Source organism: Dermochelys coriacea, chromosome 1, assembly GCF_009764565.3.
Source record: "Dermochelys coriacea isolate rDerCor1 chromosome 1, rDerCor1.pri.v4, whole genome shotgun sequence".
NCBI classification, from domain to species: domain Eukaryota; kingdom Metazoa; phylum Chordata; order Testudines; family Dermochelyidae; genus Dermochelys; species Dermochelys coriacea.
In genome coordinates this window covers 58,483,476-58,555,564 of record NC_050068.2, presented here as the reverse complement: position 1 = coordinate 58,555,564, position 72,089 = coordinate 58,483,476, and the positions used below count along the sequence as shown (strand labels likewise).

The 72,089-nt window shown below is 43.4% G+C and overlaps 1 long non-coding RNA gene across 1 annotated transcript; it reads right to left on the bottom strand.

The window, feature by feature from the left end:
• Positions 1-33,997: 33,997 nt before the first annotated feature.
• Positions 33,998-58,015, bottom strand: LOC119849673. The gene is made up of 2 exons (XR_005290527.2): positions 57,895-58,015; positions 33,998-34,719 (listed from the first exon to the last, which is right to left on the bottom strand). It is a non-coding gene; the product is annotated as an uncharacterized LOC119849673 (long non-coding RNA).
• Between the last annotated feature and the right edge of the window lie 14,074 nt (positions 58,016-72,089).

Sequence of the window (72,089 nt, the reverse complement as noted above, 5' to 3'; positions counted from 1 at the left end):
CACACTGTGTTTCTTAGTAAGAGGGAGTGTGAAGTCCTAAAACAAATTAATAACATGAAGGTTAAGGGGTGACTTGATTGCAGTCTTTAAGTACCTACATGAGGAAAAAAAATTGATAATGGGCTTTTCAATCCAGCAAAGAAAAATATAACATGATTCAGTGTTTGGAAGTTGAAGCTAGACACATTCACACTGGAAATAAGATATAAATATTTAACAGCAAGGGTAATTAACTATTGCAACAATTTACTATGGGCCATTGAAAATCACAGTCAATTTTAAAATCAATATTGGATGTTTTTCTAACAAATATGCTCTCTGGGTTATTTTGAGGAAGTTCTCTGGTGTGTGTTATACAGGAGGTTAGACTAGATGACCACAGTGGTCCCTTCTGGTCTTTGAGTCACTAAATCTATGATAGTGGGATCCTTGTGTTCATGGCTGTGACATAGAACTGAGACTCAGAAAAAAAGTTCATTGTGTTAGAAAGTTGTGAAGAAAGGGCTAAAGAATTTACATAGGAACTTTTGATTCTGACCTTGTCAATGTCATCAAATTAGGTACAAATTCATGTATTTTTCTTTTGGGCATGTGGGAGGGGGAGGAGGCCTAAGGCTCAAACCCAAATGTGATGTAAACATCAAGGAGGGAGGGGAATTGTTTCAGGCTCATAAAGGATACAGCTACAAGTAATGGGATGAAATTAAGCCCTGAAAAATTTAGGATTAATATCGGGGGGGGGGGGGGAACCACTAATGGTAAGATCTATAAATGAGAAATAATCTGCCAGAGGAAATGGTGGAAACCCTGTTTCCTAAGCCTTGGTCTACATTTGGAGTTGAGGTCGAATTTAGCAGTGTTAAATCAATTTAACCCTGCACCTGTCCACACGATGAAACCCTTTTTTTCGACTTAAAGGGCTCTTAAAATCGATTTCCTTACTCCACCCCCGACAAGGGGATTAGCGCTGAAATCGGCCTTGTTGGGTCGAATTTGGGGTACTGTGGACACAATTAGACTGTATTGGCCTCTGGAAGCTATCCCAGAGAGCTCCATTGTGTCCACTCTGGATAGCACTCTCAACTCAGATGCACTGGCCAGGTAGACAGGAAAAGGCCTGCGAACTTTTGAATTTCAATTTCCTGTGTAGCCAGCATGGCAACCTGCAGGTCACCATGCAAAGCTCATCAGCAGAGGTGACTATGATGGAGTTCCAGAATTGCAAAAGAGCTCCATCATGGACCGTTCAGGTACGGGATCTGATCGCTGTATGGGGAGAGAAATCCATGCTCTCAGAACTATGTTCCAGTTTTCGAAATGCCAAAAAATTGTCAAAATCTCCCAGGGCATGAAGGACAGAGGCCATAACAGGGACCCGAAGCAGTGCCACATGAAACTTAAGGAGCTGAGGCAAGCCTACCAGAAAACCAGAGAGGTGAACGGCTGCTCCGGCTCAGAGCCCAAAACATGCTGCTTCTATGATGAGCTGCATGGCATTTTAGGGGGTTCAGCCACCACTACCCCAGCCATGTTGTTTGCCTCCTTCAATGGAGATGAAGGCAACACAGAAGCAGGTTTTGGGGATGAGGAAGATGATGATGATGAGGTTGTAGATAGCTCACAGCAAGCAAGCGGAGAAACCGGTTTTCCCGATAGCCAGAAACTATTTCTCACCCTGGACCTGGAGCCAATACCCCCCGAACCCACCCAAGGCTGCCTCCCGGACCTGCCAGGTGGAGAAGGGACCTCAGGTGAGTGTACCTTTTAAAATACCATGCATGGTTTAAAAGCAAGCATGTTTAATGATTAATTTGCCCTGGCATTCGTGACTCTCCTGGATATACTCCCAAAGCATTTGCAAAAGGTTTCTGGGGAGGGCAGCCTTATTCCATCCACCATGGTAGGACACTTTACCACTCCAGGCCAGTAGCACCTACTCGGGAATCACTGTAGAACAAAGCATTGCAGTGTATGTTTGCTGGCGTTCAAACAACATCAGTTCTTTATCTCTCTGTGTTATCCTCAGGAGAGTGATATAATTCATGGTCACCTGGTTGAAATAGGTTGCTTTTCTTAAGGAGAAATTCAGAGGTGCCCATTCCTGCTGGGCTGTTTGCCTGTAGCTGAACAGAAATGTTCCCCGCTGTTAGTACGAGGAGGGGGGAGGGATGAGGGACTAACCACAAAGTGGGGGGAGGCAAATTGCAACCTTGGAACGAAAGCACATGTGCTATGTATGTAATGTTATCAGCAAGGTTTACTGTGAAAGAGTGTACCCATTGTTCTATAAAATGTCTTTTTAAAATACCACTGTCCCTTTTTTTTTCCCCTCCACCAGCTACATGTGTTTCAAGGATCACAGGATCTTCTCCTTCCCAGAGGCTAGAGAAGCTGAGAAGGCGAAAAAAACCGCACTCACGATGAAATGTTCTCCGAGCTCATGCTGTCCTCCCACACTGACAGAGCACAGACGAATGTGTGGAGACAGACAATGTCAGAGTGCAGGAAAGCACAAAATGACTGGAAGGAGAGGTGGCAGGCTGAAGAGAGTAAGTGGCGAGCTGAAGAGAGGGCTGAAGCTGAAAGGTGGCGGCAGCATGATGAAAGGAGGCAGGATTCAATGCTGAGACTGCTGGAGGATCAAACTAATATGCTCCAGCGTATGGTAGAGCTGCAGGAAAGGCAGCAGGAGCACAGATCGCCGCTACAGCCCTTGTGTAACCAACCACCCTCCTCCCCAAGTTCCAGAGCCTCCTTACCCAGATGCCCAAGAATGTGGTGGGGCGGGGCCTCCGGCCACCCAGCCACTCCACCCCAGAGGATTGCCCAAGCAACAGAAGGCTGGCATTCAATGAAAAGTTTTAAAGTGCGGTGTGGCCTTGTCCTTCCCTCCTCCACCACCCCACCTGGTGCTTCTCACCTCCACCACCTCTCCTGGGCTACGTTGGTAGTTATTGCCCTGTTTGTGTGATGAATAAATAAAGAATGCATGAATGTGAAGCAACAATGACTTTATTGCCTCTGCAAGCAGTAATCAAAGGGGGAAGGGGAGGGTGCTTAGCTTACAGGAAAGTAAAGTGAACCTGGGGGGCGGGGGGTGTTCCAGAAGAAGAGAGAAACAAACAGAACTTTCACACTGTAGCCTGGCCAGTCATGAAACTGGTTTTCAAAGCTTCTCTGATGTGCACTGTGCCCTCCTGTACTCTTCTAACCGCCCTGATATCTGGCTGTGCGTAACCAGCAACCAGGCGATTTACCTCAACCTCCCACCCCACCATAAACATCTCCCCCTTACTCTCACAGATATTGTGGAGCGCACAGCAAGCAGTAATAACAGTGGGAGTATTGGTTTCGTTGAGGTCTAACCAAGTCAGTAAACTGCACCAGCGCGCTTTTAAACGTCCAAATGCACATTCTACCACCATTCTGCACTTGTTCAGCCTGTAGTTGAACAGCTCCTGACTACTGTCCAGGCTGCCTATGTATGGCTTCATGAGCCATGGCATTAAGGGGTAGGCTGGGTCCCCAAGGATAACTATAGGTATTTCAACATCCCCAACGGTTATTTTCTGGTCTGGGAATAAAGTCCCTTCCTGCAGCTTTTAAAACAGACCAGAGTTCCTGAAGGTGCGAGTGTCATGTACCTTTCCCAGCCATCCCCCGTTGATGTTGGTGAAACGTCCCTTGTGATCCAAGAGTGCTTGCAACACCATTGAAAAGTACCCCTTTTGGTTTATGTATTCGCTGCCTTGGTGCTCCGGTGCCAAAATAGGGATATGGGTTCCTTCTATTGCCCCACCACATTTAGGGAATCCAATTGCAGCAAAGCCATCCAAGATGACCTGCACATTTCCCAGAGTCACTACCCTTGATATCAGCAGCTCAGTGATTGCATTGGCTACTACATCACAGCAGCCCCCACAGTAGATTTGCCCACTCCAAATTGATTCCCGACTGACCGGTATCTGTCTGGCATTGCAAGCTTCCACCGGGCTATTGCCACTCACTTCTCAACTGTGAGGGCTGCTCTCATCTTAGTATTCTTGCGCCACAGGGCAGGGGAAAGCAAGTCAAAGTTCCAGGAAAGTGCCCTTATGCACGCGAAAGTTTCGCAGCCACAGGGAATCATCCCAGACCTGCAATACTATGCAGTCCCACCAGTCTGAACTTGTTTCCCGAGCCCAGAATCAGCATTTCACTGCATGAACCTGCCCCATTAGCATCATGATGCCCACATTGCCAGGGACCGTGCTTTGAGAGAAGTCTGTATCCATGTCCTCATCACTCTCGCCACCGCGCTGACATCACCTACTCGCCCGGTTTTGCTTTGCCAGGTTCTGGTGCTGCATATACTGCTGGATAATGCATGTGGTGTTTAATGTGCTCCTAATTGCCAAAGTGATCTGAGCAGGCTCCGTGCTTGGCATGGTATGGCGTCTGCACAGAAAAAAGATGCAGAACGATTGTCTGCCGTTGCTCTGACGGAGAGAGGGGTGACTGACGACATGGCTTACAGGGTTGGCTTACAGGGAATTAAAATCAACAAAGGGGGTGGCTTTGCGAGAAACAGAATGGCCCCCTCAAGGATAGAACCCAAAACCTCAAAGATAGAACTCAAAACTGGGTTTAGCAGGCCATTGATTTCACGGAGGGAGGGAGGAGAAAATGAATACAAAACAAATCTGGTCTATTTCTTGTTTTGAGCCACTTCATCTATCTTTATACATCTTGCTGGCAACAGACTGTGCAGTACAACCGCTAGCCATTGTCATCTCGTGGGTGCTCGGCAGAAGATGGTGCAGTATGACTGCTAGCCATAGTCTTCTGCTGGCTGTAGATTAAAAGTCCTGCCAGTAGGACTGAATCGCCATGAAACGAAACTTAAAAGGGAAATGACTTGGCTGAATCACTCCCATGTTTGCCCAGGCTCCCCAATCTCATCAAGGTCGGTTAAAAGAGAACCCTGGACTACGTCGACAACGGCTACCAGTCATACTGCACTGTCTGCTGCCAAAGGCAATAAACTGTTGCTGTGTAGCAATGCAGTACCACGTCTGCCAGCACCCAGGAGACATACGGTGACAGTTAGCTGAGCGGGCTCCATGCTTGCCATGGTATGGCATCTGCACAGGTAACTCAAGAAAAAAGGCGCAAAACGATTGTCTGCCCTTGCTTTCACAGAGGAAGGGAGGGAAGGGGGGCCGGATATGTACCCAGAACCACCTGCGACAATGTTTTAGCTCCATCAGGCACTGCGATGTCTACCCAGAATTCAAATGGGCAGTGGAGACTGCAGGAACTGTGGGATAGCTACCCATAGTGCAACACTCTGGAAGTCGGCGGTTGCCTTGGTACTGTGGACACACTCCGCCGACTACATGCACTTAGAGCATTTGTGTGGGGACACACACAATTGACTGTATAAAAATGCTTTCTACAAAACTGACTTCTACAAATTCGACCTAATTTCGTAGTGTAGACATACCCTAAGTAATTGACAAAGGGTAAGAGTATATACTGCAGAGAATAACTCTGTGCTGACTGGCAGAGAGGCATGGTTTAGGTGACTTAACAGGTTTTTCCTATCTTTTATTTATGTGGTATAATTCAGAATTCAGCCCTTTAGCTGTTTATCAATCCATAATGAAAACATGTTTTATTTAACACTACTTCTAGTTCCAATATTCAGGACAGAAATGGCTGAAAGTGTGATTGAGACAATCTGCTTTCAATGGGGGTGAATAGAGCTAGACAGACCACAAACATTTTTGAGATATAGAAAAATATTCCCATCGCAAATCTGGAGGAAAAAAGTCAATCACAAAAATTTTCAACCTAAAAATCCTGGGGGAGGGGGGAGGAGAATGTTCAGTTTTGGCCAGTTGAAAAGTTTCATTTAGATTGCCCTTTTTTCCTTTTTCTTTAATTGTCTAAATTTACAAGCAAACAAAAAGTAGTTCCAACTCAAAAATCTGAAATTGTCTGGGTTGAAAGTGTCAACATGTAATTTCAAAACTTTCCCCCCCAAACTTTTGAGTCAAGAGGTTTGTAAAACCTACCCTGTTTCATGAACAGTTTCAAAAAATACAGCATTTTTTGGTGAAAGAAAGAGAGAGAGCGAAAAAAAGAAAGGGGGTGGAGGTCATCATTGAAAAATTCCCAACCGCTCTCATTGTGAGGTAGTGGAATTCATGCTGCAATTCATGCAGAGCATTTGCCACCAGTGTAGCATGGCATTACAGCCTGTATGGATGCTACTTGCAGGCTGAACCTGATTAGGGCGGGAGGCAAAATGAGCATTTGTTGACGGTAATATTGACCTAAAGTGAAAAGGAAAGATGACACTTCCATGACCCTCCTTTGGATGACTGATCCAAAAATCCCTGGCTCAAGTAGGCAAGAATTCCCTTTCATATCCCATATCCACATGGAATACACATACTTAACTGCCCCTTATCAACAGTTCAGAACAGGACAAAGAAAATAAATGGATGGAATTATCATGTGAGGTAATGCCTAGTTGAATCAGCAATTATTGTAAAGTCAGGATTATTTAAGAAACCCACTTTCTTGTGAAGAAAGAAAGAGTAATCCCATTTTAAATCTGTCCAATACTGATAGTTACATAGGGCATGCTGTCAATAGTCTGAAAAATGAAAGACAAGGCAGAAAGTCTTACAATTCATTTATCTGTCTTTCTTCAAAGTCTAGGTTGTTACAATGACAGCCTTGTGCAAATTATTAGTCAGACAGAAGATGACACAACAATGAAAGTCAGGATGTGAAGATCCAGTGAAGTTTGGCTGTTGTCTGGTTTAATGGGAAGTTAATTCAATAAAAGCAATTCCTCTTAAAAAAAAATAGATACTTGTGCAGACTGGATCATGAAAAATGTCGTAAAGCGAAGTAAAATGTAAAGACTTCCAGCCCCCTTAGAAAGAAGTGGGGGAGACAGATCTGCAGAAGATGAACCAATGGGCAATGTTCATGGTTCTTTAACCTTCCTTTTCAGGGGAAAGGAAATATTCAGAATTTATCCGTGTGTGTGTGTAATGGGAGTTAGGCACCTAAATACCTTTGAGGATCTGGGCCTCTGTTCCATCTAGTTATGTATGTGTCCAATCTCTCACATTTTATCACTGTCTTCAAGTTTAGTTATTTTGTAGTACTCACAGATGCCAGGCCAATCATGGAACACAGATCCTGGTAAAAGATATGTCCCTGCCCCAATGATCTTTCAAACTAAAGGCCTGATCTTACTAAGCAATCCACACAGGAGCTGGGTAGCTACTTGGACCCTTATAGCCACATGGGGTCCTATTAGAGAGGTGTTCAATACCTTTGAAAAAGAGCACACATTTATTTATTTATCTAACTGGATTTAGGAGCCTAGCATTTGGCACAGCGTTTTTAAAATTTTAGGCAAACATCTGCAAATAATTGAGATAAGGGACATTGCTTCTGCCCATGCGCATTTATGAGCTGCTCCAACAAGCTAAACTTTCCTTCAGTCCCCATAAATCTGCTCATAGTAAACTTGAGCTCTAGAGCACATCTAAGGGCTTTATCTACATTTTAAGTGCTACAGCAGCACAACTGTAGCACTGCATTGTAGACACTACCTACCCCAGTGGGAGGGGTTCTCCCATCAGTTTAGATAGTCCACCTCTCTGGGAGGCGGTAGCTAGGTCGATGGAAGAATTCTTCCATCAACCTAGCACTGCCTACACCAGGGGTGAGGTCAACTTAACTACGTCGCTCAGGGAGGTGGATTTTTCACGCCCCTGAATGAAGTAGCTGAGCTGACCTAACTTTTTAGAGTAGGCCAGGCTTCAGGATTTCTCTTCCAGGTTCAATGCCTTATGCTTGCCACCTAGCAGTAGAAGTTTCTGCAGATCTATTAGAGGCAAGGTTGGAAAACATGACAGAACAACAACAAAAAAAAGTCTATGAAGTGTCAGCAAAACATTAAGCTCACACACAGAGAGCACCAAGGAGACATCAGCTCCATAAATCCCAAACTGAAACCGGGCACTGAAGAAAATGCAAGTTTATACTGCTGCTAAAGAAGAAATATGACCCTCTTCGGGGGCACAAAACCAAACTTCAGATCACGACTAGCAGAAAGAGGGTGTAAACTGAAACGCTTTTCAGGACCTGGACAGCGTGAACAACATGTCTAATGAGATAAACAAGCCATGCCAGTGAAAATGTAGGTAGACAAACCTCATCAATTTCAGCAAAAAGGCAGCTAGCCAGTAGGCAGTGTGAAAATATTAAGAGGAGCTGAAGAAGGAGGAAGGGAAGAGTCTCAGGTCACACTAGCCATCCTGAGAAACACAGTAATTTCTGTTGCATGTTTGTGAAAGGCAACATTCTTTCATTCAGAGTTTAAGCACCATTATATCATCTAGTCTGACCTCCTCTATATCACAGGCCATTACATTTCACCTAATTATCCCAGTATTGAGCCCACTAATTTGTGTTGGACTAAAGCATATCTCCCAAAAAGACATCCAGCCTCGAGTTGAAGAATCAAGTGATGGAAAATCCACCACATCCCTTGGAATGTTGGTCCACTTATTAATTGCCCTCACTGTTAAAAAATTGCTAATTTGAATTTGTCCAGCTTCAGTTTCCAGCCATGGTCTGAAACTGCCTTTAAATATATGAAACACTGCAGCAAGCATGGACCAATTTTTCAAAAGACACTGTGCACTTTCACATGTTCCCAGCTCGTGCGTGTGCAAACTCCAATACATATGCACATCTTCATCAGCCACAGTTACATTAGCTTCTTTAAAAAAAAAAAAAAAAAAAAAAAAAAAGATATAAACTGTCTTGCTGCAGGGCATATGCCAAGGAGTAAGATCCTGACCCAGCTAAGCACCCAAGCATGTGTTTAACTTTAAGCATGTGAGGTGTGCCACTGAAGTCAATAGAAATATTTACATGCATGAAGTACAGTACGTGCTTAAATGCTATGCTGGATCAGAGTAGAACTGACTGGGATTAGGGGGAAGTTCCCCTATGGTCAGTTTAGGCCATAAATATTTACTATGGGGCTTAAGAACATAATGGCCATACTGGGTCAGACCAATGGTCCATCTAGCCCACTATCCTGTCTTCTGACAGTAGCTGGTGCCAGATGCTTCACAGGGAATGAACAGAACTGGGCAATTATTGAGTGATCCATCCACTGTAGTCCAGTTCCCATTTTCTGGCTGTCAGAGGGTTAGGGACACCCAGAGCATGGGGTTGCGTCCCTGACCATCTTGGCTAATAGCCACTGATAAACCTATCCTCCATGAACTTATCTAATTTTTTTGAATGCAGGTATACTTCTTGCACTGTCCTCTGAAACATATAGAATTAGCCATCATCAGAGATGGGATATTGTAATTAGTGGGGTCATTCTTTGCCCCAAGCCCCTTGGTGCCAGTAATGTGCCATGTTTCAAAGGCAAGGACAGCAGGTGCTTCAGCATTTAGGCCTTGTAGGCGCTAGCCCCGCTGGGTCCCAGTAACCACTCTGACACATGGCTAAGGGAAAGGTTTTTACCAGGGCTCGTAGGCAGAGCCACCCCTTGGGTATGGCAAATCGGGGTGACTGCTCCGAGCCCCACACTTTGGCTGCTGGTGTGATTGGCCGGCACTGGGTGCAGTCGGTCCCAAAAGTGATAGGTCAGTCCCGGAAGTGACAGGTTCATCACTTCTGCCCCAGGCCCCGCACCAGGTCCTGATGGTAGGAAAGTGGAAATGTTGCAAATACCATAGGTACAGAGACTTATGCAGTTACAGTTCAAGGTGAGCAATAGTGCTTCTGTTTGGGTCCAATCGACAGTCAGGGTCTTCAGGCCTACTGCCTGGGGTGCTCTCTCCAGTCTGGTTTCTATTCAAGCAAATAAGCATTTGTGAGTTTCCAAGCTAGGCTCAGTTATTGTTTCTCACTGGGCACCTTTGCACTGGTTCTCTGCCCAGCCACTGCTGTTCCCCCTTAAGTCCCACACAGATCTTCACCCAGCTGTGATGTCTGGCAGTCAAAGCCTGTTCCGCACATGGCTCTGTCCACAATTCCTGGGGTTTCTCTGGAGCTTCTTCCTACCATGCGGCTCCCAAGCCTAAATAGAGCCACTTCCTGGGTCAGGACCTTTCCCCTTACCTGGCGAGAGGATAGGGAAGTGCAATGGGGAGGGGTCTGATGGGAAACAGTTCTTGTTTTGCAGCTCTATCACAATATTAAACTAGGTCACGCACTGGTCTGATCAAGCATGGCAGTCCCTATGTGTAAGACAGAACTCTACAACCTTGTGAAGCACAGAAAGCAACAAGACATTCCTTAGTGTGTTATAGATGGATGAATGTTTATATCACATCAAATCTATTAGGATTAGCCTGGAGTCTCCAGGAATTAAAGATTAATCTTTTGTTAAAGATTGCTGTCAAGTGATTAAATCTCCAGGAATATGTCCAAGCAAAATTGGCCTAAAATCTACCGACAAAGAAATTACTGCATTGGATTGAGATGACAGTATGCTAAAGACAGACATGAGGCAGTAAATTTTAAAAACTAATATTGCTGTCAAAATCTATGAGAGAGATGTGAAATTAGAGTTATTTAACACAGAGAATTTTCTGTACAGGAAGAGGGAGAGTTCAAAATCAGTCAATACAAAAGGGAACAAGACAATTTAGAGTAAACGTTTCAACTTCAGTGAGTGGCTGTGAGGATAAAGTGATTATACACAGCTGTCATCCACTGTATCTACAAGTGGTGTGAAAATTCCCAGTCCTTGTAGAACAACAAGAAAACCATTTTTTGTAACCTTTCTGCCAGGTGGAGCCAGCAGCAACAAGGGTGAGGTTGAGTATCTAGGGGTTCCTTTTCAACAACACAAAACAGTCTTGAGACCCCACCCAGTGACTTGGGACAATTACACTTATCCCTGGGCATCTCTAAGAGGCAATACTTCCCCGCTCGCAAGAACAGAGTCTGAGTGTAGCAAAAACTTTCTAATAAAAGGAGGGAATTAACTCAGCATTAATTTGGGAAAACACTGCAACTAGGGTACATAAACCATGAGCAAAAGACCCACCCCCAAGTAAGTTGGTTAGTGTCCTTTTACCTTCAGGTTCTTAGGTCCAGCAACCTAAAAGTCCCTTTAATGTGCTTGTCCCTTCTCTGCATCCCATTCACAGTTGTTGTCTTTTGCCAGTGAAGCGTCAGAGTTCAGAGGTTCATCTACAGAGTTCACCTCCCACCCAGTATCTCCTCTTCGGCCAACTATTTGGAGACTTCCTGGTAGAATTGCTGGTTACAGGTACTGCTCCCCAAATTATGGGTCTTCCTGACTTCACACAAGAACTTCACCAGAAGGCAGGAGTTCGCTTCAGGCCAGCTGACAGCACCCTAGGAGGATGATTTCTCAGACAGCACATCTGTTCAAATGCTGCGGAAGTACAGCAGAAATATAGCGGGCAAATGCGGGGTTTAAATGTCAAACCAGGGTAGATGACTTATGCTGCAGGAAGATAAGAGGAGGCAGAGAAAGCTAGAAAATATAGCCCTGTGGAATTGTGGGAAGGCATTGAAGGTCTATCAGCAGCTGGGCATGATTCTCACTGCAAAGCAGGTGAATTGCCAGTCCAGGCTGAAGAGAAATCCAGGCTCAAACCTATACCTTCAGTTGTTTCTGCTAGCACAGGCTTAAAGCACCCTGTGGCTAAAGACTATGTGGACATCAACAGAGTTGGGGGCAGTACCCAAGCACCTGGGGCTAATTCTGTGGTGATGACATATCCTAAAGGAAGGAAGGAATCCTGCTAAACTTTAAGTTCCTACATGAAAATATGTTGTCCCTTGTTTTAGGTCCTTGTTACATATTGTGTCATAGAATCATAGAATCATAGAATATCATTTGGGCATTAGTAGGTTGAGAGGTGAGAAGTGTGGAGATCTGCCAGTATTGTTTCTATGCTGAGGGAGCCAGTAGAGGCACAAAATGGACCAGCACCAACTCAGAGATGGGGGATTTTAACTCTTCCATTTCCTCCCCCCCCCCTCACATTTGTACACTCCCCAACAAATGGAACAGAAAGTACAGCACCAGTGTAGACAGCCAAAGAGTAGCTATGCAGATTCTTAAATCTGTTTTCAACCTACACATGGTCTATAAATAGGTATGAGTCACAAACCCCGAGAAGCAGTTGCAGAGGGAAAAAAATTGAGTGTAAGAATAAATGCCATTTTAAAATCTTCTGTGTAAAACGAATGCATATTTGTGGAAATCAATGTCACTGAATCTAACACACTACAAGCAGAAATACCTTATTGATTCTGAAACTAAAATCCTTCATCTTAAACAAGCACATTTCAATTTAAGCCACGTGTAGCCTGAATCAAGGCCTTTTTTTAAGCTGACAGCATACTTTCCTCCCAGTCTATACACTCTCACTGAAACCAGTATACTCATTGGGTTAACTACACTTACACAGATGTATGGTTTGCTGTACAGTACACTTATAAGAAAATCGCAGTGAAGTGTTGCAGCATGGTCTAGTAGACTGAGCACTGGCTGAGAACTAGGAACTCCTGATCATTACTGTGAGCATTGCCAATAACTCACTTGCATTGATTTAAGCAAGTTACAGAGGGCTAGATTTTCAAAAACACGTTGGCACAATATGTGCCTAATTTGCCCAGGCAGTTACCAGGATTCCACGCACAAACGGCTAGTCAGACATTGTCTGACCTGTGACTTGCATTAACAACAGCTCGAACAGCTCCTCATCCCGAGTGGGATCCAGGCCTTGCAAGCAACCAGCAGTTTAATTTACTGAGTTGGTGGGCTAAGAGCACATTCACACAGGAGGAACAGACAAGTTCTCCCACAGGACATTACAAATGAATCCACAGAGTAGCGCAGCACTAAGAGTCACAGGATATCCTGCCAGATATCCAGCCAGTCCAGCATACAGGCTAGTACAGCACCAGTGTGGATGCAGCCATATGGGTCTGGCATGGGTAGATCTTTGCACTGGGGATGCTCCACCTGGACTAGGCAAGCCTGGGCTCTTTCTGTACAGAAGACATATCCTTAGTATAAACAGTTTTTTGTATAATCTTGGTTATTTTTGATGTAAATAGTTTTCACTACTAAAAATCAGGGAAACCAAATTTGTGCAGATTGTAGATAACTTTGGGAGTAAAATGAATGACCTTGAAATGAGGCACATTTGAAAAGTATGCAGCTCTCTAACAGAGCCATTATACGAATAGAATTGTACTGTCATTTTTCTTGGGCCATTTATGGCAAAGGGTACATGTGGCTGTTATTTCTGCACATGACTCCAACTGCTATGGTTAGGACATTACCTACTAAATAAGTAATCTTTAGATGTAGTCTAGATTTAAATTAAAAAAAACTGGCATAGTAAAGGTTTTGGGATTTCTACTTTAACAACTACACTTAGATTGACACCAGTGAGCTGCTATTCTCCAAAACCTGTAGAAAATCAGGGTAAAGTGGTCATCTCACCTTGCTGAGTAGTTATCCATGCACATTCCAGTCCTTACAACATTAATAATTGATTAGATAGATAGATGAAACAAGAAAATCAAAACCAATAAACTCACCAGAATTTATTGAGGGGATGACAAACATCCCCTCAAAACTAGAATATCAAGTTGGCAGTAATAGGCTAATATTGCACTCCAACATTTGGGTTTAAATGCAAAACAGGATCCTGGCTGTTAGATAGCAATTCTGGTAATTACATTTCATTAATTTTTCCTCTGATGAAGAAAATGAACACTGCACTGTTTCTAAACAGTGTTTGCAAATGTGTGAGCCAAAGGGGAAGTTTTTGGGTTTGTCCTATGATAATAAACAAGATATGTGGGAACCTGCACGATAGTCTGGTTCTCAACAGATGGCAACTGTGCTTTGGTGATACCTCAATCATCATGCGTTATGTTCCCAAAAACAAAATCAAGCATGTCTTTGCTTTGGGATTTGTTATGGAGGATTTTACAGTTTCCAGGTTTCCCCTGCTCATATGTGATTAATTTTTCCCCTTTAAATAATTTGTACCTTGATTTTCAGACTCTGAGCAAAATAATCTCAAATCCTGCAAATCCCAGGTAGCGGGATACTCACATCTCATCAGTGCCTCCTGTTGGCCGAGTGATGCTGCACCCTCTTTTTCCCCCCACTCCTGGTGCCCTCTGTAGGTTGTTGGCCTCACTAAGTGGGTCTTCAGTGGCTCAGCCATCCAAGTATCAGAGTTGGCAGATAAATGGATGAACCCCTTCCAGAGTAACAAAGTTCAACAAATAGTTACCCTCACCAGAGTCTTCAGTCCCATCTCTGTACCTGTTTAAATTCCAGACCCTTTCTTGGGCTTTTAGTAAAGAGTCTTATCCTCTTTTTGGGACTGAGGCCGTTTCCCCACAGGCTTGTGGGGGGAACCAGGCCTACCCACTACTCTGGGTCCAGCCCAGGAACCCTACACACAGCAGCCCCATGCTACTTCCCTCAGTTTGCTGCTGGTATTCCCTGGGTCTTTTCCCATGTAGCCCCTTTCTCTTCACCCTGACCTCAGTGCTGAAGTTTTCAAATCCTCTTCCTCCTCACTGAATGCCAGTATCACCAAAACCCTTCTTCTGGGCTTCTTATTGCGGTCCTGTGACACACCCACCCCAAAAAGCACCCTTCCTTACTCCTCTAGTCCCAACCAGGAACTGACCTGCTCAGCCCAGTAGCTCCTTTTAACTAAGCCTGCTGGGTTCTGATTGGCTGCTTCCCTGCAGCCTTTCTAGGCAAGCCTGAAGAACCCACCTCTACTGCTCCTTTCCTGAGGCAGGGTGTAGTAGGACAGCAAGGCCTCCGGCAGGGGCCTCAAAGGGCCTGCTACACCCCATCACACCCCAGATTCATCAAAACCACAAAACACACTCTTTATAGGAACAAGCTGGAACCTAGCTCTCAGCATTACCCAACAGCACCAAGCATTATGAAGTTATTCAGCCCTAAGCATAGCCCAAGCACTTAGTGAAGCAGCTCCATCATTTGCCCAAATACAGGTAAGAGCTTTCAGTGAACCAGCCCGCAGCATTGCCAGGAGTGTGCTCAGCTCTATACCAAAGGAGAGATGGGCTCATCCCTCAACTAGTTTAGGACCAAATTCTCTTCTGGTGTAACTGGGTGAACCTCCATTGATTTCAGTGGAGCTACGTCCATTTACACCAACAAAGAATTTGGCCTTAAGAATCCCAGGAGGACCATACAATTGGCTTTTGTGGCTCTAGGAGCTGGCCAAGCCAGAATAAGAGGTGAGTGCTACATGACACTGGGCCAAAACCGAGTTTGCTCCACAGAATACCCAAAGAACGAGTTAAGAAAAGACAACTACTAAGTGAGAGGTGTGAATGTGAGGGAATTTGGCTGAGCGGGCAAATGGGAATCAGCTACTTCAATATGAAGCACATTGCAAATTCACTTAGTCCATTAATCACATAAACACTCCTGATCTTAAAGTATTTGGACGAAAAAATAAATCTGATAAAAAGTGGTTTTAAAAAAAAAAGGATGCAGAGATTGGAGATTATGGCTTCAGTGGCTACTATGAATTTGATCTGTCACCCTCTAACATGTTAGAAGAATAAGAGCAGCCATGCACAGAAATAGCCAAGGCTGGGGGTGGCAGAGAAAACAGAGCATCACTGGAGATGTATGGTATGCATAGGTGGAAGTTATCCATGAAAAATGACAGACTATCCAGGTATAGTATGACACCACCCACTTGACATTAATCTCCAGTGAATAGTCTGGAAAGATTCCCATTGACTTCACTGGGCTCTGGATCAGCCCTACATCATAAGCAGGCTTGGGAGAATTAGCTTTTTATTTTTAAATCATTGCAATGGCTAATATTTATTGTTATTTTTAAACATTTTTTTCAATTTTTTAATCAGTTTACATATTCACAGTTGCAGGAAATTATGGGGAATCAGACAATGAGGGGGGTCAGACAATAATTATTTAATGACAGTAGGTGCTGAGATTCAAAAAGTTAAAAAATTTATAACTGTTAAAACACAAATTGTTAACGTCACATGTCAAAGTATTCAAAGTATTCTTGAGTCAAACTCTAGTTGCCAAACAGCATTTTTCTTACTTTTCTTATCTATACATTTAAATCATCATCGATGGAATTATTTGTTCATTGGTTTGTGTGTGTACGGTGGAATCGATGTTTACTGACAAAAATCTAATCCTTCCTGGCCTGCATATCATAGAATCATAGAATATCAGGGTTGGAAGGGACCTCAGGAGGTCATCTAGTCCAACCCCCTGCTCAAAGCAGGACCAATCCCTGCTAGGTATAACAATATCTAGCTGTTATGCAGCACTGTTCATCAGTAGATCACAAAGTACTTTATACAGGAGGTCAGTATCATTATGCTCATTTTACAGATGGGGAAACTGAGGTGCTGAAGTCCAAATACTTGTCCAATGTCACCCAGCAGGCAAGCGGCCAAGTCAGGGCTAGAACCCAGGTCTCCTGAATCCCATCTAGTGCACTATTCACTCAGCCAGACTACCTCACATGTTTACTATTAAGGAGTGCATGCAAAGGCAGTGCAAGCCACCTCAACTCCCACTGTTAGTAAAAGTTGCTAAAAAATCATAGTACTTATGTGAGGGATTAAGAAAGATTTCTTGGTTTTGTAGTCACTGCCTAAGCCACTAGCCCACAGGGTCCCGCAGAGAAGCTACTTAACCTCTGTACCTTAGCTAGTGCATGTGAAATATATGGCTACTGATAAGCAAACAGCTTGGACAACTGACCTTTATTATGGGAAGTGAAACCTGAAAGGTTATTAGTTTTCAATTTTTTTTTCTTTTTCATTCTTATGGTCTAAAACCAACTTTGTTTTTATACTGAAATTGAGGATGGTTCATGACAGCTAGAACAGCAGGTGGCCAAAGATCATTTAATTTTAACGGGAGGTGACTAATTCTCTCCTGTCACACCTGAAAGCTATTTCAATATCGGAGTGTAACTTTGAGCGACTGCATTACCCTTTGAGCCCTTGAACCCTGAGATCTCCTCTCTTTTCATTTCAGGCAAAGGTCTCTTTACACCTCATGCACAACTTTCATATCATGCTTCTTAGGAGTTTCTGAAACAATCTTGCCATTTGTATTATAGGGATTAATCTAGTTGCATATACAGATGTACCAATTCTCATTTATTCTGCTGAGGGAAATGCAATAGTATTTCACAGAGATGTGTGAAAATAAAACATGCCATCTAAAGGAAAATGGGAGACATTTGTCATTTTGGAAGTATTGCAGAAAGGGACAATATCAGATCAAGTTTTGTAAAATATGAAGGAAGTTGAGTAGACTTTGTTTAAACATACAGGGCCAGAGCCCCAGCCCCACTCTGGCTGCTTAGCAGTATTATGGCAAAACAAACAAACCTAAAGACTGTTTAACTGGCCCTTTGAAGCTTCTTCCTACATAGCCACCATCAGAGCATCCTCTCCCTGCTCCCTCCATGGCCCTCTTAGTCAAGTTGCATTTCCAGGAGACATGGGACATAGTCAGGGAATCTCTATATCCCAGCAATCCTTGGATGCCAGAGTGGCCTCTGGGGGTTGTGAGCACCCAACATGTTACCGTAGCACATAGACTGCTTTAGTTTACACCAGGGAATGGCCTGTGGTCAGAAGGTCTCAGGAACTGAAAGCCACATAGTTGACTTGAAGCCACCTTTGCTCTTGCCATCCACCCATCTTGTATCAAGCACAGCTTGGCGGGACCAGAAGATCTGGCCATTCCAATTAAGTCAGTTAAATTCCATTGCTGCTTTTAAAAAAGCGTGTAACGATAGGAAATGAGTCTCCAAAAGTCTAGTTTGTAGGGAGTATATTGTCTTGGAGAAGGAGATTCAGTGAGACAGAAATCCACAAAAATCATGGAGAGAGAGAAAGAAAAGTGGGGCGCAGGTCCATTACTCTATCTTGGTGTTTACCTTTCTGCCACCAACCCCTATCCACTGGAGAATTAGATCAATCGATCTAAAAACCAGGTCTGACTAGTAGAGGAAATGAATGAGGCTTCTGCGGTGGCTTTTTGCTTGGGAGAGGGACATTGGCAATCAACCATCTGGTCCTGTCCTATGCTCTGGCATTGGTTCAACACTCTGAGCCTGCCCCTGGATACCCTGGCCAACCTCTAGAAGAAGATCCTGGAGTTCTTTTGGCTGGGGAAGCACTAGTTCTCTGTACCTGTCCAGAGCATGCCTCTGAGACGGGGGACAGGACCTGATTTGCATTTGCAGCCAGGTCCACATTGCACCTTCAGGCCCTGCAGAGACTCCTTATGGTGCTCGCTGTCCAGCATGGAGCGTGCTGGCACATGCCTTCCTCTGCCACCTCCAAGAGCTCTGATACAAACAGCAGCAGTTTTATCTCCACCTGAGAGGTCTCCCCTAAGACTCTGAGGTGCCAGTTTTTCATCAGGAGCTCCTTAGGACCTGGAAGCTAGTCTCAGCGACCAGGTCTGTAGCAGCCATTCCCCAGCAGGGGGAAGACCTCCTGGATGAATCCATGCCACACAACCCACATTTTCATGTGCAAGTGGTAGAGTCCCCCTTGGTGCACAGGACTATGGCCCTGGCTTATGTCACCAGACTCGGAGACCTCCTAAATTATGGTCAGAGGGACTGGGGACCCTGTGGGACTCAGCCAGTGCATAGGGTTGCCCATCCTGTGAGTCCCCCGTTGTGTGCTCCGTAAGGTGAGGGCAGCCTTCCCCCTGCTTCTTTTGAGTGGGTCCTGCAGGAGGGTGCTCCTTGCTCATCTCTGGGCCTCCAGACCTTGTCATTGGGCCCTTACCCCATGAGTCCCCTGGCCTCCTTAATACACAGCCTGAGCAGACTGAACACACTCCAGCTGGTCAGCCTTCAAACCATACCTAGAAAACATCCGTACACTCTTGAGGACCATACCATTCACTTCTCCACCTTCATGTCCCATCCAGACACCAAGTGACCTGCTGCCACCTGTGGAGAGTAGGGAGCCCTGGTGAACTAGCCTGTGGTCTGCCCTGGTCCCACAGCCCAGCTGAGATATTAGCTAGTGACTCTTTCACAGAGCCATAAGCACAGGTGTGTGGCTGGAGTGGTTTACAGAGTCCGTCATAACCTGTCCCTTCTGCAGTGAGAGGAAGACCCTGGCACATATCTATGTAGAGTGCATCAGGCTGCAGCTCCTCCCACTAGATTCTAGCTGCACTTTTCCCCTTACTTGCTTATTCTTGCACACCTCCTTAGTGGCCCCATGAAATCATGAGGCCTGCTCACCAGTCACCTCCTCGAGCTGGCCAATAAGGCTATCCACCAGACCAGGAAGAGGAAGCTCACCAGGGAGTAGGGTGGCTGTGGGAGGAGTGTTCTGTGACTGTGGGGCCTGTTTCCATCCCCTCATCACATCGCATCTCTTGGCAGACTTCCTCTGGAGATCATCCACTGAGGGGCCTTTCTGGACTTCATTGAGAAGTGGTGGACATGGTCCAGGATTCTCTGCTCGCTGTCCCCATCTGGAACCCTGATCTTCAATCTCTGACATTCACTCCTGTTCTTGCATCTGTTGTCCCCTGAATTCAATTGTGGCCTGGGGTTTGTAGTTCCTTTCCCTCAGTTAAGAGGGTGAGCCTTTAGTTTTGGGATGGCCTAAGCCCAGTTGTCCCAGTACCCTCTATAGGTACACAATTTCCAACTTCAGGAACAGATGAAGCAGAGCTCTTCCTGACAACAGTCTCCTTCATTCCACAGCCTTGCCTTATTCATCCCCAGAACAGATCCATCATGTGCAGTGAATGAGGCAGAAAAATAGTGTGTGATCATGTAATGAAAGACTGCATCATAATGCAGTAGCACGATGGGGCCCAATTAAGGTTGCACAGGCAACCTTAATTCTAGCATTTCCTAACTTTTGAGTGCTTTACTGTGCAGCCTTAAGGATGCTTTGTTAATGTAGATTTTTGTGAGTAATTTCCAAAGTTTTTAAAGAAGCAAACTGATAAAACATAAAATTCATCACGTGGCATCATTTTGACATCCACAGGGGTCATCAGCAGAGTTAGGAGCTTTAGATTCACAGCACAGACGTCTACCATTTTCATCAATAGTTAGTGCTGAGCACTTCTTATAAACATTTTGCGTAAGCCCCAAGTAGTCTAGGAAAATGTGTTTATTTTCAGCTACATCATATTCTAAGCCTTGTAAAGAACCAAGAGGAAATATATTCATATGTTACTAATGGAAATCAATAGATGCTCTCACGTTAAAGGACAGACTGTCTACCTACAAAACAACAATGTGGTACTTAAAGTAACCCTGCAGTGACAGAGGGGCTAAATGGGCATATAAATGTCAAAAGCAGATTAACACTGCATTTAACTTAAAAGCAGCTTCTCTGTGAACCATATAGCCATGAGTAGAGTACTGCTAATAATAGCTCTCAAAATGAGGTATGTTCAAAACAGAAGTCAACAGCCTTCAAATCCAAAAAACTGTGGCCTAAAGGAGCTGAATTAGACTGACAATGGTCTTGAAGCTAATGGTTATGTAAATGGAATAGAAAAGGCAATGTGAATAAAAATAGCGTCAGTGAAGAAATGAGGAGTTAATGCACTCCTGCTAGTCCATCTGCTATATTCTGCCTTGTGTTATGTAGCACCCTCACCACAAGTTAAGCCCGTTGGGTCAGTGGGTGAATGTTGCCCGTAGCTTCAGCTCTGTAGCCTCCTGCAGGCCATCTGCCTACCACTGGGTCTTCCATGGCTCATCCCTGCAGCCAAGTGACATCCTTCCAGGATCACAAAAAAGTCCAAATAAATCTTCCACCCCTCTCAGGCTCCAATGAAGTGTTCTAACTGGGCCTACCTCAGGGCCTCCTCCCTCAGAGCCTAACCTTCTCCTGCGGAGTTCATCCTCTGTCACTTCTTGTGTAACAGGTTTTCCCCCCCACTGCCTCCCTCCCTGGGATCTCCAGCGGCTTCCCCTAAGGCTCTCCCTACTCCTTCTATGCCCTGGCTCGAGCCTTTCCCTCCCAAACCTACCCTCCTCCTGGGAGTTCCCTCCTGCAGGAGACTCCAGGCTTCTTTGCAATCCCCCCACCCCTTACAGAGCTCCTTCAGTCTGCTTAGGTCCCAGGTGACTAACAGCCCATCACCTAGCTCTTCCCCCTATGGCCAGAAGCAATCAATTACCCCACACGTGTGGAGCATTCCACTAGATGATTTTTTTTTTCTTTCTCTAGCAGGTGATGATGATTCATCCTATCACACCTAGGTAATACAGACATTTCAGAGCAGCGAGTGATAGGGATTGCATTACAGAGACATAGGGAATGTCTACCCTTTAATGAGAAGTGTGATTGCAGCATGCACAGACATATCTGAGCTGGCTTTGACCTAGCTAGAGAAAGTACTAACAGCAGTGAATCCATGGCAGCACAAGTTTCAGTGTGGGTTATACGAGCCCACCCAAGACACTGGGTACTCTGCTTACTGAGGCAGCTAGCTCCTGCTGAAGTCTGTGCTGCAGCAGTTTCTCTGCTACTTGTAGTCGTACTAGCTAGATCAAAGCCAGCTTGACTATGTCTATGCGTGCTGCAATCATTCCTCCAATGGCAGCATAGACATACCCTTAATGGAATGGGGTAAGCTAAGAGTAAGATGGCAGCTTTAATGGAGAGCCTGCCAGTACTGTGAAACTGTTTCATATTTTATTTCCTTTTACATTTTTTTAACAGCAGCAGACTTTTGAATGGAGAAGAAGCCCATAATAATACATGAAGTATCATATGAGATCTAATATAGTGTATGAATGGAATAATTACACAAAATCACACTATACAAAGTAGCCACTGCACTCAGCCATTTCAAATGAATAAAAATGCCAACAAAGGCTTAAGTCTTCATTACAGAGTAATGACTTGCTAAATTACATTGCAAAAGCACATGCAATCCAGTCATTGACAGGCTTATTCCAACCTGCCTTTAAGGAGTGTTGAGAAATCTTTTTTTTAAGCCTATACACCAAAAACAGCGGGTAAGAGTAATGAAACTGAAGAGTTCTACAGGCAATTGTTGGAGCCCAGTGATAGTGCACCAGAATGCAGGGTGCTAACGATTACAGGAGGTTTCACATTTCATTGCTTATCTCTGGAGAGAGGTTGCTAATAAGAATGTAATGGATTGATTGAGAGAGATCGAATGAGAACACTGACTCATTAAGTTCTTCTGTGAGAATCTGTTCTTACAAACATTTCACTTCAAGGTTAAAGCAGGAAGAAATACCAGACCTGCTCAACAATCCGTCACACTGTTGGAAGTTTCATCTAGTGGTTAGAAGAGGGGACTGGAAGTACCCCTTTTCCGCTCTGCCTCTGCCTCACTTTGTGACTTGGGGCAAATCTCTTAACCTCTCTCTGTCACATATAAAATGGGATAATAATACACGCCTACCTCAGCAGGGTGAGGTGGTGTCCTATGAACTAATGCACTAGTGGGTGGTATTTAGCTGTTGTCTGGAGTAGGGACATCATAGAGTGCAGTGCCCCAGATGGAACTCCAGAAAGGCATGCAAGCAGAGTATGTACATGCTGTCCTGTCCCTTGGGTTGCTAGGGAGTAGTCTTTGTGTCCCCTTGAGCTCAAGAACTATTAACATTCCCTTGTGGGGGATGCATAATGGAGTGGAAAAGGCTCCTTGTACCTCCCTCTTGCTGAGTACCCACGCTAGACCCACAGACAAGCTGGCCTTCGTGCACTTGGAGGTGCTTACATGAGAGTTGATACAGAAAAGTATTGTGCATATTAACAAGTAAACTGTGCCAATGTAGCTGGGATCAGTAGCTCCAATGCTTATTTCAAAGCTGAAAATTCACCTCATTGTTGTATAAAATAATCATCTTAGCTATTCACAGAGAACTTGGATACTCAGATGAAGGTATGAAATGAAAACCGGAGTCTTGCATAAAACACAAAGAGGGAAGCAAATATATTAACAATAATACACTTCTTGGTGTTTTAAGACACCTCTTTGGCTCAGACCAAATTAGCTGCAGAAAGAGAAGAGATGAGCATTTGCTGCGGTTTTAGATACTATTACCAGGAAGAAAAAACAGCAGCATGGTCACTGGGAGTTCGAAGGCGTGTCTATTCTTGCAAGTGTACATGGTTGCATGTGTGTTCTTATGCCATAATCCTCTACTGTCCACATCTGAAGCTGTAAAGCATGTTCCTGAAGGACAGTCTGGTGCATGAAAGCTAGCATGCATGACGGGTGTTGGTATGTGCACGCCTCTTCTGTGGCATGGCCCAACCCGTTCTACAGTGTCATGTGGATGGGGGTAAGGGGTATATACCAGGTCAAAGGCCATTCCCATAATGCATTGATCCCTTTGTTGCCTGACCCTTACCCATAGGTATAAAGATTCCTGACCCCCCTCTTTCAGCAGTAGCAGTGACCTGCACTGAGCACAGCAGAATAGTTTTCTGCTGAAATCTATTGATCAGTACAAGTGATCATGGTCTGAGAGCAGCCACCTGGACCCTGGAGCACACACAGATGCTGATCAATGATTGGTCAGAATACACTGGCCTCCATGACTTTGCCTGGAACATTCATCTGTACCAGGATAGTTCAGAAGGCTGGAGGCAGCAGGCATTCACCAGACTCCGTCGCAGTACTGGGAACGCATAAAGCACCTCAAGCTCCTGTACTGGAGGGGGAAGGAGTAGAATAGTTGCTCTGGGAGGGGACCTAGCACATGACCCCACTACAGTGTGCTGGACTGGGGCTCTCCAGGACTGAGACTATAGAGCCCAAAATCAGTCGCAACCCCCTCCTCAACTCCATTGACTTCATCTTATGATCAGGATGCTGAGGAGGGGCAGGGTGAGAAGGCAGCAAGAACCAAGAACCCAGAGGAAGCGCCGGGAGACTCACAGAAAGAAGAGCATGTGATTCTGTGCCTCTACCTGGTAGACCCCATTGAGGAAGCCCCCTCTGAGGAGCCTGAGGAGGACCCTGAGCTGCAATGGGAACCAGAATCTGAGGCTGGTAAATTAAAATACGCTCCCTGGAAATATGCCCTCTTGCTCTGGTAATACATGCCTGAAGCTGAAAATTCTTTTATGTATTTGCTGATAATTAAGTGAGATTACAGACAAAGGAAACAAAAGTAACAGTGAGGATACCTGACACCAAGCGTGCCTAAGAACTCCCCCACACTCACCAGTTACCACTGGCAACCATCCTGGCTGAGGAGCAATCATGCACAGCACCTGCTAAGAGCTGTGAGATACAGCATCAGACAAAAAGAAAAGGAGTACTTGTAGCACCTTAGAGACTAACAAATTTATTTGAGCATAAGCTTTCGTGAGCTACAGCTCACTTCATCGGACAGAATCGTGAGAGAGGAATGTGTGACGTCCCTCTTACAACCTTACAGAACTCTCTTTTAATTACTGTAATAATGCTTAAACGGCTCCCCATAAACCAACCCAAAACAGAGCAGTTATCATGAAACAAAACCATTGTTCAATGATGACATTACAGAGCATTAAATGTCTTCACCACACAAAAACCAGGGCCAAAGGTGTTATCCTCCCACAATTGTCTGCTTGCAGTTAGAACATTAACTGCAGGGGATCAAAACCCACTGAGGCATCTCACAATACAAGTATGCGACAATGCTCTGTTGAGCTTGTCAAGCAACACCATAGGGTAATGTCTCTTGGCACAGTCCCAGTTCACCTTCTGGCTCCCTGCTGTTCCATTATGTGCAAGCACACTGCATCATGAATTTCCCTGGCCTGCCGGGAACCAGGAGCTGTGTGGACACAGGTGGGGTCAGGTTGCTTGTAAAGACTTTAGAAAGCGCTTCTGTTCTGTGCCCACTCACTGTGGAACTATTCCGCTTTAGCCTCACATACGTTAGGCAAAGCACAGCATACCCTTGTATACTTTCATGAGTCATAGCAGGGGCCATTACCCATTTTCTGGCATCCACAGGAAAGTCCATCAGGTGGGGATAAGCTTCATCCATGGCCCATTATGTTCGTTGATGGGCCATTAAGATGAATAGTCCATTTACAAGGTGCTGGCTAGACTGAATGTAAACTACCTTGTGGCTGCTACCCAGGAACAAACACATTTGAAATACAGGAACATAGTCAATATTCATAACTTCAAATACTAAAATGATACATGCATACAAACAGGATAGTCATATTCAGCAAACCATGACTTTTCTGTCGACACCTTACATGACATACTTTGTAGAAGATTTGTTGCAATTATAGAACAGTGGTAGCAACAAAGATCTACATGGTCATATTTTAATCATACAATGTCACAACCCAATCGCCTGAGCAACCTGGCATCGTGGACCTTTTCCATGTGTCCAACATTTGTGTTCATGCATTGACCCCTATGGTCCATTAAATCTTGGAGAACCAGTGAATAGCAACCTTTGGGTTCACATATTCACTGACCTCTTTCAGTGGGAAAGTATAGGGATGTGTATTCTGTCGATGGCCCCCTGCACAGTTTGGAAAACCCATGCTCTGAAAACCTGCTATAATTTCAGGCACTTGGGTAATGCCTACCACCCGTGGGTAGATTACAGCATTGATGTTCTGGCAATCACCATCCCAACATTTGACTTCCCCAGCCCTGAATTTGTTGGCAACAGACCAGTAGCTGTCAAGTGTTGCCAGCTTCCAAAAGGCAAAAGCCACGTGCTTCTGCACTGTTATGGATTTCCAAAATTGAGTGGTTTGGCACTGGAGGGTTGGTGCAAGTTCCATCCATAACTCAGTTAAGGTTTGCTTCCTCATTCTGAATTTCTGCAGTCATTGGTCACCATCGCAGGTTTCTAGGATGATGTGGTCCCACCACAGCATGCTCATTCACTGGGACCAGAGGCGGTCCACCTATGGACATATCACTGCAATCCTGGGATTCAGAACATCTGTTCCATGGGTCCCAAGTGGATTTTCATTCCCCCCCTCTAGTTCAGCCATCTTTGCCATCTGACAGCTCTCTGGACCAATTCTGTCCTGTGTCTATTACTGCACCCCATGAACATTAGTCCTATGAGCAGGAGCAGAACCACATCTTCATGGACTGGCTCCAGGACTCCAACACAGTTTGAAAGAAGAGAAAGAGAAATAGGAGCTGCCATCATCATATGCATGGAAGCAGCACACAGTTCCAGCAATATGCAGTAAGGTGGTTCCTAGAGTGTCTCTGGTGTCACACAGGATCCTGAGATACCGCCCCTGAAATTTTATCTTGAACATCGTATACGGAAAAGGGGCAATGTGGACACAAGTATATGCCTGTGCACAGCATAAACACATGCTCAGCATGGCATATGTGGACACTCTTGCAAGTGTAGCCTTAGCCTGAGGATGAAAAGCATATGAGGGCAAAGAGCTAACTAACTCTGAAGCAATGAAAAAGTATGTGGCAGTGCAGAGCAATGTGTAAAAACTGATAAGAGAAAAAAGCCATTCTGACTGAGCAGCATGATGATCAGGAGTGGAAGCAATCCCTGAGTCTCATTTGGATGTCAAACCTTATTACAGGCTTCCTGTCAAATATAGTGCAATACTGCACAATGCCAGCACCTGGAAACACTGTAGACCATTGAGGAATGAGTCCCCCATGGCTTTGTTGGAAAACTGAGAATCAGAGTCTGAGTTTTAAAGGGTCTCTAGGAGGATTGCTTAAGCTCCAAATAGCATTTTTAAAATAAAACAAAGCTTTTAAGTGTTCATATGTGGCCAGAAAGAACTCAAAATGTCATTTGCAAAGCTAGGGGAACAATGGAGCACTGCAAAGTTCCTGCAGATTTTCTTCAGGATAGACCCACTTTTAAAGTGACAGTAATTGTACCATCAAGCAGTAAAGTCAAGATTCAGCATAGGAGATGAAAAAATGGTGAATGGGGGATTTTTCACGTGACAATTTTTCATAGCGGAATGCTGGATTTCCTCAGAAGACATTTTAGCTCTTGCTATAAAGAAAACTTCTACCTTAATAACTGGACACAAAGGATCCATACCATGTGTGTGTAGGAAAAGTGTCTGGATGCACACAGACACATAGATAATATTTGCATATGTGAGCAGAAAGGCATGACAACATTTGTGCACCAACTGTAACGCTCACCTAACTCTGGGTGTTCCAGGGCATTACATTTATTGCCTAAAATTTTCAAGCCCATATAGCTTTACAAACAAGCTGAGTAAGGTGCCTAATATTAATTGTGCACAGACAGAAATGAGTGAAGCTGGAGCAGGTTTGTAAATCACTACTAAAGGAAGATTAAAAAGCTGCTCCAAGACAGGAGGTACAGATACCACAGTTGGGACTGGGAGCTGGGAGCTGCAAGCAAAGGGAGAAATGCTGAATTCGTTTGTCCCTAAACAAAAGAGAAAGAAAAGGCAGATGTCAGTATCAGGAGAACAGAATAAATATGCAATTTATGAATGCACTTCCGTATTCACACTCTACATACTATTGTAATAATCTTTCTACAAAATATACCTTGTGAGGTATCATTTAAAAACTAACAATTCACTGGCGATTACCAGACAAGTCTGGGGAACATACAAATCTGTTTCGCAAAGACAAAGGACATGCTGATGCCTCTAACCAGGTGTCATCAAAGTTGATGGGCAACCACCCGTCAAGTAGCCTTCTTTGGCAACTTCCCCACTTGCCCACCCCTAAGACCAGTCCTGCTTCCAGCCATGCGGCAAAACCCATCTGTTCTTCAGGAGGATATGGGCTGAGATGGAAATATTTATGGGTACTTCTATTTTTCATTTGTGATTTTCTTAATTAAAGAAACAGGCGCCTAGAGCACAGGATGAGCACCTATAATAATGTTTTAGAAATGTGAAGAAATAAGAATTAAATAAAGCATAGGCAAATTATCCCAAACTTTTCCTCTCGTGCCCCCCTTACCTGGTCCCAGTAATGGTATGTGTCCGCATCTCCACGGGCTTGGACCGGAGTCATGGCTGGCCCAGGGCCTGTGGCTGGGAATGGAACGGCAGCCAGGAAGTGGGGTCTGGGAGGGCCTTGTCCAATGGCCAAGAGCAGGGGCCAGAGAGGAGCTGGGAGCAGAACAGGGCTGGGTTGCACTCCCTCCCCCTGCCGCCCCATGGAGGCTGGCCCAGGCCCCACTGCACCCCCTCCCCGGATGTTCTGCACCCCCCCTAGGGGGATGTGCCTCACAGTTTGGGCACTACTGGTATAAAGCATTTCCAGTATGAAATATTGATAGTCCCAACTTTCTTGTGAAGTCACTACCCTCTCAGCAACTTGTCACAGGCTGGATAACATCTCAAGCTGGATAGTGGTTGGGATGGAATCTCAAGACAAGCTTTTCTTATGAAGTCCCTAACCAATTTACTGACACTCATTTTTTAGAATTTCAGTTAAAAGAGCCATCTTGTTAGAGCATCACTATTCTGAGAGCCAGGATTTATCAAATCCCAGTTGCCCTGGTTGAAGGTGAAAGGTTGATAAATTGGGCTGTCACATTGCAGTTTCATGATATATACTGATGAAGAAGATAACCGAGAAGAACAACCACAAAGTTAAACACATGCAATTAAAAAAATCTAAAAATAATACACATGGAGTGGGGGTGGGGGAGGGGGATTCTGAATCTCCATAAGGACTTTATTAATTTTCCTAGCTCAAGGAGTAAGATGCACAGCAATCCCCAAGTCTTTGGGGACTTAATTCCAAGAGACTCATTTACAGCATGCCTAGTTCTGCACCCTTCCTCTTACATGAACATGGCCTGAACAATCAATCAATACAGCTTAATGTAATTTCTGTCCTTGAGTAAAACAGTTTCTTCTTCCAAGAGGACTATTCTTTCTCCCAGAGAGCTTCCTCTTCCTTCCAGATAGTCTCACCTTATTCAGTATAGCCTTTTCCTTCTCCCTGACAGCCCCAAACTTTTTGCAGCAGTTACCATCTCTATCTTGGAAGAACATTTGCTTCTCACTAAAACCTAGTTCTCCTACCAGGAAGGCATCTTCCTTTTCGTGAAAGCATCTTCGGCCTTCTGGAAGGCTCCTTCATCTTTCTTAAAAGCTCTTTGCTCCTCCCAGAAAGCCTTGTATTCCTTGAAAGCTTTGATATTGTCCTGGAGAGGTTTCATTTCCTCCCAGAAGCTCTTTTTCATCTCACAAAAAGCTTTGATCTTTTCCGGGAAAGCTGGCTGTAGACTTTTCCCAGAAACCTTTCATTTTTTCATGGAAAATGTTCATCTGCTCCTGGAAAGCCTTAATCTCCTCCTGGAAGGACATCATTTCCTCATGCATCTTCTTGTTGGCCTGTTTCTTGCAGGAGACAGAAGCCAGCAGAAGTCAGAAGTAGCCTATCTTTCTCTCCTACTTGTAGATAAATATTTTTATACTTAGCTGGGCAATGCATGGAGTCATAAACCAAATTTGCCTAGTTCAGTCTTGGGGTCTAGCAATTAGAAAGAAGATGTGAAAGTTATTTGTGAAGAAAGGAACTCCTGCATACAAATTTGCAGAAAGATTTTTCCACTAAAAACACATTATATACACAGGATGGTAGTAGCCTAGGTACATATGGTGGGGTGGAGTTTACAGAGATGCTCACTCGGGGCCACTACCTAGATGTTACAGAAAACAAACACACACAGCTTTAGTTATGAATTTCAGAGGAAAGAATGCAACTTCATTAGACATTTAAAACAGCAGGAATAAATCTAAGTTGTCCCATAAATATGGTATGTTCTGAATTAAAATCTGTATAAAGCAAAGTAATTCTATAGTTAGCAAGTAAGTTTATATTATTATTCATTTGCTCTTTATAAAAAAAAACCCTATGGCTGGATCTTCATATTTCAATTTCTATGCACCAGACATGGCTGTATGTTTACAATATACACTCTAATTCTTACTCTGTCCTTTAATGTGACTCTAAAACAATGTAAATAAAGATTGCTTTTCTTTTGACATTTTATGTCTTTAGCTTCAAAATGCATAATATCATTAAAATGTAGTAAATATATTTAGGCAACATCAAAACTATAACATTTGTGACAAATTAAAGGGAGAAAAACTCTCTCAGACCTATACAAATGATGACCTAGAAATAATCTAGAGGACATCTGATATACCTTAGTGACAGGTGTTAAGTACTTTTTCAGGCCTTTCAAGTCATTTCACAGTGTAAATCAGTGGCACTATAAAGTGTGACTTCTCTAGTGGTGGTGATAAGAGTGCCAATCCAGGAAAGAATTTAAGAGTATGTTGATTTCGTGCAAACAAATAGGCCCAAGTATGTGCTTAAGTGCTTTGCTGGACTGGGGCTTAGGGTGGGATGAATATGTATGAAGGGGAGCGAGTTCAAGGTGGGCAGGCCAGAGTGTCTTTTTGATCACTTATCTTCGTTCCTGGTGCTGAATGAAAGGCTTCTTTTGATGGCAACCTGGGACTGGCTTTGACTACAATCCTTGCTGAGGCACTCAAGGCCTGATCCAAAACCCATTGAAGTCAATAGGAATCGTTCCTTTGAATTTAAAGGGTTTTGCTTCAAGCCCTCAGTTTGCATTTTGGGTTAAGACTTCTTGGTAAGGACTATTATATTACTGAGGCCAAGATCATTCTGATTTACATTTTTTGTATTTATTTCAATTTTTAAGCAAAATTTTAACATTTTCAGCTTTGTAATTAGATACATTAAATGAAACACTTTTGATTAAACAAACTTAATTACTTTTATATTTCCATAAATAAAATAATGAGCTAATTTTTCATCACCACTCACCCTCTAGAGTCATTACAATTTATGTCAGCCCTGTGTTTTTGAATGATGACATTGCCACAGTCTGTATGAAAACATACTTAATAGCAATTTAATCAAGACAACCTTGGAAAATGTAGAAAATCCTGGAACAAAGTTTTATTATCAGATGAAACACAAATTATATTCTACTTGGATGGTTTATATATGTGTCAGAGAAAGAGATGCCATAAGAGACAAGATCTTTGTTCCTACTGTTCACAGGGATGACTAAAGATGTCAACAAGATCTCTTTCAGTCATGGCACTGGGCTTATTTTTTAACTTTGGTGCAGCCCTGAGCAATGGACAGTGCTTATATGCAGTAGTTCCTGACACAGTACTCACTTACTTTTGTGCACATAGACTCAGATTAGCCCATGAGTCAGGAGTCTTAGGCTATGTCTACACTGGCACCCATACTCAGTTACTGGACCATGTACATGCTTGCTCATGCTCCCCATACCAGCACCAAGAGTCCACATTATGCTGTGCTGGACATTGTGTAGACACATCCACACTGTCACTGTTGTTATGTGAAGTTAGAGTACCTTTTAGGGACAGTAGCCCAGGGTCCTGTGCATCGCAGGGAGACACTCTAGGATTTACTTTGACAAATGGGTGAAGGCGGGGGACAGTACCAACACCACAGAGCAAAGTCAGTTCCTAATCATGTACTCCTCACTGTTATTCCCTGTCAAACTGAGTGGAAGATATGGAGTGATGGGTTGATGATCTTGTTCTGATCCTGCTCCTTATTGTGGAACAAATGGTTATGCACTGAAATGACCAATTGGTGAGATGCTGGATGAAATTTGGGCAGAACATTAAAGACAGCTGAGCTGGAGGATCAATGACAATTCATTCAGCTCAGGTGCTACAGATATGGTGAAAGCCAGTATTGCCATGGTATGCCCTTGGGTGGAACATTGCTCCTGGTACCAACATGGTGTGGTGGGATCACATCATTCTGGAAAACTGGGATCACCAATAGTGATTTCAGAACTTCCAAATGAGTCAACTGACCTTCATAGAGCCATGTGAGAAGCTTGCACCAAACCTCCAGCACCAGAACACTCAATTCAGGAAAGCCATACTGGTGAAGAAGAGGGTGGCTATTGCCTTTTCAAAGCTGGCAACATCAGACAGCCATAGGTCTCTTGCAAACCACTTTGAGCTTGCAAAGTCCACTGTCAGGACTATGGTTATGCAAGTTTGCGAGGCAATTTACACTGTGACCTGCCCGTGGGTGGTTACCATAAAATAAGTTCCAGAAATAATAGTTGGATTCAGAGAATGGGGTTTCTGAACTGTGCAGGGGCCATCAGTGACACCCATATCCCAATACTTTGCCTACCATGAGGGACAAGTGAATAGATGAACTGAAATGGTTACTATCAACTCATTCTGCAAGGTTTGGTGGACCACGGAGGCAGATTAGTGAATACAAACATGGAAAACACTGAAAAGGTTCATGAGGCCAGGATGTTGAGGAGATCAGGATTGTACCTGAAGGAGGAAGAAGGGATTTTAGTCCCCAGAAATAATATTGTTCTGTATAGTCTGTCTGTGCCAAATGTTATTTTGGGGACCCCGCAGACCTGCTCCTAACTTGGCTCATGAAAATCATACCCTGAGGCCAATGACCCTTGAAAAATGGAATTCAGTTACTAACTCAGTAACTGCAGAATGGTTGTAGGGGTGCATGTCTGCTAGGCTGAAATCTCATGGGCACAGCCTATACACCCCTCTGGATGCCAATGTGGCAAACGCTGTTCATATAATCGTCACCCGCTGCACACTCCATAGTGTTTGTGAGGGTGAAGGGGAGGGCTTCCATCCTAAGTACGCACAGGACAAGTCTGGTTTACAAACACTGCACAGGGCAGCCAGATGGCACATGGGTCATGGCTTCCAATGAGCATGGAAAATCAGGATCATCATATGTACGCTTATCTTGGCACAGCAGGGAGGCAGACGATGACATCTGTCTGTACTAAGGGACACCTTAACACCCTGTGCAACTGCTGGAAAAGCACAAGGGAACATTGACATATATTTGTGGGCTACATAGCTTTGTGGGAGGTTTTTTCCCCTTTAGCCATTAGATTATTAGCCATTCATACCTGTGACAGTGCACCCACTAAAGACAGTTATAACAGGGCACCTCCACTGAGTTCTCTCCGTAGGGTTGGGACTGTGCTGTGGAGGGTGGCAGCCAACTGGTAATGCAGTCATTGTGCAGTGCTTTTGTCTTCACTATTCAGACTTCTTTACTTCCCTTCTATTGACAGCACTCAATCTCTGTTAACAACCTTACCAACATTTGCTTGGGAGTGGGGTATGCAGCCATTCTTTTTTATTTTAAAGCATTCACTGTCAATGGTGCTAACTGCATTTAGCGACTGTTATGGAGCACTAGTCCCTGATATGGTTGAAACTGGTCAAAGTTTCAGGGAACGGAGGGGAGGAAGGGTCATTTAATCACAGGTAGTGTCAGATGCTGTCATTGTCTGCATTCAGAGTAGCAGCCGTGTTAGTCTGTATTCTCAAAAAGAAAAGGAGTACTTGTGGCACCTTAGAGACTAACAAATTTATTTGAGCATAAGCTTTCATGAGTGCATCCGATGGAGTGAGCTGTAGCTCATGAAAGCTTATGCTCAAATAAATTTGTTAGTCTCTAAGGTGCCACAAGTACTCCTTTTCTTATTGTCTGCGTTGTTACTGGAATTTCAATTTTCCACATGTGAACTAAGCCATAAAGACATTCATCTCCCGCTTTCCTATTTTGCAGAGTTCTGCTGTGTTGTAAACCAGTAGTGCTTCTTGTAAGCATATAACACTAACTGCACTTTCCCCATCCCTCCCATGTATCCTTGGGACTTGAAATATTTCTGAGATGGTGATGCGGAAGCAGGGGGAGGAACAGACAGAACAGTGGTTTTGGTATCATGGCACCAGACAATGATACACCATTCAATCTCATGAATCATGGGGCCTAATCCCAAACCTGAAAACAGCTTCACTTCATTATACTTCGGAAGTAGTGTCCACACACAAGTCAAGGAAACTATAACATTTATTAAAAGTACTTGATGGAACATGTAATTAAAACACTAAAAAAGAAATGTAAACCAACAATATTTAAAACATCAAGGGAATGAATCTGTGAACACTGGTCAATTGTTAATGTCTCAGTATCCATCTTCTTGCCCTCCTCTGACAAGGGGGAATGATGTAGGGGAAATGTTCTTGGGGACAACCGGGAACATCTCCAGCACTGATTTTTGGGAGGCACTTGGTGGGTTTCCAGGACTTTTGCAGGCTCATCATTCCCCTCCTGGATGCTCAGGAGGGTCCCCCTGGGACAGGTTTTGGGTACCAGTGGTGGGTGTGATCCTAGGAATTGTGCAGGCTCCATGTCCTCCACCTGGTCACTTGGAGGGAGGGATGCCAAAACGAAGATCCTCTGACTCAGCAGCACCCTGGTTGGCAGCCAGAGGAGGTGGCGGCGATGGACAGGATCAGTGTCCCTGAATTCATTTGGCGACTCATTCTGTCAGCTTTGCCCTTAGGCCTGCCTCCTGCTCCATGAACCAGTTCATCAGTGTCATTTCCTGCTGAAGAGTCCACTCCTCCGATGCCCAGAGGAACTCAAACTTTTCCTCCTGTCCATGCCAATGAGCAGCTCTTCCAGTGTCCTTCTCTATCTGCCTCTGCTGTCTCTGGGGGGCTGCTCCTGCCCTCCTGGTGGAATGGTTTCCTTCTCAGGAGCAGAAGATCCTGCCAATTAAAAGAGGAGAGTAGCATTATATATTTTTTCCTTTAGAAGAAATTCTCCCACATAACTTAACTGTGCAGTAGAAGGCCATAATTTTTATACTTTTCAGTGTTCCACCAATGCAACTGTTAGACTATCCTTAGTCCTCAGAAAACTTTTGCAATCCACAAGGAAGGAGCAGATGCTAATTGTAAGAAAAATGTATTAATGTTTTCAAAAATTTAAAATATTCATAGTGTTTTGGGGGAGGGGAGAGAGGTGGCAGTTCCTTCCAGGAGCTATGTTACCAATTTGCAATTTTTTCTTTAAAGGCCAGCCAACCTTTGAAGAACACAGTGTTTTTCAAAGTACCAGAATGGAAAAAGGAGGTGGCTTTCCAGTCCATTGCAGGAGATCCAGAAATATACGCTAGAGAGATGTCTCTCTTAATGATCACGGCTCTACATATTGCTGAATGGAGCATACTCAGCTATGAAGATGAACCAAGCAGATTTGCACTGTTGTTGAACATCAAGACTCAGATGGAATTTCTGCTATACCAGAAATTTGCTGAAATACACTTATAGGACTGGGAGGCAATTCAACTGGAACTTGACTCTGTTCTCTGCATACGGAGTTTCTGTGCAAATACACACCATGGTATCACCAGAAATTCCTACCACTGTGCCTGCCTAACAATCATGAAAAAGACAGGGAAAGAAAGAGACACCACAGTTTGATCTGGTTCCTTAAAGTTCCAGATCAGCACCACAAGTCCCTTGTCTCTCTACTACAAAGGGATCCTGCACGATGTTTACCCAACCACCTGACCAATCCTTCTTCCACCCCCATTTCCTCCAAATTGTGCAGCCTGGGAGAGAGACAGTAAAAGTGTTCCAATCTTCCAAAGGAGAAAGGACCACTGCAGTTAACTTCCCCTCCGATAACCAAACCGTGCTACAACTGTGCCCTTCCCCTTCCCTCACCCAACCCCTTCTGCACTTCAATCCACAAATACAGAAGGAGAATGATTTTTCAGGAATAATCTGTTCTTAAAACACAGCTTTAGCTACATGCATAATACTTGTTCATGGGAAATCAATAAAAGCATTGATTTATAACTATGTCTTGTTCAGGGACCATTTTGGGGTGGAGCAGAGAGAATGGAGGGGGAAAGCTGGAGGGATTTGGTAAGGGAATGGGTCATGACAATGCCCTGGCTTCAACACTGCAGTTCAAACTCACAGACACAGAGCAATGCATGACATATTACTTCACACAACACACAGTCAACCTGTGGAACTCTTTGCCAGAGGATCTTGTGAAGGTCAAGACTATAACAGAGTTCAAAAAAGAACTAAAGAAGTTCATGGAGGATAGGTCCATCAATGGGTATTAGCCAAGATAGGCAAGGATGGTGTCCCTAGGCTCTGTTTGCCAGAAGCTGGGAATGGACAACAGGAGAGGGATCACTTGGTGATTACCTGTTCTGTTCATTCCCTCTGGGGCACCTGGCACTGGCCACTGTCCGTAGACAGGATATGGGGCTAGATGGATCTTTGGTCTGACCCAGTATGGTCGTTCTTATGTTCTTATGTACTAGAAGCCCTTGACAGCACCTGCTCCAGCTCATCATAGACTAGGCATGTGTGCCAGGCATGTCACATTCCAGGGTGTAGTCCATACCTGTGAGAGGATGTGTCACTGCCTGCCCTGTAATCCTGGGTGCCTTGCAATGGTTTGCTGTTGTAGCTCCCAACCTAGGCTGCTCACAAACAGCCTAACACAGGTCACAGGTATACAGGTCACACCCTGAGTGTCCTTTTAAAGCTGAAGCCTGTCAGCCACATCAAGGGAACATGTGGGGATGGGGCGTGCAGGGTCACCCCCCACATACATACATACATACAAACATTCATTTGCTACTTGGCTTGTGCTGAGCATGCTCAGTAACACTGCTGAAGCTGGCTGCCTTCACTCCACCCCCCGACTATTGACAGGCTCGTGTCACCGACCCCAATACATTCCCAGTGCCGAACTTTCCCCAAACGTATGTTCTGAACTGTCCAGCCCTCTCCTGGGCCATTCCAATATTAGAGGTCCATTACCCCATGAGAGGTCAATATGCAACAGTTTGCTACTTTAATTGGAGTTACCAAACAGTTCAGTTTAAACACAACACTGGATTAATTTTGATTAAAAAATAAAACAAGTTTATTTAACTACAAAGAAATAGATTTGAAGTGAATACAAGTATAAGATATTAACGGTAGAAATGGTTACAAGAGAAATAACAACAGAACACTCTCTAGTAGCTAAAATTTAACAAACTAGACTTGGTTCAAGGTAAAATCCTTGCCACAGGTACCCAGGAACACTGCTGACCAAATGAGCCTCAAGTGCTTTATACTTTCCTGGCACTGGGCTGGAGACAGCTAAATGCCCGCCTGCTTCTGCCTCCATGAAATTTCCTGGTACCAGTGTACATTCCTGAAGCTCCAGGCAAATCATACTCCAACCACTCATTGATCAGCACTCAGATGTGGTCAGCAAGCCAGGCAGCTGCTCTCAGACCAGGATCCATGTTCACCTGTACTGATCAAAATAGCACAGTGGAAAACTGTTCTGAAGTGATCTGATGTGGTTAGCTCAGCTCGCTACAACCAGTGAAAATGGAGGGACAGGCACCTTTATAGATTAGGGTAAGGGGTCAGTGCATTTTGGCGAATGGGAGTGGAGAACTACTGAAACTCAAGACTTGGTACACAACTCTTATCTCTGTCCACACAGCACACTGGCATGGGTAAAGGGTCATGTGACAGCCTGAGGCATGTACTTACCGATACACCAGAGGTGTGCTAGCTTACTCGCCCTGTACTCGCCTTCAGCCACATGCTGCTGAGCTTTAGGTGAGGACAATAGGAACAATAGAGGGGTTATGGCACAACCAAGTGCACAGATACATGTACAGTCACTAGTGTAGAAATACCCTTACACTCTCTCACTTCCCAGCACAGGCATGAAGGCGAAGTCGTAATCTAGCCCAGAAGGAGCAATGCTGTATATGAAGGGATAGGAACATCATAAATGGAACTTGATGAAATTTGGAATTGCTATCCTGCTGGAAATTTCAAGATTTTTAAATATGGTTTCATCCCAAAAGCTCTGAATTTTTTGAGATATTCAGAAAATATTTAGTTTTGATCTTATTGAAACATTTGTTTTGACTTTAATAATATAATATAATTAATATAACAGTTGACATGATAATGTTGAAATTAACCATTTCAAAAATTTTCTGGGAAAATTTTGACAAAATTGATACATTCCCACAAAACCTATTGCTTTCATTGAATCAGAATTTTCTGACAGAAAACTGTTCCATCAGAAATTTTTCTACAAGCTAATCATAAATCATCTGGCGGGAAGAGGACATATTTGTCACAAGCAATTAATGGCCTGGGCCAACTGTATCTCAGCGACCACCTAATGGTCTAAGACCATGATTAATAACTCTACTCCTCAGGCACAAAAGAGCTTTCTAAGATAAAGCTCAGCTATGCGACAGAGCGAGCTTTCTTGGGAGGGTGGTCTAAGACTGTGGAGCAAACACCAGGAGAATTAAGGACCATCACAAATCTCACCCATCTTTCACTCTGAGTGAAAGCACACTTCTTTGACCTGCCTTCTCTAACAAAGACATAGTAGCATGTACATTAAAGAAAAAAACTACCAAAAAAAGACCCTACCAAAACCAAATACTGCTGCACACAAGCCACACATGAAAGATGTTAGCCACATGGCTTAATGCACTATTGGAAGGTGCTCAGATACTGTGGTGATGAACGTGGCAATATGAACCTAAACAGAATAGAACAGGAGAATAAAGACTCAGCATCTTAGGTTTACTCATCTCTCTGCTTCCCCTTCTTGCCAGTCTTTCCTCCATTTTGTTAATTTTGTACTTTATCAGGCTGAATTCTAGACTGAATCTTCCATCCCTGGCATTAAAATGTATTTACATATTTAATTCAAAACTGACCACCTTTGCTGTTGCCTTCTGTGTTATGGATGCTGTTACCATGGCAACTAACACCTGGATCTTATCTAAAGCTGTGAAGGTTCTTAAAGAAAAAGATCCCTAATTCTTCCACTGCATAATGCTGGGCCCTTGAGGGCTCAAAATGCATATAAGACCCAGAGAAAATAAAACTGTGTGTTCTGAGATGAATTACAGCCCCAGCCTCTCCCACAGGGGAAGGGTGGTGGGAGCAAGCCAGAAGCTTCTACATGAAGGAGGGGGAAAAAACAGGAACATGCACATGAATAACAGAATGTTGGGGGAGTGCAAATGGAGAGGGGTCAATCAGCCTGCCTGCCTGCCTAGAAGTTTCAAAACATTTTCTCCCCTATATTATTGTTTTTGTTGAAGGGGGACAGAAGATGGGTGAGAGGACTCCAGGAGACAAGGAATCAGGTGGTGGCCCAAGTAGAGGAAAGAATAGAGATACAAACACAGAGAAAGGGTGTGGATGAAAAGAGTGAGTATGAGAGAGTTTGTGGTTGAGGTCGGGGGAGGGGGGCCCCAAGGAGGATGATAAGAGATAGAGGGGGAAGGGAAAAGATTGATGGAGTCTATTAGAGTGGATCAAAAGAAGGGGGAGAATGGAGAAAAATGGGAAGGCCAAGAGGCAAGGGGTAAGAGAACCTGAATGTGGAGGGAAGAGATTTGGAGGCCAGCAATGGCATTCCGTGACAGTTGTAGTAAGGCATGCAACAACTCCTTTGCATGCCTTTGGCTGTCCAAAATGGCATCCTCCATGCAGGCTGACCTCACACGTATGGTGCATGCAAGGTTATGTTGCACAGAGCTTTGTTCTGTAAAATGGCATCCTCCATAGAGGCCACACGGAATCATTCATGGGCTGCCAGTTGGACAACGCACAGCCAGTCAGGCTTGCAAAGGAACTCAGCTGGCTCTGGACTTGGTCACCTGCAACCCAATGAGTTTGTCTGGGCTCAATAAACTTTCACTGAGTGACTGTGCTCCCTGATTGAACAGAAGGGACAACAGCTCACCATTTTAGCCTTGTAGCAACAGCAGCACCATGGTTGCTCAGTGCATTCCACGCCTGCAGCTGCACCAGATCTGCTTCCTATACTGGCCATTGCTCCAACCCATGCCTTCTCCCACTCCAGCCATAGTCCCTACCTTCTGCTGAACTCCTGGCTCTGACCACTGGCTTGTCTCCTGCCCACAACTCCAGTTCTACCTTTTGGTTCTGTTCTGGCTCCTGACTCCTGGCTGTAACCACTGACTTGTCTCCTAACCAGAACTCCAGTTGTGCTTTTTGGTTTTCATAGACTCATAGACTTTAAGTCCAGAAGGGACCATCATAGTTAAGGCTAAAATTTTGTCATGGCTATTTTAGTAAATAGCTTGCCCACGGACAGGTCATGGGCAATAAACAAAAATTCACTGAAGCCATGACCTGTCTGACTTTTACTGCTGCAGCTCCATGGCTTCCCCCGCCACCATGGTGGCTGGGAGCTGTGGGGCTGGTTCCCCCTCCACCCACGACAGTTGGGAGCTGTAGAGTGACCATATTTGCCAAAGAGAAAATGAGACACATCCAGCTGCTCACCCTAGGTGTCCTCCTCCCCTGCGAGAGGTGGTCGACTGTCACAGGAACCCTGAGAAGAGCCCCTCAGGAGTCTATCACCTATTGCTGGAACATTGCAGGGGGCCCCCTGTCACCGGAACCCTGCCAAGTCCCCGCTGGCTGCCAGCTCCAGAGTCCCGCAGCCCCTGGGACTGAAGCAGAGAATGTCACATAGGTCTCTGGAAATCATGGATTCTGTGATTTCCATGACCTCCGTGACATAAACGTAGCCTTAATCATAATAATCTGGTCCTACCTCCTGCACATTGCTGCCACAGAATCTCACCCACCCACTCCTGTAGTAGGCCCATCATCTCTGGCTGAGTTACAGAAGGCCTCAAATTTTGATTTTAAGACTTCAAGTTACAGTGAATCCACCATTTACTCTAGTTCAAATCAGCAAGTGACGAATGCCCCACACTACCGAGGAAGGCGAAAAATCCCCAGGGTCTCTGCCAATCGGAGCTGAGGAAAAATCCTTCCGAACCTGAAATATGATGATTAGTTAGACCCTGAGCATGTAGGCAAGAGCCACCAGCCAGACACCTGGGATAATATTCTCTGTAGTAACTCAGAGCCCACCCCATCTTGTGTCCCATCTCTGGCCATTGGAAATATTTGCTAATAGCAGACACAGATGGGCCATATGCCATTGTAGGCAGTTTCATCATACCATCCCCTCCATAAACTTATCAGCTGAGTCTGGCCTCATCATCTCTACAATTGCAAGGGGAGCTCCTGGTTTCAGATAATAAGGTTGTGCCATTACTTGCCCATAGCAGGACATTTTGGCCAATTTGGAACCTGAGTGCTAGATACTTCTGGTGTCTGACCCTACAAACTGATGTCAAAAACTATGTTAGATCATGAGACCTCTGCAGCCACATGAAGAGATTGTGAGCAAGGCCTGTGGGTCTCCATCAGCCCTTCTCCACACCTCTGCATGCTTGGTCCACCCTCTTAATGGATGTTATTGTGGAGTTACCCCACTCCCAAGGGCACTCAGTCACCCTGACTGGAGTGGACCTCCTGACCAAGATGGCCCATTTTATTCCCTGCCACACCATCCCCTGCATGTGAAACTGTGCAAGCTTTCCTGGAGAATGTCTTTTGTTACCACAGCATGCTGACACACATAATTTCAGATCAAGGCCCTCAATTCGTTTCTTGATTCTGGCAGGAATTTCTCAGCCTTCTTGGCACCAGTCCTCAACAACCTATTATCCACAGATAGATGGCCACACTGAAAGTGTGTCCTAGACCTTGGAGCAGTATATTTGCTGTTATTTGAATTTCCATGAGAATGATTGGCTCCCACTGCTGTGGTTTTTGCCAAATTTGCATGCTACACTTTGACCCACACTTTAACCCAACAGACCCCGTTCTTCACACATTTTAGTTTCCAACCCCAATTTCCCAATTCCAGATCTGCTGCCTGAAGTGTCTGCCCAGCATCCTTGGTCCTCCACCTCCAACAAACACACCAGGAACTCAAAGAGCATTAGTTTTCCTCTAAAGAAAATTATAAACCGTATGCCAACTGAAAGCCACAGGCCACCCCTGACCTTGCAATAACAGATAAGGTTTGGCTCTCAGCTTGGATTCTGAGAAAGAACCATCTTTTGGCCAAGCTTGACCACCAACAGCTGGGTCCTTTTCAGATTATCAAAGAAATAAACCAAGTAGCCTTCAAGCTTCAACTATCAGAATCCCTCAAGATTCACCCCATCTTTCATGTTTCTCTCTTCAACCTTCAGAATAGCAGCCGTGTTAGTCTGTATTCGCAAAAAGAAAAGGAGTACTTGTGGCACCTTAGAGACTAACAAATTTATTAGAGCATAAGCTTTCGTGAGCTACAGCTCACTTCATCGGATGCATTTGGTGGAAAAAACAGAGGAGAGATTTATATACACACATACAGAGAACATGAAACAATGGGTTTATCATACACGCTGTAAGGAAAGTGATCACTTAAGATAAGCCATCACCAGCAGCAGGGGGGGGAAAGGAGGAAAACCTTTCATGGTGACAAGCAAGGTAGGCTAATTCCAGCAGTTAACAAGAATATCAGAGGAACAGTGGGGGGTGAGGTGGGAGGGAGAAATACCATGGGGAAATAGTTTTACTTTGTGTAATGACTCATCCATTCCCAGTCTCTATTCAAGCCTAAGTTAATTGTATCCAGTTTGCAAATTAATTCCAATTCAGCAGTCTCTCGTTGGAGTCTGTTTTTGAAGCTTTTTTGTTGAAGGATAGCCACTCTTAGGTCTGTGATCGAGTGACCAGAGAGATTGAAGTGTTCTCCAACTGGTTTTTGAATGTTATAATTCTTGACGTCTGATTTGTATCCATTCATTTTTACGTAGAGACTGTCCAGTTTGGCCAATGTACATGGCAGAGGGGCATTGCTGGCACATAATGGCATATATCACATTGGTAGATGCGCAGGTGAACGAGCCTCTGATAGTGTGGCTGATGTGATTAGGCCCTATGATGGTATCCCCTGAATAGATATGTGGACAGAGTTGGCAACGGCCTTTGTTGCAAGGATAGGTTCCTGGGTTATTGGTTCTGTTGTGTGGTGTGTGGTTGCTGGTGAGTATTTGCTTCAGACTGGGGGGCTGTCCGTAAGCAAGGACTGGTCTGTCTCCCAAGATCTGGGAGAGTGATGGGTCGTCCTTCAGGATAGGTTGTAGATCCTTGATGATGCGTTGGAGAGGTTTTAGTTGGGGGCTGAAGGTGATGGCTAGTGGCGTTCTGTTGTTTTCTTTGTTGGGCCTGTCCTGTAGTAGGTGACTTCTGGGTACTCTTCTGGCTCTGTCAATCTGTTTCTTCACTTCAGCAGGTTGGTATTGTAGTTGTAGGAATGCATGATAGAGATCTTGTAGGTGTTTGTCTCGGTCTGAGGGGTTGGAGCAAATGCAGTTATATCGTAGCGCTTGGCTGTAGACAATGGATCGAGTGGTATGATCTGGATGAAAGCTAGAGGCACGTAGGTAGGAATAGCAGTCAGTAGGTTTCCGATATAGGGTGGTGTTTATGTGACCATCGCTTATTAGCACCGTAGTGTCCAGGAAGTGGATCTCTTGTGTGGACTGGTCCAGGCTGAGGTTGATGGTGGGATGGAAATTGTTGAAATCATGGTGGAATTCCTCAAGAGCTTCTTTTCCATGGGTCCAGATGATGAAGATGTCATCAATGTAGCGCAAGTAGAGTAGGGGCATTAGGGGACGAGAGCTGAGGAAGCGTTGTTCTAAGTCAGCCATAAAAATGTTGGCATACTGTGGGGACATGCGGGTACCCATCGCAGTGCCGCTGATTTGAAGGTATACATTGTCCCCAAATGTGAAATAGTTATGGGTCAGGACAAAGTCACAAAGTTCAGCCACCAGGTTAGCCGTGACAGTATCGGGGATACTGTTCCTGACGGCTTGTAGTCCATCTTTATGTGGAATGACAGAGCCAGAAGAGTACCCAGAAGTCACCTACTACAGGACAGGCCCAACAAAGAAAACAACAGAACGCCACTAGCCATCACCTTCAGCCCCCAACTAAAACCTCTCCAACGCATCATCAAGGATCTACAACCTATCCTGAAGGACGACCCATCACTCTCCCAGATCTTGGGAGACAGACCAGTCCTTGCTTACGGACAGCCCCCCAATCTGAAGCAAATACTCACCAGCAACCACACACCACACAACAGAACCACTAACCCAGGAACCTATCCTTGCAACAAAGCCCGTTGCCAACTCTGTCCACATATCTATTCAGGGGATACCATCATAGGGCCTAATCACATCAGCCACACTATCAGAGGCTCGTTCACCTGCGCATCTACCAATGTGATATATGCCATCATGTGCCAGCAATGCCCCTCTGCCATGTACATTGGCCAAACTGGACAGGCTCTACATAAAAGAATGAATGGACACAAATCAGACGTCAAGAATTATAACATTCAAAAACCAGTTGGAGAACACTTCAATCTCTCTGGTCACTCGATCACAGACCTAAGAGTGGCTATCCTTCAACAAAAAAGCTTCAAAAACAGACTCCAACGAGAGACTGCTGAATTGGAATTAATTTGCAAACTGGATACAATTAACTTAGGCTTGAATAGAGACTGGGAGTGGATAGGTCTTACACAAAGTAAAACTATTTCCCCATGGTATTTCTCCCTCCCACCTCACCCCCCACTGTTCCTCTGATATTCTTGTTAACTGCTGGAATTAGCCTACCTTGCTTGTCACCATGAAAGGTTTTCCTCCTTTCCCCCCCCCTGCTGCTGGTGATGGCTTATCTTAAGTGATCACTCTCCTTACAGTGTGTATGATAAACCCATTGTTTCATGTTCTCTGTGTGTGTGTGTGTATATAAATCTCTCCTCTGTTTTTTCCACCAAATGCATCCGATGAAGTGAGCTGTAGCTCACGAAAGCTTATGCTCTAATAAATTTGTTAGTCTCTAAGGTGCCACAAGTACTCCTTTTCTTTTTCTCTTCAAGCTGTTCATCAATAACCCCTTCCGCAACTGGGTAGACCCTCCACTACCCCCCAGTAATTGTCAATGGGCAGGAGGAATACAAAGTGCATTAGGTCTTTGACTCCTGAAGGATCAGGGGGAAGGTGCAGTATCTGATCAACCAGAAGACATACAGTCCAGAAGAGAGGTCCTGGGAAACAGAAAAAAATGTTCACACTCCTGATCTCCTGCAGGAATTTCACCAAAGATACTATCAGAAGCCAGGACTAGGTGTCCTAGGAGAAGCCCTCAAGGGGAGTGGTACTGTCAGGATCTCAGCTGATTCTGAGCTCGGACACCTAGAAATCCAATGAGCCCAGCTAGGCCCAATAAATCCTCACTAAGTGCCTGTGCTCTCTTATTGGACAGAAGGGCCAAAAGATCACCATGTAAGCCTTGTAGAAACAACTGCACAGTGGCTGCTCAATGCATTTCACACCTGCAGCTGCGTGAGACGTGTTTTCTGTACTGGCCCTTATGTCAACTCAGGTCTGTTCCCTTTTCAGCTCTAGTCCCTACCTTCCTCTGAATTCCTGACTCCTGTCTCCAAAAATTGGCTTATCCCCTGATCCCACACCTCTGGTTCTCTCCCCTGATTCTTTTCCAACCACTTGGTGAGACTCCTGTTCCAACCACAGGATGCACTGCCTACATCTTAGTGTGTGACACCTTGCATACATAGATGGCACACCACTGGAGGCCAGTGGGAAAAAAATAAGGGAAGAGAAATGGGTAGGCCAGAGAGAAAAAGATGGAGGAAGACTGAGACAAGGAGAAGAAGTATTAAAAATCAGTGTTTATAACCTATTTAGGAATACTCAAGCAAGCAAAAGAGATGGGGGCATGGCACTATATGTCATAGAATCATAGAATCATAGAATATCAGGGTTGGAAGGGACCCCAGAAGGTCATCTAGTCCAACCCCCTGCTCAAAGCAGGACCAAGTCCCAGTTAAATCATCCTAGCCAGGGCTTTGTCAAGCCTGACCTTAAAAACCTCTAAGGAAGGAGATTCTACCACCTCCCTAGGTAACGCATTCCAGTGTTTCACCACCCTCTTAGTGAAAAAGTTTTTCCTAATATCCAATCTAAACCTCCCCCATTGCAACTTGAGACCATTACTCCTCGTTCTGTCATCTGCTACCATTGAGAACAGTCTAGAGCCATCCTCTTTGAAACCCCCTTTCAGGTAGTTGAAAGCAGCTATCAAATCCCCCCTCATTCTTCTCTTCTGCAGACTAAACAATCCCAGCTCCCTCAGCCTCTCCTCATAAGTCATGTGCTCTAGACCCCTAATCATTTTTGTTGCCCTTCGCTGTACTCTTTCCAATTTATCCACATCCTTCTTGTAGTGTGGGGCCCAAAACTGGACACAGTACTCCAGATGAGGCCTCACCAGTGTCGAATAGAGGGGAACGATCACGTCCCTCGATCTGCTCGCTATGCCCCTACTTATACATCCCAAAATGCCATTGGCCTTCTTGGCAACAAGGGCACACTGCTGACTCATATCCAGCTTCTCGTCCACTGTCACCCCTAGGTCCTTTTCCGCAGAACTGCTGCCGAGCCATTCGGTCCCTAGTCTGTAGCGGTGCATTGGATTCTTCCATCCTAAGTGCAGGACCCTGCACTTATCCTTATTGAACCTCATTAGATTTCTTTTGGCCCAATCTTCCAATTTGTCTAGGTCCTTCTGTATCCTATCCCTCCCCTCCAGCGTATCTACCACTCCTCCCAGTTTAGTATCATCCGCAAATTTGCTGAGAGTGCAATCCACACCATCCTCCAGATCATTTATGAAGATATTGAACAAAACGGGCCCCAGGACCGACCCCTGGGGCACTCCACTTGACACCGGCTGCCAACTAGACATGGAGCCATTGATCACTACCCGTTGAGCCCGACAATCTAGCCAGCTTTCTACCCACCTTATAGTGCATTCATCCAGCCCATACTTCCTTAACTTGCTGACAAGAATGCTGTGGGAGACCGTGTCAAAAGCTTTGCTAAAGTCAAGAAACAATACATCCACTGCTTTCCCTTCATCCACAGAACCAGTAATCTCATCATAAAAGGCGATTAGATTAGTCAGGCATGACCTTCCCTTGGTGAATCCATGCTGACTGTTCCTGATCACTTTCCTCTCCTCTAAGTGCTTCAGGATTGATTCTTTGAGGACCTGCTCCATGATTTTTCCAGGGACTGAGGTGAGGCTGACCGGCCTGTAGTTCCCAGGATCCTCCTTCTTCCCTTTTTTAAAGATGGGCACTACATTAGCCTTTTTCCAGTCATCCGGGACTTCCCCCGTTCGCCACGAGTTTTCAAAGATAATGGCCAAGGGCTCTGCAATCACAGCCGCCAATTCCCTCAGCACTCTCGGATGCAATTCGTCCGGCCCCATGGACTTGTGCACGTCCAGCTTTTCTAAATAGTCCCTAACCACCTCTATCTCTACAGAGGGCTGGCCATCTCTTCCCCATTTTGTGATGCCCAGCACAGCAGTCTGGGAGCTGACCTTGTTAGTGAAAACAGAGGCAAAAAAAGCATTGAGTACATTAGCTTTTTCCACATCCTCTGTCACTAGCTTGCCTCCCTCATTCAGTAAGGGGCCCACACTTTCCTTGGCTTTCTTCTTGTTGCCAACATACCTGAAGAAACCCTTCTTGTTACTCTTGACATCTCTTGCTAGCTGCAGCTCCAGGTGCGATTTGGCCCTCCTGATATCTTTCCTACATGCCCGAGCAATATTTTTATACTCTTCCCTGGTCATATGTCCAACCTTCCACTTCTTGTAAGCTTCTTTTTTATGTTTAAGATCCGCTAGGATTTCACCATTAAGCCAAGCTGGTCGCCTGCCATATTTACTATTCTTTCGACTCATCGGGATGGTTTGTCCCTGTAACCTCAACAGGGATTCCTTGAAATACAGCCAGCTCTCCTGGACTCCCTTCCCTTTCATGTTAGTCCCCCAGGGGATCCTGGCCATCTGTTCCCTGAGGGAGTCAAAGTGTCAAAATGTCATTACCTGTTTCCAAGTCACTGACAGCTTGGAAGCAAATGATCCTGTATGCTTATGGATAAATGTTCTAATAGGTAAAACATAGATGAGGTACTAGTTGGTGTCTGCTAAAGACCACCAAATTCCTGGAACACCATTCTATAGTATGTACAGGAAAAAAAAAAGTGTTATCATGGAGGACTTAAGTCTGAGTGACAAATGCTGCAGGTCTCATGCTGCCAGTTCCAAAATACCCTTGGAATTTTAAAAAAAATATAGATGACAATTTCCTAACTCAAAAAATGTTGTATCCAATGTGGGGGATTCCGTACTAGACCTCATCTTGATGAATAAAGAGGAATTGCTTACAGAACTAAAAAATTAGTGGTTGCTTTGGTGCAAGTAATCATAACTTGATTGCATTTATTATGTGTAAACAGACTAAAATCCCAACCAGGAATATATATGCTTGATGCTTTAAAAGGACAGGTTTCACAAAGCCAAAATCAATTATGAGCTATATCAACCAGAAAAAACAATTTAAACCAAAAACTGTGAATAATAATTGGGAACTCTTTAATAATATTTTAGCAGATGTCCAAAAAGCCACAATCCCATCATTCAGAAAGAAGTTTATGCTGGTTAAAAACAGCCTAGCTTAGAGGGGAAGTGAAAGCGGCAATAAAAAAATAAAAACAATATTATGAAATGGAAAAAAGGGAATTTGATAGCAATCAATATACATTAGAAGTTAGAAATTGTAGAAAATTGATAAGGGAAGCAAAAATACTCAAGGAGAACTCTATGGCCAGCAGTGTTAAGGACAATAAGATTTTTTTACATCAGGGAACTAGCAATAGTATTGGCCCATTACTAGGTGGAAATGGTGGATTGTTAATAATAATGCAGAAATGGCAGAAGTTTTCAATAAATATTTCCATTCTGTTTTTGGGAAAAAGCTGGATGACGTATTTATATTTGATGATGACCATGGTGAAATACTTTCCATTCCAACAGTAACTAAGGAGGATTTTAAACAGCAGCTACTAAAGTTAGACATTTTTACAAAAGCAGGTTATATATTGTAGGTGTGTAGGCTCATAGTAATGTAGACATTAAATTGTAAAGTTTAATTTTCCATATTTTAATGAGTTTATGTTAATGGATATAACAAGCAGCTTTTGAAGCAGTTTTGCTTTGAGCATTGATAGAGTGAAATAACCTATCACGCAGTTCCTCAGTTTCCCAGACTGTTCTAGACTGGCTTACTGTGGTCATGAGGTCTCATAGGCCTTAAGAAAGTGTATGCATGAGATGTGTGAATGAGTAAGGAATAACTTTTCTAAGTCAAAGGACAATGGATCATAAATTATGACCAGGAAAGTAGACAGGCCCTAATGGTCAAGAAGTCATTTAAGAGCCCAGACTGTTGACCTAGATAAGGGGAATCAAGATCATTTTAGTGGAGTCATCATCTCCTGTTATTCCTCTATTATTGTTTGCTTAGGAAAAACACATGAATCTGTGGATGTGACAAAGAACCAGTACCCTAGGAAGCAGGGTCCTAGAGTGTACCAAAGGTCAGACTGATTTCCTTTGATCAAGAACTGGTCAATGCAGTTGGAGTGGGAAACCAGTGATACCCTGATTCAATTAGATGATTGCCCAGGAGGTCCTGTGGGTTGATACCAGTTTGAGTTTCAACCTTAAAAGACCTGACAAATGAAGAAGTGTGCTTCTCCTGAGATCACCACAATGACAACCACAGGGCTCACACTCCTGCTTTCCCCCCTGCTAACCCCCAAGGAAAGTAGAGATATCATAGACCAGCCAGTCGACCAGAGGACAATGCCTGTTAGGATGATGATGCCTGAGTGAGAAGACATCGCCTGGTTCCCACCGTGCAGCTCCTGACTGACTCTGAGGCTCCACAGGCCAGCCAAGCTGAAGAGCAGATCCCCTTTGTATTTTTAATTAACTTCTTCCTCTTTTTGTTTCCTTAACAAAATGTCTGTGCAATGACACCTGGCAGGAAAGACTTGTCCTAGCCTTTTTAGGCAAGGGTGGTGGCAGTAATAATGTGTGGGTATAAGCTTATAGTGCAAATTACCATTTGGAATCAATTAAGCCGGGTTCAAAGCAAAGCTTTTCACAGATCACTAGAGGTCACCTTGAGTATGTAAAGATTCCAACCTTAACCCTTGTTTCCATAGGGGAAAGTATAAGCTGCTAAATAAACTGCATAGAGATAGAAAGACATGGCAAGCCATTCAATCATTGGTGTTAACTTTATGATTTGATTACTGATTGTTCTCATGCAATGATTTGCCCAATTGTCGGTCTCAAATTGTTTTCTTTTAGTTAACCAATTTTAATTTGTATTATTATTAACTTCTTGATTTGACTAACTTGATTTACATGGTAACCTCAATCTAATTTTCATATTGTTTAGTACTTTAGGAAGTATAATAAATTAACTGACATTATAATTGCTTATGCTCTTGATTAAAAGCCAATAAACCACACCAAATTTGTTTTCCCTGATCAAATGATGACGAGATAAAAACAATCTTAATTAAAAGGGACTTTAATTAAACATTAATAAACATTTGACTCAGGTCCTGAAAAAACCCTACTGTTACTATAATAGGCTCCAGTTCAATCATAGAGATTGGATTTGAAACAGGAATTAATTCAGGGAATTTCTATGGCCTTATTATACAAGAGGTCAGACTAGATGATCACAATGCTCCCTTCTGGCCATAAAATGCCAGAATCTATGAAAAATAAGAAAGTAGGGGAGAGAGAGAGAGAGGGCACGGATATAAAGATGAGGGACCCAGATGAAAGAGAGAAGAGATGGGGTTTAGTTCAGATGCAGCCTATAGCAGAAGAGACATAAGCTGTGTCCTCTCATGGAACTTTATTTTTAATCTGGTTTTCCCCCTTATATCAAATTAAAGTAATTCCAACGGAAAGTATATGATTTAAAAGAAGAGAGAATGAGAGAGCACACATTTCCATTCTATTTTTCAAAAAGTAGGTTCTTAAAGCCAATGTCCTAGCCAAATTCTCACTCAGATAATTGCATCGTCTGTCTGCTGTTACAAATGTACTCTTCTAGTCCCAGATGGTTCTGCAGTGTTTGTGTGAATTGTTAAATGGCTGTTTACACCAAATGCAGCAGCAGTTCAACAATGGGTAAAGTGATCTGTCTATTTAGTTTGTCTATCATTTTGTAAAATGCTGTGGGCCCCTCTGGAATGAGAGTCACTGAATAAATGTAAGGCTATTATTATTAGGTTACCATTTCTTTCTCAATATTCTCCCTAATTTTCCATTGATTCCTTTGCTTCATTAAAATGTTCTACTCACCTTCTTAGCAATGTTCTGACTTCAATTTCTAACCCTATTTATCTCTTCTTATCATCATTCTACTTATATTCATAGGTTATATCTTCCTGATCTTAAACTATTATGTTATCAAAACTAAATTCTGTCCTACTATGTTCTACAATAATTAATGAATTGTAGGTTAGAACAGATGCATTTTCATTCTGTGAGTAGCCAAATCGTCCCACCACACCCATCTCCAGCACCCACCTCGCCCCAGTGACCAGTCAGCTGGGCGATGTTTTAAATGTAATGAGCTGGGGTATGTGAAGTCTAACTGCCCCAAGAACCCCAACAGACTGCAGTTAATTACGTAAGAGTCACAACAAAGGTCTTCAGGCCCAGATGCCTCCCAGGTACCCTCAGAGAAAAAGGAAACTGTGAGTCTGGGCGGGAAGAAAGTTATCACATGGACAGACACTGGAGCTCAAGAGTCAGCTATCCATCAATCCTTACTGGACCCCAACTTAATCAACCCAGAGATCCAAGTGAAAATTCAACCCTTCAAGTCAAACTACAGCCAAGTTGCCTGTCCAGTACTAGGGCTGGTCAGGAATGTGGACTTTTGTAGTCTATGATGGTTATCTCATTCCCATGCTGCTGGGGGAAGACTTGGCCAACCATGTGAAACTAGCCAAGAGGGTGGGAATGGTCACCCGCAGCCAGGCTAAGCAAGCTGTCACATCTAGCTCTGTTCCTGAGCCTTCAACAAGGGCCCAGTCTGTGTTACCAGAGACCCAGACTGAGGTAGTGGAACCGGACCCCATGCCAACATCTGCGACAGCATTAGTGGATCCAGTCGCAGAGACCCAGCCAGTCCCAAAACCAGAATTGGTGGAGCAACCAGTAATAGAACCATTGCCAACACGGAGTCTAGCGCTTAATACCTTGTCACAGCTCCAATACTAGAGGGCACCACAGAGCCTGGCAGCAGCAGCAGATAACCCTACACAAGAGGCTCAGCCAGAGCCTGAAATACCACATAGTGCACCAGCAGAGGGCAGTTCACAGTCAACAGAAACAGCCCCATCACCTGCATTGCTTCCAGAGGGACCAAGCCCAGGTCCCACAATCCAGTGAGGAACTGATGTCTCCAGCATCAAGGGAACAGTTCCAGGCCGAACAGGAAGCAGATGAAAGCCTTCAGGGAGCTTGGATGGCAGCACAGAGCAACCCATCGCCTTCCAGCTCTTCTAATCAATCCTGGTTTGTTGTAGAAAAAGGAATTTTATATAAGGAAGCTCTTTCTGATGGGCACCAGGAAGACTGGCATTTGGTCGTTCCAACTAAGTACCAAGTAAGGCTCTTGAGCTTAGCCCACGATCATCCTAGTGGCCATGCTGAGATGAACAGGTCCAAAGACCATTTGGAGAGGTCCTTCTACTGGGAGGGAATGGGCAAGGATGTTTCTACCTATGTCCAGTCTTGTGAGGTGTGCCAAAGAGTGGGAAAACCCCAAGACCAGTTTAAAGCCCCTCTCCAACCACTACTTATCATTGAGGTTCCATTTCAGCAAGTAGTTGTGAATATTCTGGGTCCTTTCTCAAAAAAAGATACCCAGAGGAAAGCAGTACATACTGACTTTCACAGATTTTGCCACCCGATGGCCGGAAGCAGTACCTCTAAGCAACACCAGAGCTAAAAGTATGTGCTAGGCATTAACAGACATTTTTTCCAGGGTAGGTTGGCCCTCCAACATCCTTACAGATTTGGGGACTAATTTCTTGGCAGGAACCATGAAAAACCTTTGGGAAGCTCATGGAGTGAACCACTTGGTTGCCACCCCTTACCACCATCAAAAAAATGGTCTAGTGGAGAAGTTTAATGGGACTTTGGGGGCCATGATACGTAAATTGGTAAATGAGCACTCCAATGATTGGGACCTAGTATTGCAGCAGTTGCTCTTTGCCTACAGAGCTGTACCACATCCCAGTTCAGGATTTTCACCATTTGAACTTGTGTATGGCCGTGAGGTTAAGGGGCCATTACAGTTGGTGAAGCACCAATGGGAGAGGTTTACACCTTCTCCAGAACTAAAATTCTGGACTTTGTAAACAACCTACAAAACACCGTCTGAACCTCTTTAGCTCTTGCTAGAGAAAACCTAAAAGATGCTCAGGAAGAGCAAAAGGCCTGATATGATAAACATGGCAGAGAGCGTTCCTTTAAAGTGGGAGATCAGGTCATGGTCTTAAAGGCGCTTCAGGCCCATAAAATGGAAGCGTCATGGGAAGGGCCATTTACGGTCCAGGAGCCCGTAAATGGGAGCTGTTAATTATCTCATAGCATCCCCCACCTCATACCTAAAGCCTAAGGTGTACCATGTTAATTCTCTAAAGCCCTTTTATTCCAGAGAATTAAGAGTTTGTCATTTTACAGCCCAGGGAGGAGATGACGCTGAGTGGCCTGAAGGTGTCTACTATGAAGGAAAAGTGGAAGAGATGAACTTCTCAAATACCCTTGGACGTATGCAGCGACAGTAGATCAAGGAGCTGTGCACTAGCTTCGCACCGACGTTCTCAGCCACCCCAGGACAGACCGAACGGGCATACACTCCATTAACACAGGTAATGCTCACTAAATTAGAGCCCAACCGTACCGGGTGTCTCCTCAAGCCAAAACTGCTATAGAACGGGAGATCCAGGACATGCTACAGATGGGTGTAATCCGCCCCTCTAACAGTGCATGGACATCTCCAGTGGTTCTAATTCCCAAATCAGATGGGAAGATACGCTTTTGCATGGACTACCATAAGCTAAATGCTGTAACTAACCCAGTCAACTATCCAATGCCACACACAGATGAGCTATTGGAGAAACTGGGGACGTGCCCAGTTCATCTCTACCGGAGACTTAACCAAGGGGTACTGGCAAGTACCGCTGGATGAATCCGCCAAGGAAAGGTCAGCCTTCATCACCCATGTAGGGCTGTATGAATTTAATGTGCTCCCTTTTGGGCTGCGAAATGCACTTGCCACTTTACAAAAACTTGTAGATAGTCTCCTAGCAGGACTGGGAGAATGTGCAGTCGCCTACCTTGACGATGTGGCCATTTTTTCTGATTCATGGGCAGAACGCCTGGAGCATCTACAAAAAGTCCTTGCGTGCATAAGGGAGGCAAGGCTAACTGATAAGGCTAAGAAGTGTCAAATAGGCCTAAACAGTGACTTACCTTGGACACCAGGTGGGTCAAGGAACTATCAACCCCCTACAGGTCAAAGTGAATGCTATCCAAAAGTGGCCTGTCCCAAAGTCAAAGAAACAGGTCCAATTCTTCTTAGGCTTGGCTGGATATTACGGGCGATTTGTACCGCACTACAGCCAAATTGCCGCCCCACTGACAGACCTAACCAAAAAGAAACAGCCAAATGCAGTTCAGTGGACTGAAGAGTGTCAGAAGGCCTTTAACCAGCTTAAAGCAACACTCATGTCTGACCCTGTGCTAAGGGCCCCAGACTTTGACAAACCTTTCCTAGTAACCACAGATGCGTTCAAGCGTGGTGCTGGAACAGTTTTAATGCAGGAGGGACCAGATCAAGAATTCCATCACGTCCTGTTTCTCAGCAAGAAACTGTCTGAGAGGGAAAATCACTAGTCAATCAGCAAAAAAGAATATTACGCCATTGTATACGCTCTGAAAAAGCTACGCCCATACGTTTGGGGACAGCGTTTCCACCTGCAAAACGACCATGCTGCACTGAAGTGGCTTCATACCATCAAGGACAATAACAAAAAACTTCTTCGGTGGAGTTTAGCTCTCCAAGATTTTGATTCTGATATACAACACATTTCAGGAGCTTCTAACAAAGTGGCTGATGCACTCTCCCATGAAAGTTTTGAATCAACTGGTTCAAATTGTCCTTGAAATGTGGAAAATATGGTTAGTTTTTATATAATCAGTAGTATATCTAGAGGCATATGTGTCTTATTTACTCTGTTTTCTTCTAGAGCTCCAGGAAGAAATCACAGCCAGCATGGTACAGGCTGTCCAGCACCCTCTGTGATTTGGGGGGGGGGGCGGGGCGGTGTCATAACCATACAGCTAAGGGTAGCCTAGAATTCCTCCTTACCTGTAAGGGATTAAGAAGCTCAAATAACCTGGTTGGCACCTGACCAAAAGGACCAATGAAGAAAGAACATACTTTCATATCTTGGGGTGGGGGGGGAGAAGGCTTTGTTTTGGTGTGTTCTCCTGGGAAGCAGAGAAGCATCAGGTCAGAAAACTCCTTCTCCTATAAACCATCCTAAAAGTCTCTCATACTACAAATTGTAAGTAAAAGCCGGGCAAGGCATGTTAGATTATCTTTTGTTCTGCTTGTGAATTTTTCCTTTGCTGGAGGGAGGTTTATTCCTGTTTTTTGTAACTTTGAAACTAAGCCTAGAGGAAGTTCTGCTGTGTTTTTGAATCTTTTGTTACCCCTGTAAAGTTATTTTCCATCCTGATTTTACAGAGGCGATTTTTACCTTTTTTTAAAAAAAATAAAATCCTTCTTTTAAATAAAATCTGTACCCTAGAGTTCAGAGTGGGGAGGGAACCCTGACAGCCCCAAAGTTCTTTAATCTGGGCCTTTGTAAAGCATGACCTAAATACTTCCATCATCGTCTTCTTACAATATTTGATGCTTTAGGTAGGTTTGCTCTACTTATAATTTCTAATGTTGCAAGAACCTCTTTTCATTGGATTCTGAAAATCTGTAGACATTTACTTTGGAACAAAGAGCTAGCCACTATTACAATCTTCCCTCTTCAATGTATATATTGTGATAGGGTCAGGCCAGATGGCTACAGGAGAATGATCCTATTGCTAAAGGATCCCCCCCCAGCCTAAGAGGGGGATCCGCAGAACCTGGACACCAAATGAATCCGGGGGACAACTAATGAAATAACAGGGACAGGAGTGCGGTCAAAGGGCCAAACAAAGGGAACCAGATGGGGACACCGAGCAGAGAATCCCGGACAGCACCCACTGCTCCTCAAAGGCATCAAGGGAGTCAGTGGACGCCACCCAGAGGAACTCTGCCCGGATACGTCATCAGACTGAGGATCGGAAATAGGCCCCACGGTCACAGGAGACTCCATTGGCCAACCTCCTCACTCTGGTTTTATAGATGGCCATTTTAGCTAGGGCCAGGAGGAGGCTGACCAGGAGATCCCGTGACTTTGTGGGGCCATGGATAGGGAGTGCATAGATAAGGTGAGGGGAAAAGTGCAACCAAAAATGTAACAGGAGAATGATAGAAGGTAGATATATTAGCTCCAGATTAAGCAGGTCCCTTTTCCCTGAGAAATAATGTGCTGTTCTAGAACAATCAGGAAGTTGCTGGAACCAATTAAGGCAGGCTAATTAGGACACCTAGAGCCAATTAAGAAGCAACCAGAATCCTAGAAATTATTTGTTTGCACATTTGGGGATTTTTCTAACCTTCCCTACTTAAGGCTCTGGGTATCCTAACGGAAGTGGCTGTGATGTGTGATCGCAATTAGGGATTAGATGTAGTATGGGTAGCTCCATCACCACACTTGGAGCTTTCATTTCAGAGTGCCCACTGAAAACACCTGGTTGTACAACATCCCTTCTTCTTTCCTCCCACCGGCCCTGATCAGGTTGAAGACCATTATCAAAGAGGAGTTATCAATGCTTCGCTGTCAAACTGCGAGGATGTATCCAGTGGGGTCCCGCTGGGGTTTATCCTGGGTACAGTACTATTCGGTATTTTCATTAACAACTTGTCTGAGAGGAGGGTATGCACACAACATTTGCAGATGACACCAAGCTGGGAGTGGGGGATTGCAAACACTTCTAAGGACAGGATTAGAATTCAAAATGATCTTGATAGACTGGAGAATTGGTCTGAAATCAACAAGATGAAATTCAATAAAGAGAAGTGCAAAGTTCTATGCTTAGGAAGGAAAAGTCAAATGCACTAATACAAAGTGGGAAATAACTGGTGAGACAGTAGTACTGCTGAAAAGGATCTGGATCTATAGGTAATCAAAAACTGAATGAGTCTGCAGGGTGATGCTGTTGCAAAAAGGGTAAATATCATTCTAGGTTGTATTAACAGGACCGCTTAAATTGAGGTAAGTTACGTCACTCAGAGGTGTGAAAAAACCACCCCCCTGAGCGATGTAAATTACATCGACTTAAAGTGGTGTCCCCTGCGACATAGCCCCTGCTTCTCATTGAGGGGGAGTGATTACGTCGAGGGGAGAGCGCTATCTCGTTGACATAATGCGGCTTCACCAGATGCGATAAAACAGCACCATTGCACCGATGCAATGCCACAAATTTAGCACGGTAGTGTAGACGAGTGCTAAGGAAGATGTAACAAACTGGAGAAAATCCAGAGGAGAGCTACAAAAATGATAAGAGGTTTAGAAAAAATGTCCTGTGAGGAAAGGTTGAAAGAATTGGACACTTTTAGGCTATGGAAGAAAAGGCTGGGGGGGGACATGATAACAATCTTCAAATATGTTAAAGGTTGTTATAAAGAAGCTGTTCTCCATGCCCACAGAAGGTAGAACAAGAAGTAACCCACTTAGTTGCAACAAGGGAGATTTCAATTGAATATTAGGTAAAACTTTCTAACTATAAGGATAGTTAAGCACCGGAACACGTTACCTTGACAGATTGTTGAATCCCTGTCTTTGTAGGTTTAAGAAACTCCTGTCAGGGATGGTCTCAGCTTACTTAATCCTGCTTCAGTCTTGGGGGATGGACTGGATGACCTCTTGAAGTCCCTTCAGCCCTACAAAAGAATTTTAAACAGGAATTTAAGAAATACCGCTGTGCCCAAGCCTTAGACACTGGTCCAAACCTCACCGAAGTCACCTTTCACTTCAACCAACTTTGGATCAGGCCCAAACTGAATAAAGACTATCAATTAATCTCAGTATACTGTGTATGCAAAACATGCTTCAAGAAGTAGGAATCTCTGTACCTTTCCAAAGCCCCATCTCTAGACATACATATCCAAAAATATTGCTTTCTATCTTCCATAGTTACCAATAGTGCAGTTTCTCAAACACACTCATAAAAATGCATCTCTCATAATTGTTTAAGTAGGAATGCTTAATGAAAGAAGTACTGTCTAGTAGTTAGAGCAAAGATCAAAGTGTCAGCACTTCAGTTTTTCTACTTATTTGTCATATGACCTTGAATATTTCACTTAACCTCTCTCTGCCACAATTGATACAGTTGTAAAATGTGGATAATAATACTTACTCATCTAACAAAGGAGAAGTGAGAATTAATCAATGTTTTAAATGATTTCAGAGCTCTGGAAATTTAAAGAAATTACTCATTTCTTAGAAGTTTCCCCAAACTTTATTTCGATATTAATATTTTCTCCAACCTTTACCTTTACTAAGAATGTCAATGCAGATTCAGAATATAAAATGTGGCACATAAATAACTGCTATTCACAACTTTAATAAGAAGCAAAAATAATCGTATAGAGGCTAATTATTCCTCTGAGGTAATCTGTTCTGAAAATGAAAGAGGCAGACTTTTTTGATATTCTGCAAACTCTTTCCAAAAACTAAAACTATGTTTAAACTAGATTTCATTTACAATAGTAAAAAGCCCTTTCTTACCAGATGAAAAATGTATGTATTAATGAAAAAAGATATTGTTCCTTCAGTTGAATTATCTTTGCCAGTGGCACTGATGAAATTTAATGAAAGTAATTACATGTAAAGGCATACGAGAGCTGAGTAAAATTCAGTAAGACAGTGTGATGAGGAACAATAATATATAGATGCCTGTCAAGAGCCAGTGTTATGGACATTTCAGCAGCATCTTCTAAATGTCCTTAACACAGATTGCACAATAGATCCATGCACTTCATGAACAAAAGACCAGAACTGTTCTGAACTGGTGGTTTATGTTCACTGGGTTTACATGATCTGGGTTTTCTTGTGAAGTTAAGGACTAAATGAACCTAGATTCCCATTTCCTTGATGAGTCAAAGCCTCCGAGTTTCCCCTGATTTTATGCTGATACCCTGAAAACTCTTAAATCCCCTGCTCCCCATAAATGCCACCTAACTATCCCTTTCACTTCCTTCTCACACTTTCACCTCAATGCTATTAGCATAACGTTTTGATAATAATTTTCTTTCAAGAATGCTTCACACACTTTCATTAATTAGTTATGCTTCACATTGCCCCTCTGAGGGAGGTAAGCATTATTTATTCTATTTTACAGATGGTGAAAGTGAAGTACAGAGTGATTAAGGCCCAGCTCCAAAAAAGACTTAAGCATTGCAAAGCCCAACTTTTAGGGTGCCTAGAAAATCACTGAAACAACAATGGGATCCACGAACCCTGACTTAGGCATGTAGGCCTCTTATACAATGAATGGGAAGATATGTACCTAAGAATGGGATTCACAAAAGCCAGTAGGCTAGGCACAGAGCCACCTAAACTAACCAACAGGGGATGCTGATAAGAGGGATGGGTTCTGAATCCCACCCCCTCACACAGTTAGTTGCCTAAGTACAGGCAGCAGGTATTCTCAAAGTCAGTATACTCAGCCTCCAGGGGACAGCTTGCACTGTGTCACTCTACATCAGTTTCAGCATCACATGGATGGAGTCCAGTGTGAGTCCAAGGTTGTCTTACTCAGCTGGAATTGCTATGACTCTGAGGTTGGCAGAGTTCACCAAGTGAGATTCTTTGACCTGTGTTATGCAGAAGGTTAGATGGGATGATCATAACAATCTCTTCTTAAAATCTATGAATCTTCAATACCATCCCATAATCCCCCAGAACCTCCTCCAAAGGTGGCCTTTCCTAGCATCTACCAAGCCTTCGTTGCCAAGCAATGGTCCCGGCTAGCAGCCATCAACCCATTCGTATTGCCCTGCACAATCATGCAATCCCCAGCTGCATGTTCTTTCCGGTTCAAGCAACTTCTTTGGATTTAGATCTCACAGTTTAATAATGGCTGCTGAGAGAGCAACTCCCACACTATGGTGTTTTGGGATTTATGGCAGATTATCTCATATAATCACCAGGTTGCTGCCCAGAAGACCTTTAATTTTTGGCAACTGGTTGCCAAGATTCATCTTTGATTGATGGATGAGCCTTTTTATAATGTAAATATTGGTAATACAATCTTTTCGCATAAACCAAGAGATACAGCAGTTTATGTACTTCACTTAATGTATACTAGTCTTCAAAAAGATTTTTGGAAGTAAAATTAGTGAAAGACAATCTCTATAATTCCCCCACTACATTTTTTTAAACCCAGGAAGGGTACTGCCATTGAAAAGAGATTAGCATGCATATGTCTTGGAACCAAAGTGCCAGATTATATTCCAATATTTCCAAATAGAGAAGACCTTGGTTCAATGTATCAATGGAGTACTATTAGGGGAGGAAATATTGCCATATTTATTCAAATTCTACAAATACATCAAGTACTTTTGCTTCCCTAGCATTGATACTTCTTAGATGTTAATCATGTAAGGATATCCGTGTGTGCCAACATTTCTTGTAGTCTGTGGCTACATCTGCACTACACTAATGGCGGTGTATAGTGTGCATGTATACACAGAAGGGAAAAGCAGGCTGCATCCACATCAGGGTGTGTAGCTATATGTCAGTGAAAGGCTCCAGCAGCAGGGAGCTGCTGAAATCTCTTCACCTCTGGGTAAGACTCTAGCAATGAGAAGACAGTGGGGAAAGGCTCAGCCTTTCCCTGGCACCAGTGCCTTTCCCCACTGCAATGGGGAAAGGCTTCAACAGCAGGGAGGCAGTGGGATGCTACACTGCTAAAAATAGCAGTATAGGCAGGGAGAGAGGGCTTAGGCATGTAAGAAGAAAAGGAGTACTTGTGGCACCTTAGAGACTAACAAATTTATTAGAGCATAAGCTTTCGTGAGCTACAGCTCACTTCATCGGATGCATCCGATGAAGTGAGCTGTAGCTCACGAAAGCTTATGCTCTAATAAATTTGTTAGTCTCTAAGGTGCCACAAGTACTCCTTTTCTTTTTGCGAATACAGACTAACACGGCTGCTACTCTGAAACTTAGGCATGTAGAGAGCCATGTAGAGTATGTACATACCCACACCCTTCAGGCATGTCTTTACTTGCCTAAGCCATGCCTCAAGGCCTATATTGCTATTTATACCCTTGCTAAGGGAGGGGCTATGTCTTTATGTACACTATATGCCACTGAAAGAAGTGTGCACTGTGGATGTGCCTTACATATACATGTCAAATCAATGAGTTATAATTAGAGAGGTACTAACATTTGAAAATATCCAACTTAGCACACAGTATCATACTAAAGAACATGAAGACAATACTGCTTGGTTTGTGTTCTGGATTTTATGTCCAAGTGCTAGATTCTCTTTACACACCTGGGTTTTCCACCAGTGTAGCTCCATTTACTTCAATTGAGTTAATCCTGATTTACACCAGTATGACAGGAGAATCACACCCTAGAAGAATATTACTTTCTGTATAAAACAAATGCTGGGCCTAATTCTGGAATTGCACTGGCAGAAACCCATTGTAACAGTGGAGAAAGCAGCCCATTATCTTCAATTCTCCTTCTTTTCTTCTCTCCAGACATTCTTTAAAAAATTAGCATCTAGATGTGAGTTATTTAAAAGCATACAGCCACACCCCCAGCTGTGAAGATACAGGAGCAATACTAATTTACAACAGCTGTGGATCTTATCCAAAAGCTGTATTGTCCCCTAGGCAAACATTATGGGCCAGAATTACTCATACAGAGTAGTATCTTACGCCACAAGTACCTCTGTGGACTTTAATGGGAGACTACCCAGGGTGTAAAGAACTATTCAATTTCAGTAATAGTATCAGTCTGGCCCTAAAGGATGATCATAATGGTGGAAATGATCTATTAGATCAAACACCTGTTCCCCTACAAAGAGAGGACATATCAGATATTATGATTGTGCACTTTATCTCAGCAAAAAGGCAGCAAAAGAGTGTACATTTCTAATTATTCACCAATTAGCTAGGATGGTCCCAACAACTATCAGGTCAAATAAACTTGGTATCTCCTCCATTGTCTGGGCTTGACATTTCTATTCTTGCCATCAGAGTTGGTGGTACTAGTGGCATCACAATACAAGCTTGCTGCGACCACTGCAGGGAAGCTCTTGAGGAGAAATTTATTATTATCGATTATTTTTAAATATTAAATAGCCCAGAACACCTGTTTCTATGGAAATTCCCCTAGAAGGGGACAGAAAACCATGCAAGGATCCTTGTGCGGTTTTCCTAGGATTTGCCATTGCATGAGTCAATCAAACTCATTCCATAAATATTGAGTGATCCTCTGCAAGATAGGATCTCCATGCTAATTACAAGACCTCTAACCCAGTCCCTTCTCTGGATCCCTGCCAGTATAGCTGAGTGACTTCAGGCCCACTACAGCTTTCCTCAGTTCCTTGGCAATAAACATGGCCTACATGTCAGCAGTGGGTTGACAGCACAGTAAAAGTTATACAGTTTGAGGCAGTTAACTTTCCTGAAGTTGCAGAATCTCTGTAACAACTTTTCCAAGGGAAAATGAAATACAGTCATCTTCCTTTGCTGGCTTTCTTCCTCCTCATAGGAAGGTTCCCGGACATGCTGCTTAGCACTGTTGCCAACTCTCACCATTTTACTGCTAATTTTGTGATAGATATATGGTGCTCTTCTTAAGGCCCCAGCTCCTGAATTTATTTGATTACATGAAAATCTCAGCTCTCATTAAAAAAAAAAAAAAAAAGTTTCTAGTAGGGCTGTCAATTAATCACAGTTAACTCACGTGATTAACTCAAAACAAATTAACTCAATTAAAAAATTGTGATCAGTCACAGTGTTAAACAATAACAGAATACCAATTTAAATTTATTATAAATATTTTGGATATTTTCTACATTTTCAAATATATTAATTTCAATTACAACACAGAATACAAGTGTACAGTGCTCACTTTATATTATTTTTTATTACAAATATTTGCACTGTAAAAAACAAAAAGTATTTTTCAATTCACCTCGTAGATTTTTTTTTGTTACATAACTGCACTCCGAAACAAAACAATATAAAACTTTAGTGCCTACAAGTCCACTCAGTCCTACTTCTTGTTCAGCCAATTGCTAAGACAAACAAGTTTGTTTACATTTATTGAAGATAATGCTACCCACTTCTTATTTACAAAGTCACCTTATTTTTGAGGGCAATTATGTTAAAAAAAAATTCTACATTTGTAAGTTGTACTTTCACAATAAAGAGAGTGCACTACAATACTTGTATGAGGTGAACTGAAAAATACTATTTCTTTTTTACAGTGTAAATATTTGTAAATTGTATTCTGTATTCTGTGTGGTATTTGAAATCAATATATTTGAAAATGTAGAAAACACCCAAAAATATTTAAATAAATGGTACTCTGTGTGGTATTGTATTCTGTGTGGTAATTGAAATCAATATATTTGAAAATGTAGAAAACACCCAAAAATATTTAAATAAATGATACTCATTGTTTAACAGTGCGATTAAAACTGTGATTAATCACCCTTTTTTAATCTCGTGATTAATCGTGATTAATTTTTTAAGCATTTGATACCCCTACTTTCTAGTCCTTGTGGTTGTGGAGAAAATCTTGAAAATGTGAGCCCTAAAGTCTACAGCATGAGAAGGCAACTAGGGCCCCCAAGTTGCCACCAAGTTGTCTACAATTTTAGATAATCTCATGATTTTTGAGGACCTGACTCATGATTTTTGAACAGTGGTGGCTAGAAATACTCTTACGACCTGCAATTGACACCCTCTATGTAAGCTCAAATGCTTGTCTCTCTCACCAACAGAAGTTGGTCCAATAAAATATACTACCTCACCCACCTTGTCTCTCTCCTATCCTGGGACCAACATGGCTATAACAACATGGCATCTCTCTTCCATGTGGCAGTTTATTCCCATCAGCTCCCACATAGTTACTGAACCAGCTTCCACTTGGCTAGAGTCCCCTACTTGGATGGTTCTATGGGGAATGATTTAGTCACTGATTTCTAAGACAGGTTTCAGAGTAGTAGCCGTGTTAGTATGTATCCGCAAAAAGAAAAAAAAAAAGAGTACTTGTGGCACCTTAGAGACTAACAGATTTATTTGAGCATAAACTTTCATGAGCTACAGCTCACTTCATCGGATGCATTCAGTGGAAAATACAGTGGGGAGATTTATATACACAGAGAACATGAAACAATGGGTAAAAAGAAAAGGAGTACCCGTGGCACCTTAGAGACTAACAAATTTATTAGAGCATAAGCTTTCGTGAGCTACAGCTCACTTCGTCGGATGCATTACAATGTGTGACATTGTAACAATGTGTGACAATGTGTAACAATGGGTGTTACCATACACACTGTAACGAGAGTGATCAGGTAAGGTGAGCTATTACCAGGACAGCGGGGGGAAAAAAACCTTTTGTAGTGATAATCAAGGTGGGCCATTTCCAGCAGTTGACAAGAACGTGTGAGGAACAGGGGCGGGGGGGGGAAATAAACATGGGGAAATAGTTTTACTTTGTGTAATGACACATCCACTCCCAGTCTTTATTCAAGCCTAAGTTAATTGTATCCAGTTTGCAAATTAATTCCAATTCAGCAGTCTCTCGGAGTCTGTTTTTGAAGTTTTTTGTTGAAGAATTGCCACTTTTAGGTCTGTAATCGAGTGACCAAAGAGATTGAAGTGTTCTCCAACTGGTTTTTGAATGTTATAATTCTTGATTGGTGTCCATTTATTCTTTTACGTACAGACTGTCCAGTTTGACCAATGTACATGGCAGAGGGACCTTGCTGGCACATATCACACTGGTAGATGTGCAGGTGAACGAGCCTCTGATATTGTGGCTGATGTGATTAGGCCTTCTGATTGTGTCCCCTGAATAGATATGTGCTGTATCTATTCAGGGGACACCATCTTAAGGCCTAATCACATCTATTCAGGGGACACCATCATAGGGCCTAATCACATCAGCCATACTATCAGAGGCTGTGCTAACTTAAAAAGAAGAAGAAAAAAAAAGAGTGAGAGACTTATGACAAACAATAGTTTGTCAACCTCAGGAAAGAAGAGATTCTTTTAGCTTTCTTACATTCCGTTCTAAATCACAGCACTACTGAAGGCAGATAAAATATAATATTGTAAACTTCACCAGTACAGCAAAACAATCGAAATGTGAGTAACCTTCCTTTGCTGAAATGATACATTTACAGTCAAGCTATGGGTTTTCTTAGAATCATAGAACCGTAGGACTGGTAGGGACCTGGAGAGGTCATCTAGCCCAGTCCCCTTCACACATGGCAGAACTAAGTATTATCTATTCTAGACCATCCCTGCCGGGGTTTGTCTAACCTGCTCTTAAAAATCTCCAATTACAGAGATTCCACAACCTCCCTAGGCAATTTATTCCAGTACTTAACCACCCTGACAGTTAGGAATTTTTTCCTAATGTACACCTAAACCGCCCTTGCTGCAATTTAAGACCGTTACATAAGAACACAAGAATGGCCATACTGGATCAGACCAGAGGTCCATCTAGCCCAGCATCCTGTCTTCCAACAATGGCTAATGCCAGGTGCTTCAGAGGGAATGAACAGAACAGGTAATCATCAAGTGATCTATCCCCTGTCGCTCATTCCCCGCTTCTGGCAAACAGAGGCTACAGAAACCAGCCCTGCCTATCCTGGCTAATAGCCATTGATTGACCTACCCTCCATGAATTTATCTAGTTCTTTTTTGAACCCTTCACAACATCCCCTGGCAAAGAGCTCCGCTGTCTGTTGTGTGAAGAAATATTTCCTTTTGTTTATTTTAAATCTGCTGCCTATTAATTTAATGTGGTGAACCCTAGTTCTTGTGTTATGAGAAGGAGTAACTAACACTTTCTTATTTACTTTCTCCACACCATTCATGATTTTATAGATCTCTATCATATCCCCCCTTAGTCATCTCTTTTCCAAGCTGAAAAGTCCCAGTCTTTCCTCATTCGGAAGCTGTTTCATACCCCTAATAATTTTTGTTGCCCTTTTCTGAACCTTTTCCAATGCCAATATTTCTTTAACTCCCAACACTGTATTATTGACACGCTTTCTAGATAAATTAGATTGCATGACAAAGTTCCTAGTTGACTTCATTGAGTCTTCTTCTCTTCTCCCTTTCTAGGATACAGGAGGATCTTCTTGTGTATTTATTTATCTCAATCACTTTCTGTGTAGTTTTCATAAAATCATAGTAATGTAGGGCTGGAAGGGATCTTGAGAAGTCATCAAGTCCAGCCTCCTGCACTGACAAAGGGCCAAGTAAACCTACGCCATCGCTAACAGGTGTTTGTCCAACCTGTTCTTAAAATTCTCCAGTGATGGGGATTCCATGACTCCTTGCATCCAATGAAGTGAGCTGTAGCTCATGAAAGCTTATGCTCAGTACTTAACTATCCTTATAGTCGGAACGTTTTTTCCTAATATCTAACCTAATGTCTACCCTAAATTAAGCCCATTACTTCCTGTCTCACCTTCAGTGGACATGGAGAACAATTGATCACAGTCCTCTTTTTAACAGCCTATAACATATTTGCAGCCTAACAGGTTCCCCCTCAGTCTATTTTTTTTTTCCAAGACTAAACTTACAAAAAAATTTAACTTTTCCTCATAGGTCATCTTTCTTAAAGCATGGTGCCCTGAGTGGGACACAGTACTCCAACTGAGGCTTCACCAGTGCCAAGAAGAGTGGGACAATTCTTATGTATGACATTCCTGTTAATACACCCCAGAATTATATTAGTCTTGGTCACAACTCCATCACATTGTTGACTCATATTTAATTAGTGATCCACTATAACACCAGAACCGTTTCAGCAGTACTACTATCTAGCCAGTTATTCCCCATTTTGTAGTTGTGCATTTGATTTTCTTCCTAAGTTAAGTACTTTGCACTTATCTTTAATAAATTTCATCTTCTTGAATTCAGACCAATTCTCTAATTTGTTACAATCATTTTGAATTTTAATCATCTTCTAAAAAGTGCTTGGAATCCCAACAGGAATTGTGTAGCGATCTACACAAATTTATATGTAGATCAGCATAACAAACACCACAAACAAATCTCTTTCCCTTTTAATTGAACCCAAATTCAGAAATGAATATAAACCAAAGAATTCAACAGAAGAACATAAGTAGTGCCAACAAAAAGGTTTCTTGCTGGCACAATGGCTAATTTTTCACCTGAATGACCTTCCTTCTTTTCCTGAAACCTGGTGTGCAATATATAATTTAAATAAGAAAGTATCAGGGAGATGCTTTAAAATTTCAAATGAGTATTAAAATAACAACACTTATGAATAATTTTCTACAAAGAGATCAGGTGAGTGGCACAAAGAATAAATGCAAAGGCTGACATTTTAATAGAAGACCTTCTCTTCCGGATCATAGCTGTGGCTTTGGAATTATAGCTCGTATAGGCACCAACTCCATGGGTGCTCTGGGCTCAAGCACCCACTGAAAAAAATAGAGGGTGCTCAGCACCCACGAGTCACAATCATAGGCAGTGTGAGACTTTTGCGTTTGGGGAGGCTGGGCAGGAGCGCCAGAAGCTCCCTAGAAGGGAAGGGGGGCACTGGCTCCCAGACCAGCACCCCACCCCACACTGTGCCCAGAAGTCCCACCCCTACATGGTCTCCTCCCCCTGAGGCCAGCGCTTCACTCCTGATTCACCCCAAGGCCCAGCTTCTGCTCCACCTCTTCCTCTGAGGCCCCACTCCTACTGAGCCTCTTCCTGCCCCTCTCCACCTCTTCTCCCGATGCCTCCTCCCCGGAGGTCCCCCCTGCCACTGCTCTACCCCATGTCCTCTTCCCCACCCACTAAGATATGATAGACGCATTCAATAACCCCACTCCTCTCCACCCTTCCCCTAAGCCCCTCCCCACCTGCCACTCGCTCCTCTCCGCCCCCTCACCCAAAGCCCCTGCCCCACCCACTACAATACCAATGATAGACACACATTCAATACCTAGAATATGAAAACAGCTTATACATATGCTGAAAATAGCCTCCCACACACAGAGCACACCTCTTCAAAAGCACCCACCGGCAAAAACAAAAGTCAGCACTGCGATAGCTTGAAATAGAAACTGAAAGGGTATTGAATTGACTGTTTCCAATAGCCCAGAGGCCTGGGATTTATAGTCAAACTTAGTCTATCCCTAGGCAATTTCTTTTTCTTTATATTTCTTTGCTGGTTGTTCATTTTCTTTGCATACACAACGCTCTTGAGAGCCTGCAATACAGACTGGGAGGAAGCCTAATCAATAGCATTCGTCACATAAAGGGTGCTTTCTGTCTTTAAGCAGGAGGTCTCTCTCCCTTGTCAAAGGGGCATTTCATATTGCTTTCTGAAAGCAGATTAATAGAACAGGTCTCATCCAGGCTATTTCCTTCAACTGAAGATTTGTATTGATCACACCTGTTTCTTTCATTAGATTTTCCCCCACTATAAATACAAATCTACACTGTGCTTTTAAAACCCAGAGCCACAAGAGGTACATAAGCACCTAAACCACAAACTTAACTGCCTATGTTTTGGCTGTAGGTACCTAAGTTCCAGTTTTGGCTCTACCGCAATACACAGACCTCCCACTGAACCCTATAGGCTTCTAAATTTACTTGATGCTTCAGTTTTCAAGATAATTGCTCCCTAGGTGCCTATGATTCTGCCTCTGAGCATGCACAATGCTGTCACCCCACCTAAACCCCAGGGCAATTCATAAATCGGGGCAAGACAGGCACACAAGTGCCTAAGTTGCACGCAGGGCCCAATTTGATAGGCATGCTCAGAGGCTGCCTGCTGGATCAGGTCCCACTCAAAATCCAGCAAGAGAAGGTGACCACCTTATAACTTTTATCCCAGTGGTTAGAGCATTTACCTGGTAGATGGGAGACCTAGGTTCAATTCGAGCCTCTGCCAGAGAGGAATGAAAGGTCTGAACAGGGGGTCTCCGACCTCTCAGGAGAGTGCTCTAACCACTAAGCTATGGGATATTCTGATCCTTCAGGCTCTCCTGTTGAAACTGTTCCACTGTGGATAAATAAGAAGAGAGTGGTTGGAGCAGGGAGACTAGACCCACAGTCTCCCACCTCTTGGTGATTGCCCTAACCACTGAGTAACAGTGCAGCATCACTTCCACTGCAGATAAATAATTAATAGACTCCTTGGGCCATTTTGTATGGAGTAAGGCAGGTGTCTCACCCATTGCCACTAGAAAAACCTTTGGTGCCTAAGGTGCCTAACTCCAGGTGACTTGTTCCCATTAGTTTGTTAGCAGAGATAGAGGTCCAGGGCTTAGCACATGTCCACTCTCACTGGTATTTCCCATTGGCTAGTTTAGGCTGTTTGTCGTTACGCTGTGCCTATGGCCTTTTTGCCATTAAGCATTTTGTGTGCTGGTGCTCACACTAAAGGCAATTTAAATTGATTTTTCACAGAAGAATTTTTTTACTGTATTAAATTCTATTCTATCACTCACTCAACTCTCCCAGAACGTATTGTAGCACCAGAGTGTGTCAAGATGAAGTTATTTTTCAGTATACTTAATGAAGTTGCAGCAAACGCTCTGTATTTCTTTATGAATTCCCATTTTCCAGCCACTGCATGATTGATTCTGCAAAACCCTGTTCATTCGTTTATGCGTTTGGATTAAGAAAATGGCTTTTCACATCATTTGAAGGTAACTAAAAAATGTTCTCAGTGGCAAATGCCACATTTATTAAGATAAATTACTTTGCGCCCTCAGGGACATAAAACTAATACTGTAACATTTCATTGCAAAAGGTTACAACGCAAGGCTGTCGTCCCATCATCATTTAAGATTATTCCTGACACTTCATCATACCTTGGGCTAATTCACCCAACAAGAATTAATTTTCTAGTCAGCAAAATAAACTGAAACATGAAATGTGCTATGCTGAGATCGATCAGAGCGTTTAACAATTCCTTATCTCTTAACTTATCCAGAAAAGAAGATGAAAATATCTGGGTCCTGTGGCAAGAATGAAACCAGAGTATGCGCCATTGGAAAGTTGGAGGAATACGCTAAAAGGGCCAACCAAAAGAATCCATATCTTGAACACTACTGAAGAGAGAAAACTTATGGGACTGAACCCTGGTCTGCACTATAAATTTATGTGAGTATAATTACGTCACTCAGGAACATGCAAAATCCACTCCCTGAGCGACACAGTTATACTGACCTAACTCCCGGTGTCGACAGGGCTTTTCCCATCAAAGATTCAAATTCACACTGGACTATCACTTAAGTTACCAAAACCAAGCCACATTCTAATTTCTTCTGCAAAGATTTGCCTTGCAAGATGTTGAAAATTCTCAAACCTGTCAGTGCTCCGAGAGTGGATTACTGATCTTTCAAATTGCAACACAAGCAAAAAAAAATAGTATGTATGAATGGCATTAAAACCATGGGGAAATGTGGGATTCTTGGAATGACCAAATATTATATTCCATTTTTATCTGAGTATAAAACGAACATTCTTGGGATACAAATCTCCTTCTAGTGCTGTATGTGTAGGAATATACACCGTAACACAATAAAGCACTACCTTTGTTACTTCCCATCCTTTTTTTATTCTTGGTTCTCCAAATTTCCTTTTAATTCTTGCATCAGCCCTCAAACCAGTTCAAATGGAAATTTCAGTTTGAGGTTCAATATATTTATGAATCCCAACCCATACTCACTAACTTAGGGTGAATGTGTTTGTACACCTGGGAAACCTACTTGCCCCCAAACCAGCCCCACATATTCCCACAATACACTCCGAGTGCTTCCGAGAAGACATCTAAAAGGGTGACGGGGGATGCTCAGAGCATTTGGGGGGATTATAATGGTGAACTTATTAAGTGAATTTAGCCTGTTCTTCTGTTGGCAAGTTGTCCAATTACCTGATTATGATTTTCTTGAATGCATTTCTTATTCATAATTTCTAAGACTGACTCATGATATGAAGACTGATTGCAGACATTTCCTAGAAGATTCAAGTTGCCAGTGTGAATCCACATATTCGCAAATTCAAAATCAGCTTTAAGGCACCTATGGCCAGGTCCTCAGCTGGTGCAAATCAGTGCAGCTTTGCTAAAGCTTTGTGCAGTGCAGTTTTGCTCTATGGAGCTCTGATCGCTCAGTCTCTAATATTCACTTAAAATTCACTACATCTGTGAACATTCTGGCCAGTCAAATCATTCGCTAGAATCTTTGCAGAAAGACAATGCAGCAAAAGTGAATCCATGTTTTAGTTGAATAAATATGGAAATATGACAGAGATGTTTGCCCAGCAATAAGTATAACAAGGCTTCTAGTAGATAGAAGGGGCTGGAAGCTGGGGCAGAGTGGGCGGGTTGGGAATACCCAGAAGTGCTGGAACAATTTTCATAGTGGGGGTGCCGAGAGCCATTGAACCAAACTGTAAACCGTATATGTAATGGAAACAACTTCAAGCCAGGAGATGCAGCAGCACCCTTAGTTCCAGCACCTCTGGGAATACCCTTGGAGGCTTGAGTTTGTCTGAAACTCAAGCTGGAACTGGTTCATTTCCAACCCTTTCAAACCATATTGCAGCATTAAATCAGTGTGTAATCCCTGTAGGGTTCACGCAAAATTACGAAATATTCTCCTTAGCATCATAAAGATAACGCCATTCAATTTCATACCATGCATAGTATGGTATCATGGAGACTTCTTTAAGGACACTGGCTGTCCTTTGTAAAACTCTTTAGATC